This window comes from Bolinopsis microptera, chromosome 10 (genome assembly GCF_026151205.1).
Source record: "Bolinopsis microptera isolate Bmic1 chromosome 10, MBARI_Bmic_1.0, whole genome shotgun sequence".
NCBI classification, from domain to species: domain Eukaryota; kingdom Metazoa; phylum Ctenophora; class Tentaculata; order Lobata; family Bolinopsidae; genus Bolinopsis; species Bolinopsis microptera.
In genome coordinates, this window is record NC_087081.1 from 4197546 (window position 1) to 4269634 (window position 72089).

The window sequence follows — 72089 nt, forward strand, 5'->3', positions numbered from 1 at the left end:
TCCAGATTTAAAAACTCGGGGACTGTTTTTAAATTTTTTTGATTTAAAAAAGGAAAAGGGGTTTAAAAAAATTAAAATTGCTAAGGATATTTCTAATTTATTCAATTTTTTTGGGAAAGGTTTTTAAAGAAGTATTTGACCAAAACCCCTAATCATGGGGAGAGTGGACCGCTGCCAGTGTCTCTCTTTCCCCAAAAAAAAGGCAATTATATCAATTTTAATGACCGGTTTTCAAAAGCAAAATTTTTACCCAGAATGAAATCGGGTCGCTCCGGGGGTTTTTCCCACCAAATTTTTGGCTTACGAATTGTAATAATTTCGATTTTTTAAAAAATGTAATTTTATTTTTTTTGTAAAGGGAAAGGGGAAAAGGGGAAACGGGCCGATTTCATTTCGGTATCTTTTGCATTTGGGTAACGGTCCCTTCAAATTGGGTATCAAGCCTTTTTTTTGGGGGAAAAAGAGGGGAAAACGGCAGCGGGGGCCCCTTTTACCCATGATTATGGGTTTTGGTCAAAAAATCTCTTTTTTATTATAAAAATTTTAGGGTTTCTTTTACAACTGAAATGTAAACTCATAAAATTCCAAATTTAATTTAAAAAATTTTTAATTTTGGAGGTGATTTTAACGAATTTTGAAAATTTTTTTTTTTAAAAAATTTTTTCCCGTGTTTTGGGAAGCTTTTTCGGTCATTTACTGACTGAAAATCCCACTTTATACTCATTCAAGTTGGCCCCCCTTACATTCATATATAATGACATTGAACCCGCCCTGGCAAAGAGAATTTGTTCAAAAACCGAATAAGCAAAATTTGAACCTTTTGCCCCGGGGGCAAAAACCTTTAGCGGAAGGTTTCCCTGGGGCATCCAATATTAAACCCCCGTTTAAAATTTTTTTTCATGGGTTTGGGGTTTTTTAAATAGTTTTTTATAAGCATGAAAAGTTTTTAAAAATATTTCAAAAAGAACTTTAAACACAACGGCACTCCAAAGTTGGCGGAAAATTGGTTTTAAAACAGCAATTTTCAGTGAAAATTTTTTGGGAATTTTTCCCATCAATTTGGGGGTGGCCCCACGTGTTTCAACTTTTCGATTTTCAACTTTTTAAACTAGCCTTTGAAAACCCAAATTTAAAACCTTTAAAGGAAAACAAAATTGAGGCTCCACAACCCAAGGGATGGTGCAAAACCAGAGAATACTTTGAAAAGTAAAAAATTAAACGTTTTTATTAAAAAAAATTTTTTTAAAAAAAGCCCTAACTTCAATAGCGAAAAATTTTTTTGAAGGAGCAAGTAGAAAAAACCCTTTTCCCGGGAGTTTTTCCCGAAAGCTTTAAAAAATTATCTAACTTCAATATGTCCTAAATTTTTAATAAAATTACTCCTTATGGGTAAAAACGATTTAAAAAATGATTACCCTTTTTGGGAAAAAACAAGTTTTAAAAAAAGGTTAACTTTAAGACTTTATCAAATGGGGATGAGGAGGGTTAAATTTCTTTTTAAAAATAATTTTTAAAATAAAATCAAAAAATTATCTTCAAAAACCTGAGGGCCCAAATGGGCCGTTTCTTTAAAAAATTCTGAATTTTCGGACACCTAAATTTAGCCCGAAAAAATGGCCCAAAAAGTCCCATTCCCCGAATAAAAAATTTTTTATATTCTTATATATATATGTATGGGATAAAATCACGACAATTTTGTCCGTTTAAAAAAGGGGTTTTAGAAAACCCAAATTTTCCCCGGGGCCCCAGAAACTTGAAAAATTTTTTTTTTAGTCAATTTTGGTCAACGCTAGACCCCTGCAAAATTTCAGAAACTCTAAAATCAATCCCTTAACTGGGGTTTTTAAAAAGGGGCCCTGAATATGGGGATTTTGGGTTTTTTTACCGAAAATTTTGGATAACCCGTGCTTGGGGGTATTTTATGCAAATTTCTTAAAAAAACTCAACATAAAATAAATTTTTATTTTGTATCTTTTACATCAAATTTGAAATTTTGAAATAAAAAAAAAATCTGCTGAACGACTTCCCTTTAGTCTTAATGCCCGAAAAAATTTCCCGCCCGGGGGGGCGGCCTTCGGCCGCCGGGCCCCCGGCCGGGGGGTGCACGCTTCGCGTGCACGGGAAAAAGGGCTTCCGACGTTACCCCAAAAGGGGGTGTAATTAAGGTTTAAAAAGGGTTTTAATTGTAAAGGGGGGACAATAGTAAAGGGGGTACATGTATTCCCCCAATTTAAAAACACCCCTCCCTGCTTTTCCAGCACTGGTTATTTGGGTTGGGGGAATTGGGAAGGGCCTAGAAATTTGTAATAAAGAAAATAAAAGATTATCTTTTTTTCCCCCTTTTGTTTTGGGGAAAAAAAGGGGATTTTTTAAATCTTTTTTCATGGGAAAATATGAATAGGGTTTTTCCCTTTTTGGGGTTTCTTTTTTTTAAATTATTTTAAATTTTTTTTTTTAAAATTTTTTAAATTAATAATTTATTAATTTTTTGGGGGTAAGTTTTTTATAAATTTTTTCCCTTTGTATTTTTATTCTTTTTAAAACAGGGGTGATGATGTTATGTCATAATTTTTAAAAAATTTTCTTACTTTACTTTTATATGGTTCTAATTTTAAATTTTTGAAAACAAAGAAGTTTTGCCCTTTTTAAATTTAGTCGTTCAAGCTTTCCTGAGTTAAAGGGAAATTTGCCAAAGGGGCCCCCGGGTATTCTTGTCACCCTTACCCTGGGGTGAGAGAATAACTTTTTTTTTTTCTTTTATTTGAATACCAAATGAGTGGGTTGGCCCCCTTTTTTAGGGAATAATTTACTTTATAATTTTGGTAAAGAGCTAATAATCAACGAAAATGGGTTTAAATTTTATCTGGGGGAAATTTTTTCCGGTTTTTCCCGGGTGTCCCGTAGAGCAATGAAAATTTTGGTTTTTATAAAAATCAAAGCAGATCCTCTTCCTTAAAAGTGATGGTATCTGAAAATTTTATTCCGTTTTTGGAAAAATTTTTTTCGCAATTTTTTTTGTAAAGAACTTGGGGGTTTTTCCCTCCCCCCCAAAACCCCAAAATTGTAGGGTAAAACCACTGGGGCAAACTACCTCCCCTTGATCTCCCCAAAACCTTTTGGGGGTTTAAACGCAGTCTTTTTTTCGTTTTTTCATGGCTCTTGTAAAATGTTGGCTATAGGGGTTCAAAGCTTTTATTAAGGGTTTTCAAAAGGGCATGGAAGACCCTAATATCAAAAATGCTCTTTGGGGTCCCAAAAAACTTTTAGCACTAACATTAAGCGTGCTAAATTCTGCTGGTTTTTCACCTGGGGGGAAAATTGGAAATGGGAACAAACGGTGGTTTTCCAAACTTTCTTCTCTTTCATCCCCCTTCTGCATAGTTTAGCATGACATTCTGAGGGAAATTTTTTTTTCAGGTTTTTCATAACCACCCCTTTTTTGCCAAAATTGCAGATGAGATGATTTATTTGTAAAATTTTTTTCTCCACAACCCCACTTTTTTTAAGTATCCTTTATTTAAGATTATATCTTTGGGGCCCAAAACACTTTTAAAAAACCTTTTTTTTGAATGAGTTTCCAAATCTTTCAGTGGGAGTTATGTTAAACCACAAAATTGCCCCCTTTTTTTTGTTGCAAGAATTTAAGCTGAAGTTTTTTGATCTGGTTTAAACTTGGTAGAAATTTCCCCACGGTTTTTTGCTTTTAGAAAAATGCTTTTCTTTTTCTCGAAATTTCAAACTTTTCTTCAACAGCCTTCGATGATTCTCCCCTTTTTGTTCTGATAAATTATTTAAATTGCATCAGGGAAGTTCTCTGTTTGGGAATGAGGGGTATTCATATTAAGATCACTTTCTTTTCTAGATTCCGTATATATCCCGGCCCACTTTTCTGGGAGGGGTTTTTGGAAAGATCTTCTGTTTTTATATCAGGGGAACTAAAAATTTCGGTCTAATACTTGGGTGGGAAAAGGTGGGCTCCCCACTTTCCATCTGGGGCTTATGTCTGGAGTTGTTTCGACGACCCCCCCTAGTTTTCCCCCGCTTTAAAAATCCCTTTGGGTGTACCTAGCAAAAAGCAGTTGAGGCTCCCCTTTGCAAAGTTTGGGGTTTTCGTATCTTTTTATTGCTATTTCCGTTGATGACACATTTTGGACAAATTTGGAAAGAAGAGGGAGGAATACTTGGCCATTTCCCCCTATTGTCCCTGCACTATAAATTTTCCCCTTGGGGTAACACCCTCTTTTTACTTAAGATCTCCTCATCTGCCTTTTCTATTTTTCCATCTTGCAGGTTTTCGATATATGTTTATATGTTGGAGCCAGCTCAGGGCAAAAGGGGGCCCGGGAAAAATTTTTGAAGGGCAACCCCTTTAAAAAGATCATTAATTTTTGTAAAAGGGGTTTCCTTCCCCTCTTAGGTCACTTTTTAATTATGTAAATTTAAAATTTTTTTATTTATGATATAAGTTAAGGGTGTAAACCATTGAAATTGAAATTTCAAAATTTTAGATGTATCAAGTTTTGACCCATTTTTGGCAGACCAGAAAAATTTTTTTTTAATATAAATGTACAGTTTTTTTTCTTAAACTTAGAACTTCGCTTTACTACCGAGTCACGAATCTTCAAGTTGTTAAAAATGGGCTTTGTATGCTCTTTTACCACCACAACCACCCACCACCACCACAAACTGGTACAATAATGATTGATTTTGAGAAAGCGGTCATGAATGCGATTCAGAACAGTTTGCCAGGGTGGGAGATTAGCAATTGCTACTTCCATCTCTGTCAAGCTGTTCAGAGGAACATTTCGAAGAAGTTTAAAGTTTTATATTATTCTGATAAGAAGTTTGCTAGAGCCGCAAGGCTGGTTGTGTTTCTCGCCTTTGTCTCAGTTGCTGTATCTCCAGAGGTTCCTAGTTGTCGGGGATATGTCATGATTGGTTCCTAGTTGTCGGAGTTGATTGGATTTCCCAAGCTTGCATGTTTACTAACCGAGTCAAGAATCTTCAGTTGTTAAAAATGGGCTTTGTATGCTCTTTTACCACCACAACCACCACCACCACCACCAAGATTAGCCGTGAGCCCCAAACGGTAGATCGGCCTCCACGTGGCTTGGGGTGGGTGGTTTTTTAATGAATGAACTATAGGGTCCCAAAAAGAATAGACAGTCTAACCTAATCGTGATATCGTGATATGGTTTATCTAATGAACTCCTAAATTAGATCCAGTGTTAGCTGAATCTATAAATCCAGTGTTAGCTGAATCTATAAATTTTTTGGGACGCTATATTTCTATGTTTAAATACTAGCGAACGATGCCATATAATACAGTCAAACCTCAATTCACCGTGGTTTTGAGTAAATGAATAAAAGTGCCAAATTGGGGATTCTGTTAAATTGGGGCCTGGTTAATGGAGGTTTGATTGTATATTATACTATAATACCAACGTTATAGAACTGTACTGAACCGAATCGGTTTATGACCTTACTAATTATTTTATAATTTCTCAAATAGTGTAGTGTGTAGGTGTAGTGTAGTGTAGTGTAGTGTAGTGTAGTGTAGTGTAGTGTAGTGTAGTGTAGTGTAGTGTAGTGTAGTGTAGTGTAGTGTAGTGTAGTGTAGTGTAGTGTAGTGTAGTGTAGTGTAGTGTAGTGTTGTGTGATACAATGTTGGACACCAAGATAGCGTGTAATATCGAAGCTTATATATGTTCCTAGATGCCAAGCCGATATGGCCGATATAGGTACTCTTTGGGATATTCTATACATTAAATCCTTGATATACCGTGCTTGACAGGGGAAACGATAAATGTACTATTTACTTAAGTTTGCCTATGAACACGGCACACTGCACTGCATGATGAGATCATGAAAGTGGTATATCGAGGTACATATATTGTATGGCATATTCAATTGTTATATAATATATTGCTATATCCATGAATCAATTCAACCATATTGACAATTGTTAACAGTTGCAAAAGATAACCAATTACTTATAACTTAGCATGAGCGGAGAATGACTATAACCGGAAGAATACCACGTGGTGGGATGAACGACCACAACAATAACGAATAACACAGCTTATATGATCAGTCCAATATAATAACAGCAATTTGGCCGATTTTTGAGTATTTGAGCCGTAGAATATATGGCAGATTTTTGTTTATTAACATTGCATTATCTTCTTTGCCGTGTTAATAAAGGTTTGGTTATAATCTTTTAACTTCAGGTGGAAAATAAAAGTTGCATTAAATGTAAATTAGTTGTATAAAAGTATAAATTGAACAATCGCTGTTAATAAGTGGCATGGTTAGTGTTTGAGATTCAGCTTAGTTCGAGGAATGAAATTACAGTAATAGTGCACATAATATATATCATAGAGAGGACTTTAACGGTTATATTATGGCTTTAATATTATCTTTTTTTCACAGGAGTGTGGCATCCATTTAAGCCAGGAGGAAAAAGACTTGGTGACCGCACATTCGGAGCTTGAAAATACCAGCATTGGTCTTACGTTTCAATCCGAGATTGTTGAGGCATCATTGATCCAGTATTACAAAGAGGTAACCGTGCGATAACCGTGTAATCCACATTTATCGGATTTCTCTTAATTTCTTGACATATATTTTCGAGTTGTTAAATGTTGATTGTTGTATCTGTGGTCCAGGTCAATTATAAAAAATATAGTTTCAATATAATTACGTATGGTTAATGTTTTCAGGATCTTGAGATAGCAGATTTAAGACGCCATTATACCCTGGTGCGAACCGACGTCAGAAGTCGAAGACAGTAGTAGCACTTTGCAAACAGTGTTTTTTAAAAAGATTTCGAGAAACCAGTTTTGTAATAATCAGCAAGCGGCTGTGGAACTATTTGACTATTTTAAGTATTCATTTTAATTTAAGTAATTTAAATGGTACTCTACGTTCAAATCACCGATCTAAATTGTGATTTGGTTATCTTTAACCTTTGAGTGTGTTATTAAATCTACTATTAATTAATTTAAAATTGGTACTCCTAAAAAATCAATCCACTTTTAATATATAACGCAAACTAAATTCCTTTTAGCAGGGTTGGATTTTGAAATATATGTGTAATGTTCATGGAGGGCCAAGCGTGAGTTAGATACATAATTGGTACAATTATGGAGCATCGCGGCTCTAGGCAGCTCTGTTAAAACTGGATCAAAACCGACATTACGGCACGTATTGGCCTTACACAGAGGTATAATGAGACCTGAAGTGAGGTCAATACGTGCCGTAATGTCGGTTTTGAACAGAGTTGCCTAGAGCCGTGTTGCTCCCAAATCGTACCAATTATGTTATTTTTGACATATAGTCTGCAGCGCACCCAAAATGCACGGAGAAGTGTGTTTGTTTTGATATTCTGTTAAATACTATTTATGATTTATTTTGTCCTAATAATGAAGGTGTTGTTCATTCTAATCTAAGTTTAAAGGTGCTGTTATATCAAAAGTAAAATTGGTCAAATTAAATAGAATATATTTAAAAAAATATATATATATTGCGCTGATGTACCGTTTATTCGGGTAGTGAATGAACGATAACGCTCATGAAATTTATTGGGATCATAGAGTATGGCTGATGGTAACTAGTGTTATAGTTATCTCCCGATTAGCCGTGCTTGTCGGAGAAAGGGAGATGCATGCATGGTCTAATGTGAATTTCATGCGGTAAAAAACCACTGCGTATGATAAATCGGGAGGCACGGTAAATAGGTAGCAGAGATGACTCGTGACCGCAACATTAAACATATAAGGAATTTGCCATTTATAAATGTAATTTGCACTATTATAGTGCACTGCACGGGACCCCTCAGTTTCAGTTCCTTGTTTCACAGACCGTTCAGCAAGGACATTCACTGAGTTTATCGGGTTAATAAGCACTTTCCAAAATCTATAGTGCAAAATATATTTATAGCCATATTCCCACGTGTTATATGGCAATTTCTGATGCAGAATATGTAAAAGCGGTCAATATGGAACGCGCATACGTTTTAAAATCATTAACGTGGCGCAGCACGTACGTACATATAGGTGAGCCATCTCGGCCACGCGCAAAACAAAATCATTTTCATTTTCAAATTTGAAAATGGTTTTTTTTGCGCGTGGCCGAGATGGCTCACCTATATAAACGTACGTGCAAATCGTTTGCAAAATAAAAATCGTTTTCAAAATCAAAACCGTTTTCAAAATCAAAAACGTTTTCAAAATCAAAATCAATACCGTTCTCAAAATCAAAATCAATATCGTTTTCAAAATCAAAATCAATATCGTTTTTAAAATCAAAACCAATATCGTTTTTAAAATCAAAATCGATATCGTTTTTAAAGTCAAAATCGATATCGTTTTCAAAATGAAAATCAAAATTGAAATCAAAATCAAAATTTAAATCAAAATCAAAATCAAAATCGAAATCAAAACCGTTTTCAAAATGAGAATTGTTTTTAATTTCAATATGAAAATCGTTTTTTATTTAAATTTTAAAATAATTTTAGAAATCAAATTTAAAATCGTTTTTATTTTGTGATTAATTGTATAATTAATTTTTAAATTACAAATTTTCAGTGAAAATTTAGGTGAGCCATCTCGGCCGCCATAGACGTGCGCGCAAATTAAATTTGCAGAGAATGTACTCGCGCGTTCCATCTCATAACTGGTTCCTGGATCAAGGACATAAAATGATTGCCAAAAATTGATCCTTATAATATAGATTTAAAATATCAAAATCACGTAGTCCATTTAGAGAAACGTTGTTTGTCATTCTCAATCAATGAAGTCATTCCAATCTATAAACTGGTACATTATTGAGATTACCTCACTTTTGATTAACAGTTCTCGTTGAATCTCTTCACATTTCAAATGGTATACATGCTCGTTTGCTTGTAATATAAAGGGGACATCTACTTAGGGCGTCCGCCATAATTGCAGACTTTTTAGACCACCCCCTCCCCCTGTCCGGGTGTGTCCGAATTTACAAAACCACACCCAATCCCCCGGACGTCCGTATTTCCAGCTAATTTTAAAAGTACAGATAAAACCAACTCAAGTTCATTGAGTAATTAGTGTCAAATAGTGAATGGGACTTTTTCGTCAATTCTGCCAATATTTCCGGACTTACAGATTTTCAGAAACCACCCCCTCCCCCTGTCCGGATTTGCCCGAAATTCCAAAACCACCCCCCCCCCCTCCCTATTTGCCGGACGTAGATGGCCCCTAACGTGATTAACAGTTCTCGTTAATTAATGCCATAATGTCAGTAAAATGGTACGGATACATATATATCTATATACCAGATATCTATATCGTGTCGATTTATACATATATAGTAAGATATATATTAAAAATTTCAAATTTAGTTTTAACAAAAACACATTTACATTATATTTTAAACTTGACAAAATTCGCCCGGCAACGGGGAAGAAAAAACATTGAAAATCGACCAAAAACTGACCCTCTGGTAACACCAATTTCAGCTCACAAATGGAGTCAAAACCTCGCCATTTTCAGCAAGGTTTAAAAAGGGATAGGAATAGGATATAGCATTCTTAGAATTTTGATTAAAGCTTTAGATTTTCTATAATTAACGTCGGAAGTAAGGTAAAATATACGTTAGAATAATGGTGTTACTTTATCAAAGGTGTCATGCTTTATAAAACGTCATGATTAGCTCACATTTACGCTCAAGATTATTACTATTTATACCTTTGGTTGTGATTGATATCTTTTGATGCGGTAAAAAGTGTCGTTTAGGGAAACCGAATACTTACGACGTACATAACACTTCTTTCACTGGAAACGACTGACTATATTATAAATTCCTCTTGAAAACACTTCGACTGATTGATAGTTGGTTTTTTGAGGGCTAAATAAGGTTCAAGAATCAATAACTTTATAGAACATCTATATCTCGTAGATTGGTTTTTCCATGTTGTTCACCAGAGTTAGGATAGTACATCATATGATTATTCAATGCCTGAGATTTAAATTAAATTAATTGAATTAGAAAATAGAAAGTACTCTCCGAATTATCGACTAATCTAATAGCATATTAGCTGATCTTTATGTTTTTTTATATTAAATATCATCACTACACCGTATAAAATGACATTGATAACAATATAATAAAGATTGCAACTTACATATTCAAACTGGAAAGGGCGTTTTCGTGTCCTCTGTGCTGCAGTTTACCGACTACAGTCGCTGATACTATCCATAAAACTAAAACCTGTTAGTGCAATGACATTCTAGGATAAAATTAGGTTTGAATATCTTGAAAGATTGCTATGTCACATTAGATAAGCAAATATGTGCATTTTATATAATCATCTGTATTCTATTAGATACTACACATAAAATGTTATAATTTTCAGAATGTCAGAATAGCCGAAAGTTTTAAATATCAATTGACATAATATTATATTCGATTGAGGTGCCAAATTATGAATTTTGCTCAAGAAGTATCATGGCAGTAATAAATAATTATAGTAATTCCAATAAATGAGACTTCGAACATGATAAAATGATTAAAAAAGTTGTATTAATGTATGAAATTGTACAAAAGTAAAAGATTTACATACCGATAAGTTTTTAAATGATGACAGCTTCAACACTGCATTATAAGCCGCTTTTTACAATAAATGTGAATTGTGAAAATACATCAAGAGCTCACGTCTTATACATTGTAAGACCTATAAAATTGGTGCTTTAAATAGGCAGATTACCTCAATAGTCGATACATTACAATAATCAACAATAACGTATTTGCTATCATAAGCTCACTTCTAAAGCGATGCTTCTATTCGGATTAGCAGTTCTAATAGTCTGTCAATTTGCAGCTTCCAAAAATTATCAATTTATTTTATGCCGTTAATGAAAATAGCCATAGTATAAAATAAATAAACAACTCGCTTTCGTAAGCTAAACTAAAAAACAAAAATGCCTTAAAACATCAGCTTTTTAAAATTATAAACTAACAACAATAACAATTTATTATGGGCTGTTCATAAAAATTATTATAATAAACTACTCGCTTTCATGAGCTAATTTCTAAAAGAAATTTCTAAAAACAGCTAATAAAAACTATCAATTAACAGCAATTACAAGTTTATTTCTACGGTGTTTACCCCGAATAAACAAATGATCAATACACGGTGTTTCAAGACTCGTGTTCAAATTTGAAATAATAATTTTATATTTTACAAAAGAGCAAATTAAGTGAAATCGGTTTGGAAATGCTTGTTAGGTCTTACATTTAAGTTATTTCGTGTCGAAAACCATTTTTTCACAATTTTGAAATTTTGTTGTTAATAGTAAATTAGTAAATTATTAATTTCTGTGATTATTATAGACGTTACTAAAACAACCAACCTTCCCCAAACACAAATCCTTAATACACCTTTACACTTCTCACGGTACAATTTTTGAAGTTCAGAGTGGATCGCATTACTAATCATACGTCACATCACTAATTATACGTCACATCACTAATTATACATCATATGATCTGACCCCTAATAATCAGGGGTCCCCCGTTGTCGTGCAGCCCGTCGAAAGAAAAAATCAAAAACTGTGTCTGCTGAACTTAATGCTCACATGCGCATGCAATGCTTACAGATATCAAAGGAATGAATTTTCCATGCCATAACGTCATAAATTACATAAGTAATTGGGTGCAGTAACCAGAATTCAAGTTTAAGTCGACAATAAACAGTTGTTATTTCTAATATACCGTAGGTTGAGGATGTTACTTTCCAACTCTCTGCTGAACTAGATTGTCCGCTGAAAAATTGTGTTCGTGAACTATTTATAAAGGGTATTTCACATTTTCATAAGAATTACAAATTTTTAAATTTCCTTATGCATAATATGAATCCAAATATTTAAAGATATCACACCAAATATGACTCAAATAGGTTATCGATAAATTTTCTCAAGTTCGTGTAGAGACAATAAGATTTAAGATTGAAAAGATTCCGTGGATTGAGCTGATGAGATGGTTACTGCAGGCAGAGGATTGGAGATCTTTGCAGGCACCACAGAGAAGCTAGGTTCACCAAACTACATGAAACAATAAGTGTCTTGCAAATAAGTTGGCTTCAATCTAAGCAAGAACTTGTGAGACAGTAGTAATATTTTGAATGCAAATATTTTCCTTTTATCCAATGCAGATCAAAATGGTCATTATTAAGCTTCTCGCCGATACTGAAGTATAAGTCGGTACAGTAATCTACACATACCGTAATTATGCTGTTAGCGATAAACTATCAAATGCTGATATACTTCAACGTTGGAATGTTATCGAACCCAATTGTTTGTGCACCTGCGGATTGAAGATTTTGTACCTTGTTATCAAGGAACGACGATCTTATCTGAGCTCTAACAAAGTTGATGTTTTCGACATTGGTCATTTTTGATGTAATTAAACACCAGGCATTGAACAGGGCATGCACACCACAGTTTACAATGTCTTTCTGCTGTTCTGTTGTCACAATCCTTAGAGTCCTAGCCATTGGTTTCAACTGTTTGGCAGCTGATACAAGGGACTGATCGTATGCACCGATTTCGGCAAAATCTGTTGAATCGGCCTTTCCACGACCGTAAAAAGAGTCGTAGGCAAGCACACAATCAGGGTCTTTTTGATGCATGTTTGTAAACAGCACCCAATGATTGCCGTTCATGTTGACGATCTGGAAGAAAGTCCCCTCTAGAGGTGGCATACACCACTTTTCCTTAATCATGGTGTCTTGATTACTAATTGGAAGTTTCCGCCTAGATCTGTAGAGGTTTGCCAACATAAAGGAAAAACTGTTGATTATCGTACCATTCAGCTCAGATTTTGGGTTCTGTATTATCCGAGATTCTGACTGGTACATTTCTAACCTTCCAGAGCTTGAATCAGCTGTTAGCCACACACGAGATCCACCCCGTACCTCAGGCAACTTATCCAGGTCAATAAGAGGAGCGGTTGTGGCAGGTGCTGGATGCTTTCTTTTCCTCCTTTTCGGTTTCTTAACAGTATCCTTATACACAAGTTTATAGAGGATAAGTTGACTAGTCTTCTGTACATTCCGCATAAACACGTTCCTGGACACTGGTTTCCTCGTTCCGCCATCGAACATGATGTACTTGCCACTGTCAAATGTGAATGTCACATAGTGACCCAGAGCAACATGACCACAATAAGAAATACAGCTGATGATTCTGTATTGACTTTCTGTAAATTCGATATCAGAGGAAGCTAATCGCGAGGTGATTGATATCACCTCTTTTATACCACTGAAGGGAGCGTCATCCATACCACTGCTCTTTACAGTTCTTATCGGAGAGACGAACACAAAGTCTTTCATGCTTACGCTCTCACATAAGAAAGTCAGTTTGTTAAAGAGACTTTTCTCGTCCTCTGCTTGATAAATTTCGATTGACCGGTCAAATTTTACACAAACTTGATCTAGCAATGGGAAAATTAAGTCACCCATAACCTCCAGGACATCTTGCGGTTTGCCTGGAACATATTCCCGCTTTTCGTGTTTCAGCTTTCTTTCCCTCAGTCTTTCAAGACATGCCTGAGCAAATAAGAATTGTAGACGTTTATCATACTTTTGGGAACACATCATTCGGAAGAATGATTTTGCTTGTCCTAAAAAGTGATCTGGATATTGCTGACAGACCAAATTTTCAGCAATCACGAGATGTAATCCTACAGAGGATAGCATGTAAGCTATGGAATTAAGCCAACAGAAATTGCTGGATGCTGGATTCTGTAGCCTTACAACTTTCATCCACTCGTCATCCTTATCCCTGGCCTTGGTATTACGATGTTCCTCCCGCTCCCGCTTCTCTTTACCACATTCCTTCCAGCCCTCCTCATCATCATCTTCGTCACATTGCTTCCGCTTCTTCTCATCATCATGCTCTTCTTGCTCCTGCTTCCTCTCACCACGTTCCTTCTGCTCCTCATCATCACCACCATGCTCTTCTTGCTCCTGCTTCCTCTCACCACGTTCCTTCTGCTCCTCATCATCACCACCATGCTCTTCTTGCTCCTGCTTCCTCTCACCACGTTCCTTCTGCTCCTCCCCATCATCACCATGCTCTTCTTGCTCCTGCTTCCTCTCACCACGTTCCTTCTGCTCCTCCCCATCATCACCATGCTCTTCTTGCTCCTGCTTCCTCTCAACACGTTCCTTCTGCTCCTCCTCATCATAACCATGCTCATCCCGCTTCCGTTTCCTCTCGCCACGTCCCTTCTGCTCCTCCCCATCATCACCATACTCATCCCGCTTCCGTTTCCTCTCACCACGTCCCTTCTGCTCCTCCCCATCATCACCATACTCATCCCGCGTCCGTTTCCTCTCACCACGTTCCTTCTGCTCCTCCCCATCACCACCATGCTCTTCTTGCTCCTGCTTCCTCTCACCACGTTCCTTCTGCTCCTCATCATCACCACCATGCTCTTCTTGCTCCTGCTGCCTCTCACCACGTTCCTTCTGCTCCTCCCCATCATCACCATGCTCTTCTTGCTCCTGCTTCCTCTCACCACGTTCCTTCTGCTCCTCCCCATCATCACCATGCCCTTCTTGCTCCTGCTTCCTCTCACCACGTTCCTTCTGCTCCTCCCCATCATCACCATGCCCTTCTTGCTCCTGCTTCCACTCACCACGTTCTTTCCGCTCCTCATCATCACCACCCTGCTCTTCTTGCTCCTGCTTCCTCTCACCACGTTCCTTCTGCTCCTCCCCATCATCACCATGCTCTTCTTGCTCCTGCTTCCTCTCACCACGTTCCTTCTGCTCCTCCCCATCATCACCATGCTCTTCTTGCTCCTGCTTCCTCTCACCACGTTCCTTCTGCTCCTCCCCATCATCACCATGCTCTTCTTGCTCCTGCTTCCTCTCACCACGTTCCTTCTGCTCCTCCCCATCATCACCATGCTCTTCTTGCTCCTGCTTCCTCTCACCACGTTCCTTCTGCTCCTCCCCATCATCACCATGCTCTTCTTGCTCCTGCTTCCTCTCACCACGTTCCTTCTGCTCCTCCTCATCATAACCATGCTCATCCCGCTTCCGTTTCCTCTCACCACGTTCCTTTTCAGCTTTCTTCGTGGCGGATAGGCACGTACTTCTAAGGCTTTCCTCATCGACAAATTTTTGTGTGTCTAAACATATTTTAAGATTAGTTCTTAAAGCTTTTTGCATACTCCTTCTATTCTTTTCATTTATGTCCATATTCTCTATAGAGGTAAAGTACATTAGATACTTTACAAATCTGTCTTTTGACATCGAATTGAGAAAGTGGGCAAATTTCTTCGTCAAGGAATTCCGCTGTTCCTGAATTTCCAGGTTCTGTTTCAAGGCTTTCAGCTCCTGGACTGCATATGGGTCATGCAGAACAGCGTCAGCACCCCTGTGATTCGGTCTATGAAATGGGTCGATTAGGATATATTTATCATCCATTTCTTCCTCCAATAAACCGGGGATACTTATTATTTCACCGTTGAGAACCTTCTCAACGTTGGATTCTGTCTGAGGCAGGATTTTTCCTCCGTACGGGGTTAAAAAGCCCGGTTCAACGATATTGATGCAGATGTGTCTAGCCACCTGCGGTCCAAAGTCGATAATGATGACATTGGGAGCATTCTCAAATGACGTGAGCATTTGGCAGTAGTCAGATGCTCCCTCTGGACCGACTAGAATCTTCATGACATACACTACCCCATGCGTACAGAAGCCACGTGCAACACCACCTGATTTACCACCTAATTTGAAATACTTGGTGGCAAATTCGTCGTAGGGAACATTGGCTTCCACGATAGCCTCGATAAGCTCACTTCTGTTGTTAGGAAGTGGCTTAACACCACGTTCTTTGCACAGTTTCCTCAAGGTGACTTTGCTGTTCCCTCCGGTCTTCATGTCTTCCAGCACGTCATGATTGATGCTAAATGGCGTTTTAGCAACACCATAAGACGGCTTCCTCCGAGTGCTTTGGGGCTGGTTACCTGACACTACCGTTCTTTCGCCAAGAAGAGGCAGCCAGTCTCCACTCGCTTGCAGTGACATTTCCTCCTGGAGTCCTGAGTTCTTTGTAAGAGTACTAACAACATCGCCTTTGCGGACTTGGTGATAAAACTCCTTGCAATTCTTGAAAGTAGGGTCTGCTGAACTACGGGGTCGGTATTCTGTCTGAATTTTGAAGTTCACTTTACGTGTTGCATCAAAACACAGCAGTTTGGGCGTTATACCACAAATACCACATATCATGTGGAATGGGATTTTTTTGAGTGATAAATAAAAACCCATCAAATCGTACATAACATCATGGTTATATACCACATTAAAATCTCTCACCAATGCGCTAAGAACATCCATGAGTGAGGTGTGAGACAACTGTCGACTGAGGATTGCCTCCAACAGCCTTACACTGCAGACATGGCAGTTGTCTCGGTTGATCCATCCTGTTTTGTAATCCAAATGTTGGAAGGTGAGACTAGACACATTTTACACTCCTTTGTGTATATTGGCCTTGTCAATGAGCAGGAAGTGGTGCTGATTATCTTACACTCCCTGTTCAGCTTCCTAACTGTAAGACTACCACAGCATGAGGGACAGTCCACCTCACCTGGCATAAACTCCTCAGGCAAGGTCTCTTTGAGAGCAATGTCTTTGTGTTCTATCTTAACAGGCACTGATTTTTCCTTCAAAATGTACTCCACCAGAAACGTAACCCTGTTTCTTTCTTCAAGCTCCTCCGGCCTGTTATCCTCTGGACATGGAGCAAGGTCTTCTGACAACACTAAGAGGTCTGCATCAATCTGTTTCAGATACATTTTACTTATCATAATGTGGTCACAAGACCCACGACCAGGGCAAAGACAGGTAAACGACTTGTGCCCGACATTAAATGTTATGACAACCCGTTTAAAAACGGAATAACTGGAGTGGTCACTTGGCTCATAAACAGAAAAATACAGATAATTAGGTGGTTTATTTAATGTTTTGTCCTCAAATAGAACAACTAGGGGTGCTTGATTATCGTTTGCAGCCTTGCTCCATCTTTCAGATATTCTCTCTTTGAGTGCCTTACTGTAATTCATACCATCCAACAAATTTACGTCAAATGGTTCTTTGGACGGAAGTGCAGCTCCTTCAGTGGAGCGGAGGTGCTCACACATGTGAGATACTCGTGCGTTGTTATGGGCCACATTTCGAGCATCACGGCAGGAACGTTCATGACAGACAGCCTTGTAATCTCCTGACAGAGTGCTGTGCATAACATGCAGTGGAACACCAGAACCACTCTGCCCTTTTCGCACCATGAACACTTTGTTCCTAGCATCGACAAGCATACTCGCCCTTACATGAAGTGCATGCACGGTCGCAATGTGACGTGAAATGTAACCTGACTTAAACTTTTTCAGACAAATTGAACATTCAGTAGTTTGTGAAACCTCAACTAGATTATTTTTCGTTACTCCAGGTGTGATATTATTTGCATCAGTGAGGGGACCAGTTACATTGGATCCATCAACATCAGTGGGGACATCTTCGTCAGGATGAACGTTAGTAAAAGCAGATCCATCTGCATCAGTGGAAGGACCGGCTGAAGTTGATCCACCTACATCAATGGGGACATCTTGATCTTTCTGATGAACATTAGTTGAAGCAGAATTGGAACGTTGACACCGTCCGATATGGCTCTCCAACCGATTAAATGTTTTGTTAGAATAGAAACAAAACGGACAATGGTAATGATAGCTGTTAGGTCGAGTATTGTCAATGCAACATTTTTGGGTGCCTAGTCTACAAGCATTAAGGACTATTCCATTTACACTTCTTCGTTTTTTAATGTGATTTTTAACGTGAATGTTCAATGACTCACTCACGATTTCAATCCTGCAAAGAGAGCATGTTCCCTTTGCTATCAGGTCTCCTTCGCTGAGATTGTTGCAGGAAAGTAAAGACTTTACCAAATCGTCCATGGTAATCAACCTGAAAAATGATCATCAGGTTAAATAAGTCTTCCGACAGTTACATTTATTTGCTTCAGTTACTATATGAACCCGGCCTTCACAGCTGCCCCAGTTAAAAAGGGTATGAGTATTTACCCGCTGAGTTGAAACCCGCATTAGGTGAGCAATTCTATTCGGAGTGCCCTCACGTATCCAATAGTATAGATAACATAATCGCAAAATCAGTTCTTTCTCGTGGATAATTAAGTCATTATTAGGCACCACATTCCATGATCATAAGGTCCGTATACCCTGTACTCCTGTACCACGACTATTACACCTCATCAGTCATCAACCCCGTCTTGAACCGCTTTTCATTTTTATTTAAATCGTTTTAATTACGATTCATGTACCAACGCTACATATTACATAATATGCAGTAATAAGAGAGAGCGTGGAGTGAGAAAAAGAGAGCCATTTTATGTCACATTTGTGGTACAAAACTATCAATTAAACCACTTACCACCGACCAATTTGAAAAACCTCATTCATTTGGGTTCGTCAGAGTTTTGTCGAAACTATACCAAAAAAACTAGTCCGTATCTCTGACCGTTTTCTTGATTAAGCCGTTTGGAAATTACATGCGCACAGACAGACAGACATATACACAGACAGACACACACTTTCACACTTTGAGATTATTGTTTAAGATTGGACACGTTCATTTGAGTTTAGACCTTATTTTTGTGCCCGATATAATTATACTAAGCTGATGATATGTAGCTTGATTCGCATTTATTTCATAGTTAAGATAGTCGGATCGAGCCAAATTTTATTTGACTTCCCAATTATGACACCGTAATTGGGATCTCTGCACAATTTCCGTAATACGGATATAGCCTCAACCCAATCACCTGATCACACGTAATAAACAAACTCGTTATGCTTCATATCTCGGTCATCTGAGAAGCTACAACTCTAATTTCTTCAATACAAACGTAATAAAAATAGCCAAATACCATTCAATGAAATTTGGCTCGATCCGACGATCCAAAATATCAAATAAATGCGAAAATGAACATTCATTTGAAAAAATGAACAATTTGACAAATTCCTCGAACCAGTGGTGGTTATTTTAATCGGGCACTCAGTGACTGAGCTATTAAGGCCAACGTATGGGTACTGACTTCCCCCCCCCTGTATAATTAAAGCCAGGTTTGCACTTTTTAATATATTGTGTACCGAATATAAACCTGCCCTGTTTTGACACCGCCAGTAAAATAATGTTTTTGCGAATTTTACGTTCTACTCTCACGTTTCTCCGTTTCAAACTCTCCTGGTAACTTAAGTCGTAGATGCTTACAGTTGACAAACTCACACTCATGCGGCAAGTGAATATATATTTTGATCGTTTACATTAAAATATGTACATGAAACAATGAGCTCAAACATTGTTTGATAGCGGCCGGTTTTTTGTGGGTTACTCTATTATATTTATGTTATATAGTCAGTAATTTTGCCCTGTTCTGCATCTTAAACCAAAAGCAACATGATTGTCTCGTAAATTTTCTTAAATCCTCGAGGGACATTATATAATATATCGCACGTGCGATATAAAGTTCCACACACGAGGCTGCATTGATAATATTATATATATTTACTACCTTTGTGGAAGCCTTGTGATTTAGAATCCTGATCTGGTTACGTGTTATATGCTTATATGCTATCGGCGTTGCGATATTATTTTTGCAAGTTACTCTTAGGTATCACCACTCCCTCTTCTTCACTATCTTCACCATTTAAAGGTAGAACGCTATCAGCTGGGGACTGACTCCTAAGTTTCCAGACACATTTGGTTTGATAAGTGAAGTGCTTTCCCAAAATTCACAATTTAACTTAGTTATGACCCTTTTATTTCAACTTAGTTATGATACCTGTATCTATATAATATACAATTAATGATAATTAATTATATCTATATAAATCTATTTAAATAAAAATATATGTCCTAAAAATATTATAACTTAGTTATTTTGACTTAGTTTATTTGACTTAGATATAATGATCCTTTATTTTAAGATCTTGCAGATACGTAATCCAGCAATTAATAAGTGACATTTTCACTCAATCAATAGCCTGAATGGTTAGAGACTGCTTATAGGCTGCAATCAAAACTCTATAACGCGAATTTCTTCGGTTAAAAAAAAGTTACTACGTATCATCAGTATTCAGTGTTCACTCAAATTGATCAGATAGTCATTTGCCAACATGCTAAGTACCGCCTAATAAGGCCCATTATTGTATGCTAGCGAATAGCCTCCGATGAGATTACTGATTGGCTGATTATTTTATCGGGTGACGATCTGATTTTTGGGTCAGGGTTCGAATAACTGATAGAAATGGTGGACCTTATCAATTCTGATCCAGAATCGCCTTACAAAGGACCATGTGTTTAGAAAAGTTGTAGGCATCGAACTGCATATAATATATTATTTATTCGATTTATCTTAGCTTCTAGTGTAGAGTAGATTGTTACTCGAGCCTCAGTGAAAATCGTTTTATCTGGATTTTTCCCAAAAATTAACATTTTGGGTCTCTATGACCATCATGATAGTAATAAACAAGGGCATTGCGGTCATTTTAAGCCCAACAGTAAACTCGAACTCTAAGCACTTCAGGAGCTTAGAGAGAAATTTCTCATATACAGCATACGCATCTAATAAAAATGTGAAATATGGGTGTGGTCACACAGGGTCGGGTTGAAATTAGCCAAGCAGTTTATTAGATAAAATTTGGACGAAACTTGGCAATATTATATAGCAATAAACTTTGGCTGCTTACCTGATAGTAGCAGCAATGTCTTCAAAGAAACGTGTTAACTTCTGTTGTGTACATTACATGAATCTGCGAAATAAAGGTTATAATTTTATTTTTATTTTTTATCGTGAACTAAATACTGTGTTTCCCTGAAGGAGTCTAAATCAATTAAGAACTATCAAGGGGAATTAAATTAAATTATTGGAAACCAGGAACTAGAATTAAATATACTGAAATTAATTAAATTATTTGACATCAAGAAAGTTAAATAATGTGTTTCCCTGAAGAGGTCTTAATCAAATTAGAACCATCTTGGGGAATTAAATTAAATTATTGGAAACCAGGATCTAGAATTATTGGAAACCAGGAACTAGAATTAAATATACTGAAAGTAATCAAATTATTTAACATCAAGAACTAAATAATGTGTTTCCCTGAAGAGGTCTTATTCTTATCAGAACCATCTAGGGGAATTAAATTAGATTAAATTAAATTATTGGAAACCAGGAACTAGAATTAAATAGACTGAAAGTAATTAAATTATTTAACATCAAGAACTAAATAATGTGTTTCCCTGAAGAGGTCTTAATCAAATTAGAACCATCTTGGGGAATTAAATTAGATTAAATTAAATTATTGGAAACCAGGAACTAGAATTATTGGAAACCAGGAACTAGAATTAAATATACTGAAAGTAATTAAATTATTTAACATCAAGAACTAAATAATGTGTTTCCCTGAAGAGGTCTTATTCTAATCAGAACCATCTAGGGGAATTAAATGAGATTAAATTAAATTATTGGAAACCAGAAACTAAAACTAAATATACCAGTGAAATTAATTAAATTATTTGACATCAAGAACTAAATAATGTGTTTCCCTGAAGAGGTCTTAATCAAATTAGAACCATCTTGGGGAATTAAATCATTGGAAACCAGGAACTAGAATTAAATATACTGAAAGTAATTAAATTATTTAACATCAAGAACTAAATAATATGTTTCCCTGAAGAGGTCTTAATCAAATTAGAACCATTTGCATTAAGGGGAATTAAATTACATTATTGGAAACCAGGAACTAGAATTAAATATACTGAAAGTAATTAAATTATTTAACATCAAGAACTAAATAATGTGTTTCCCTGAAGAGGTCTTATTCTTATCAGAACCATCTAGGGGAATTAAATAAGATTAAATTAAATTATTTGAAACCAGGAACTATAATTAAATATACTGAAAGTAATTAAATTATTTAACATCAAGAACTAAATAATGTGTTTCCCTGAAGAGGTCTTAATCAAATTAGAACCATCTTGGGGAATTAAATTAAATTATTGGAAACCAGGATCTAGAATTATTGGAAACCAGGAACTAGAATTAAATATACTGAAAGTAATCAAATTATTTAACATCAAGAACTAAATAATGTGTTTCCCTGAAGAGGTCTTAATCAAATTAGAACCACCTTGGGGAATTAAATTAGATTAAATAAATTATTGGAAACTAGGAACTAGAATTAAATATACTGAAAGTAATTAAATTATTTAACATCAAGAACTAAATAATATGTTTCCCTGAAGAGGTCTTAATCAAATTAGAACCATTTGCACTAAGGGGAATTAAATTACATTATTGGAAACCAGGAACTAGAATTAAATATGCTGAAAGTAATTAAATTATTTAACATCAAGAACTAAATAATGTGTTTCCCTGAAGAGGTCTTATTCTAATCAGAACCATCTAGGGGAATTAAATTAGATTAAATTAAATTATTGGAAACCAGGAACTAAAACTAAATATACTGAAATTAATTAAATTATTTGACATCAAGAACTAAATAATGTGTTTCCCTGAAGAGGTCTTAATCAAATTAGAACCATCTTGGGGAATTAAATCATTGGAAACCAGGAACTAGAATTAAATATACTGAAAGTAATTAAATTATTTAACATCAAGAACTAAATAATATGTTTCCCTGAAGAGGTCTTAATCAAATTAGAACCATTTGCATTAAGGGGAATAAAATTACATTATTAGAAACCAGGAACTAGAATTAAATATACTGAAAGTAATTAAATTATTTAACATCAAGAACTAAATAATGTGTTTCCCTGAAGAGGTCTTATTCTTATCAGAACCATCTAGGGGAATTAAATTAGATTAAATTAAATTATTGGAAACCAGGAACTAGAATTAAATATACTGAAAGTAATTAAATTATTTAACATCAAGAACTAAATAATGTGTTTCCCTGAAGAGGTCTTAATCAAATTAGAACCATTTGCATTAAGGGGAATTAAATTACATTATTGGAAACCAGGAACTAGAATTAAATATACTGAAAGTAATTAAATTATTTAACATCAAGAACTAAATAATGTGTTTCCCTGAAGAGGTCTTAATCAAATTAGAACCATTTGCATTAAGGGGAATTAAATTACATTATTGGAAACCAGGAACTAGAATTAAATATGCTGAAAGTAATTAAATTATTTAACATCAAGAACTAAATAATGTGTTTCCCTGAAGAGGTCTTATTCTAATCAGAACCATCTAGGGGAATTAAATTAGATTAAATTAAATTATTGGAAACCAGGAACTAAAACTAAATATACTGAAATTAATTAAATTATTTGACATCAAGAACTAAATAATGTGTTTCCCTGAAGAGGTCTTAATCAAATTAGAACCATCTTGGGGAATTAAATCATTGGAAACCAGGAACTAGAATTAAATATACTGAAAGTAATTAAATTATTTAACATCAAGAACTAAATAATATGTTTCCCTGAAGAGGTCTTAATCAAATTAGAACCATTTGCATTAAGGGGAATAAAATTACATTATTAGAAACCAGGAACTAGAATTAAATATACTGAAAGTAATTAAATTATTTAACATCAAGAACTAAATAATGTGTTTCCCTGAAGAGGTCTTATTCTTATCAGAACCATCTAGGGGAATTAAATTAGATTAAATTAAATTATTGGAAACCAGGAACTAGAATTAAATATACTGAAAGTAATTAAATTATTTAACATCAAGAACTAAATAATATGTTTCCCTGAAGAGGTCTTAATCAAATTAGAACCATCTTGGGGAATTAAATTAGATTAAATTAAATTATTGGAAACCAGGAACTAGAATTATTGGAAACCAGGAGGCAGGAACTAGAACTAAATATACTGAAAGTTATAAAATTATTTAACATCAAGAACTAAATAATGTGTTTCCCTGAAGAGGTCTTAATCAAATTAGAACCATTTGCATTAAGGGGAATTAAATTACATTATTGGAAACCAGGAACTAGAATTAAATATACTGAAAGTAATTAAATTATTTAACATCAAGAACTAAATAATGTGTTTCCCTGAAGAGGTCTTAATCAAATTAGAACCATTTGCATTAAGGGGAATTAAATTACATTATTGGAAACCAGGAACTGGAATTAAATATACTGAAAGTAAATTAATTATTTAACATCAAGAACTAAATAATGTGTTTCCCTGAAGAGGTCTTATTCTTATCAGAACCATCTAGGGGAATTAAATTAGATTAAATTAAATTATTGGAAACCAGGAAGTAGAATTAAATATACTGAAAGTAATTAAATTATTTAACATCAAGAACTAAATAATGTGTTTCCCTGAAGAGGTCTTAATCAAATTAGAACCATCTTGGGGAATTAAATTAGATTAAATTAAATTATTGGAAACCAGGAACTAAAACTAAATATACTGAAATTAATTAAATTATTTGACATCAAGAACTAAATAATGTGTTTCCCTGAAGAGGTCTTAATCAAATTAGAACCATCTTGGGGAATTAAATCATTGGAAACCAGGAACTAGAATTAAATATACTGAAAGTAATTAAATTATTTAACATCAAGAACTAAATAATATGTTTCCCTGAAGAGGTCTTAATCAAATTAGAACCATTTGCATTAAGGGGAATAAAATTACATTATTAGAAACCAGGAACTAGAATTAAATATACTGAAAGTAATTAAATTATTTAACATCAAGAACTAAATAATGTGTTTCCCTGAAGAGGTCTTATTCTTATCAGAACCATCTAGGGGAATTAAATTAGATTAAATTAAATTATTGGAAACCAGGAACTAGAATTAAATATACTGAAAGTAATTAAATTATTTAACATCAAGAACTAAATAATGTGTTTCCCTGAAGAGGTCTTAATCAAATTAGAACCATCTTGGGGAATTAAATTAGATTAAATTAAATTATTGGAAACCAGGAACTAGAATTATTGGAAACCAGGAGGCAGGAACTAGAACTAAATATACTGAAAGTTATAAAATTATTTAACATCAAGAACTAAATAATGTGTTTCCCTGAAGAGGTCTTAATCAAATTAGAACCATTTGCATTAAGGGGAATTAAATTACATTATTGGAAACCAGGAACTAGAATTAAATATACTGAATTTGAAAGTAATTAAATTATTTAACATCAAGAACTAAATAAAATAATGTGTTTCCCTGAAGAGGTCTTAATCAAATTAGAACCATTTGCATTAAGGGGAATTAAATTACATTATTGGAAACCAGGAACTGGAATTAAATATACTGAAAGTAAATTAATTATTTAACATCAAGAACTAAATAATGTGTTTCCCTGAAGAGGTCTTATTCTAATCAGAACCATTTTGGGGAATTAAATTAGATTAAATTAAATTATTGGAAACCAGGAACTAAAATTAAATATACTGAAATTAATTAAATTATTTGGCATCAAGAACTCAGTAATATATAATATAATGTGTTCCCCTAAAAAGGTATAAATCAAATTAGAACCATTTAGGGGAATTAAATTAAATTATTGGAAATTAGGAACTAGAATTAAATATAATGAAAGTAATTAAATTATTTGACATCAAGAACTAAATAATGTGTTTCCCTGAAGATGTCTCAATCAAATTAAACATTTGCATTAAGGGGAATTAAATTACATTATTGGAAACCAGGAACTGGAATTAAATATACTGAAAGTAATTAAATTATTTAGGGACGCGGGCGCGCGCTTCTGCAAGCACAAGGACTTTGTTGATACATGTTTCGTATCCAAATATCAGCGGCGGCGCGCGCTTCGCGCGCGAAAAGTGGCATGCAACGTATGTCAAGGACTTTGGATAAAGTTGCTTTAACCAGAGCCCTTTCGCTTGCAGTAGCGCGCGACCGCGACTGTGAAACAAGTGCGTCACGCAGTACGCGTTTACATATGGCCATGTGAATGGATAACGAGCAACTACAATCCTAACGCGCGGAGCTAATCTTTTCGAGCCTATCATATTTTATTATTTATTATTATAGCAATAAACTAGCGCAGCAAGCTGGGCCAGGAAATTTATTTCATGGACCAAAATTGAGAATTGATGTGCGAGTACAGTACGTATATGAATAAATTTTGGTTAAATCTTGCTGGTTGGATTTTGTTTTATTGGTTAAATCTTGCTGTATGCGCTTTCGCTTTGATTGTACTGCGCGCGCGTAAGTTACACGTACATACTGCTTACATTCATTGTTGACACACGTTGTATATTGTAAGTTTATAACTTACTAGGACGCCTGCCGAGTTGGACTCTTCGACGGTCCTGGAATATTTGGAACAAATATTTCACGAGTATCACCTGTTAAGTAATACACAGTATACGTGACATTTGCAGTTTCATGTTTTTGAAAAATAAAAATTATGAAACGTTTATAAACATTTAAAATTAACATGGCAGGTAACATTTGTTAAAAATTGTTTTAGACATTGGACGAGTCTAACTTGCGGCGCGCGTTTTGGTTAATTATTAAAAAAAAATCTTGCTCTATCCAAAGCCCATTCAGAAAACCTTACCGCCTGCCGGCCTTGGCTAGAGGTGATTGATTTTCAACAGTGCGTTTGTCGTCGCACGGCACATCAAGTTTGCCTTTCGCACGTTGCATGATTTAGCTTTGTACTTGTAGTCATGACAACCACATCGCTTTGCACATTGCAAAGTTTGAAGTTATAAAGCTGCGATCTTTTATTGAACCCAAAAAAGTAAAGAAGTTTGCCAACACGAAAGGCCGGAAGTCCTGCCAATTAAGTCTAATTATAAATATGGTAAATCACATTAATATGCTTTTTAAAACAATGCTTTGGGTGCATTACTTGTAGCTATTAATCTCTTGAAAGCAAATATAAAGTTTTATCAAGATTGGATAAAAATTGGCTGAGTTATGAGCAAAAACCTATAAGACCATATTTGGGCATGTGCACCAATTTTGATAGTAGAGCGTGCTCAATAACTTTTATTTATACTCCTACCTCAAATTTTTCTTTAAGTTGAAACTAACCTCAATCGTTATATTTTGAACGCTGATTTCGGAGCACCCCGCAATACCAAATACATATAAATATAACGTAAAAGTGCTACCCTGGCGATGATGAGCATTGACCATATAAGTAATTATATGGTATAATTTCTCGTTAGGGTTAGCGAATGTTTCAGTTAGGAATTGGGTTCCGGTTAGGCCTAGGGTTACATTTGGAGTCAGATTAGAGGGATAAACTGATAATCTTTTGAATTTAATAGTCACTCAGAAACACCTAAAGAGCGTGTTATAGTAAGTCACGTGATTGTCAAGCGAAGAGCTAAAATATTTTGATGACTGTTGGTGACAAAGTGAGAGTCTCCAATTAGTGAAACACTTAGTGAAACACTGAGTGGAAACTTTCATTTCGTCACAAACTATCATCAAAATATATATATATGATCGACCCACTCATAATAGCGAATAAAGAGTACCAATATGAAGTTATATTGTATAAACCAACGTCCCATTTGAGTAATAATAAATAATGTTTAGAAATGAGCATCCAAATTCCAAATATAAATAAGAAAAATGTTTTACATTTTGAACCGTTGAACATTATCGGCACAATAATTTGGACGAGTAATGATTAATGATTAGTTTAGTTAGTCAGTTAGTGCCGATATCAATCCATTAATCATCATATTATGTTTCTAACCCTGTACGATGTATTAAGTGTTGAAAATTGGTGCCTCAAGTGCCTCAGGGCCTCAAAGTGGTGCCTCAAGTGCCTCAGGGTGTCAAAGTGCTGCCTCAAGTGCCTCAAAGTGCTGCCTCAAGTGCCTCAAAGTACTGCCTCAAGTGCCTCAAAGTACTGCCTCAAGTGCCTCAGTGCCTCAATGCGTCACAAGGTTATCTGAATTTTTATGACTTATTTTTATAAAATGGGCGTGGTCATCAAAGGGCGTGGTTCTCATCATCACCAGAACTTAAAACCCACATTAAACGAAATGCCTTTATGACATTTATATTTGAATAACGAATCTTAAACAGCCAACATTACTCCTTCATACTAAAAAAGACGATTTTAGATATTTTACCTGTATAAGAAACCAATAAAATATGGGCGTGGCCGGAGCGGGACTAAGATGGAAGAGTTGGAACTTGAAATTTTTTTTGGTGGTATTTGAACCTAGGGATCAACAGATAAGAACATACTCATAATTATTCAAGAACATTTTTGTTTTATGAACCGGTCTAGTGTAAATTGCTCTAAAGCGTGATTGAAATTGTAATGATGCTATCAATTGTAATACAGTTTTTACATTAAGCTGAACTTCAAACTGCAGTATAAAGAGTACGCACTTCGCACAAATGACAAGAAGGTAATCTAGTAATACGATTTTTGGTATTAATATCTTTAATATTAATAACACGGCTTGTTCGACTCAAGCCCGTTCAATGTGGTCAATACCTGATGTGCGGATCACAGGCTTCGTTATTTACAATAGCTGAGATTGGGCAGATATAGCGGTTCCAGTCGTTACCTGGGGACCCCAGGCTGTAATATCCAGATAAATTGAAGCTGCGGCGGAATGACAATCTGGGATGAGTGCGGCCCAGGAATGCCAGCCGTTACGCCGCTCAGCTTAATGTAAAAACTGTATTACAATTGATAGCATCATTACAATTTCAATCACGTTTTAGAGCAATTTACACGAGAGTAGGACAATTATAACCTGTTTAATCTTGTTCGGCGTCATCGAAAACATAGGGTTACAAGGTTTCCGCTTCGATTTCCATCAATAAAAAATCCTTCTAATTTCGATTCTCTGGGCCAGCTGTCTGCTGGGTTTCAGAAGGTGGTACCAGATGCTGCTATAATTGAGCGCTCAGCTGCTCTAATTGGGTCCAATTACACCCGATACACGATATTATTCCATATAAGGCCTGATAAAGTAGCTTCAGCTCTGGTGACGTCACAAAATCTCCTAGTCGGCATACGACACGTTACGAATGTGATCACGTGCCCAAGGCTTTACGAATCAAGGTCACGTGATAGGATTAGCGGTCACGTGATAGGACTGAATGTCACGTGACCTCAGTTATCCCTTATATGGCACAACTAGCTGCAATTGATCAGCTCTTAATTAGGCTGAAATCCTTGACAGGCCTATAATTACCCAATTTTAAATGAACGATATCTCATCCTACAGAATGATGAGAGCGTAAACAAAATGCTTCCCGGAATCAGCACAATGCAGGGAACAAGATGCTGTTGGAATATCAATTATTCATCTTCCACCCGTAGTCCCTACCCATCTGTAAAATATGATGGGCACCCAAACACGGTAAACACATAGTGAACTATGTCCGCAGTAACTTGGACCCATTACATCGAATTAATCTAAATCCAAAAATTTATGAAAAACTATTTAATAACAAACAAATCCATTTAATAACAAACAAATCCATGGTGAATAACTGTGGATATAGAGTCAAAATTTGTATTTCAATACGTCAAATTCCAGATACATTAGATACAGGTCTGAAATGGTCATTAATGTGTGAAAAGGTGTGCGGGTGAAGTGTGATATGATGTTGAAAGTATAGGAAGGTAGATACAAAAATTAATAAAACAAAAATAATAATAATATGGGGAGCAAAGAGACTAGGCTAGACTGTTGTTTCACTATCCAATAAACATTTCCATAGATGCTTAGTGACCTCAGCTTTGAAAAGACTAGTAGACACAATCTGTCTTACCTGTAAAGGGAGTCCATTCCACAGTATATGGGTTCTGTAGAAAAATGATTTTGCCAGTTGGCTATTTGAGGTACCTACATGTGGTGTGTGAATTCTGACTTAACTTAGGTAAAATTGATGACACAATAGACAGACTGTCGAGGTGGCAACGTCTTAGTCGAGAAGTGCCCTGATATAAAGAGAGATAGTGAGGCAGCGATACAGGAATTAAATTGTTAAGAACTTTGTGGAAAAAAATAAAATCATTCAAGTCAAACTTTTGAGCCAAAGGGAGAATGTCGACAAGCTTGCACTTTTTGACATATTGCTCAGGTGGATAACTGCGGCCCTCTTCAGACAGAATCCATTTAATAGCTCTCTTTTGGAGACTTTCTAATTTATCACTAAGTGATTTATTACAAGGGCGCCAGATTATGGAACAATTTTCGAATTGGCTACGAACCAGGGAGAGATAAAGCGCCCGGCGACGTTTCTGATCAATGACAATATGGCCATCTCTTCTGACCATACCAAGTTGTTGGCAGGCCTTAGTATATTTATATACTGTCTTAAAAATTGGAAAAGAGAAACCGAAACTGACAGGGAAAGTGGGCACTGATACGCAGTACTTCGTAAATTCAAAGATTGAATCAAAGAGTAAACACAAATTTCAATTTAAATTTGAAAAATTCAAATTCACTTTTGAGTTTTCGCGTCGTTGTCATACGTTGTATGACCCGCCGCGCACGAAGTGCGCGGCTCCCCCTGTAGCGTCGAAGACGCTACAGTGAAGCGACCGTGGCTTACAGTGAAGCGACCGTCGCCACTATAGTGAAGCGACCGTGGGGGTCACCACGTGATACAAAGTTTTCGGGTGCGGGTGCGGGTACGCACGTACCGCTATTGGGGCCAGAACTTGGTACGCGCGTACCCGTACCGCCGTACCGGGTGCAAATACGTATTGACCAACTAAGTCGAACACCAGCGGTGGAGGATGTTTGGACACATTCTCAGGAGTATGGAGAAAACCCCAGCTGCAGGCCCAAACGGCTCTCTCTTTTGCTATTCAATGAAACGAAAAGTTTTCAATGAAACGAAAAGTTTTATTTTACATTCCTTTAATCATAAATAAAATAAGAGCTTAAACCTCGAATTACTTAGCTAGAAGTAAACTTGAGGAAATGTTCTTTAGTGATTGTATATAATTATTTAAAAAACTTTATTTGGTTGTTAGTATTTTTGTTATGGTAAGTGGTTGAATTTAGGGGAATTTAGTGAGACATAGTTTCTCTATTGTCTTTAGCAATGTCTACTTTACAGTAGGCAATGCTGAGTGGCAGGAATGAGAGACCAAAACGCTTGGGGCTAACAATTATGGCCCATCTACAAACCACTTCAGACATGTCGATGATGTCATTTATGCTTAATTCGTCTGAAACTGACCCTACTGCACTTCTAACATTCTATAAAAATCTCTTCTAAAATAGGTATGAAGATGCATAACACAAAACACACAAACAAAATGTTTATAATCCATATATAAATTTCTATAGAACTTTCAAATTTCTATAAAACCTATATAAACCTATATATATATATATATATATATATATATATATATATATTCATTTTGCACCCAGAGAAAGATGTGATCACAGAGGTAGTATCGATATTATGGTCATGACAAGGTATGGGGCTCAGATAAATTATTTATTGGAAGATTGGGGAGACCTAGAATAAACTCGTTATCTGTTTTAATAAATGATTTAAGTAGTAGAAATTTGCACATAGTATAATGGCGCAGGAGGGTCAACCTGAAAAGAACATTGCTTGACCCTCCTGCCCCACCACATGGATCAGGAGGTTCATTTCAGAAACAGTGCTTGACCCTCCTGCCCCACCACATGGATCAGGAGGTTCATTTCAGAAAAAACAGTGCTTGACCCTCCTGCCCCACCACATGGATCAGGGGGTTCATTTCAGAAAAAACAGTGCTTGACCCTCCTGCCCCACGACATGGATTACGGGGGTCATTTGAACCCACAAGACCATGTGCACTTATTTCTACATCGCGCGCGATACGTGTGTGCGTGATTACATGAAATCTTACCGCGCCCTACGCCAAGTAGACGAAAAGCGTGGTCGAAGAGTGAGAGTCGGTACAATAAATAAAACGAGAGTTGGTACATTTAACTGGCATTTTTTTTAACCGTGGTACAATCAGAATTGCATACAGCCGACACAGGATGAGGGGGGGGGGGGGCAATGACTACTGATGGAGACTTTTGAGCACCAATGGGGACGAAAATCATAGGGACTGAAGGTCAAATCGCTGGTGAAATTTTCCATTTGTCCCCGTAAGTACCCAAAGTTTTGGCGAGTTTTATGTAGTTTTGATATTATCTTTTATTAAATGACTTCTAAAGGAGACTTTTGGGTACCAATGGGGGCTAAAAATCTTGGAGACTTGAGGTTAAATTGCTGGCGAAATTCTGCACTTGTCCCCAAAGTACCCAAAGTCATTGGCTCCCCCCCCCCTCCCCCGGGTGAAGTGACGGAGAAAAATAAACTGAGCTCAAGGCTACATTTCCAGATATCCCGCCAGGGCACCGTCGCTCATGCTGCAAAGTGTGTTGAGAGATGCCCACGTCATCACACGTAAACTGTGTCACGAATACCTGAAATGCAGACGTGCAGAACAAACATAACTCTGATCTATATTTTTCATAAAACTTTCAGGATTTGCCAATGAGGGAAAAGACAGCACTGTCCGAGAAGCTAGAAATGCATGAATCATAGGTGACATGGATAGGGGTAAGAAGTTTTTAAAAAACATGAAAATTGTGAAAGGAAAAGAAGTAGAAATGAGAAAGGGTAGATTTAAAATGTTTGAGAATCGATTTTGTGCTGAAGAACTCCGTCCGCAGGACGGGCTTCCGGCTACTTATGATAATTCGAATAAATTTGAGATTCAAACAAGCTACGAATACGAATGCTTATAGCAGTGGCAAGCTCGTGGCAAGCTCTTGTTTGCTGCGCATTGGCTGCAATGTATAACCGCAGTATGAAGTATGAACTGTCAAAATATTTGAATTTGCTTACCTAGTGGCTTTGTTTGATTAAGCATACATACTTTATATACCGATAAATCAATAACTCCTTTTGATTCTTCGGTTTGAGAATTGTGCGGTCACACATCTCTGCAATGTCTGAAAAGGTGGCAGGGAAGTATTGAAACTTACTTAACACTATATTTACAGTTAAACCTTGAACTACTATAACTAGGGCAGTAGGAAACGCCAAAAAGTAGATCATCTGACTAAAACAACTTAACTTCATCCAAGAGTCTAGTTAGCAGCATTGTAGCGATAAGATACCACCATAGTTTGAGCTGTCGACACTGAAATAAAACAAACAATTTACTTTTCACTACTGCAGGGGAATGCATGTAACATATAAAGAATAAAGATATAATATATTGTATGTTTTTCATCGTGGCCTCAGGGGAGAAGGGCAGCTCGAAAAACCGAAAAAAGTCTAAAAACCGTGTTGGAGCTGGTGAGTTAAAGCTACCGATCTCGATCGTGAGAGTCAGATGATCAGATCGCATGTAACGTGAGTTTCGCCCGCCTGAATAAGGCAACATGAAATCATATTGCTGGTGACAGGTCTCGACCAAGATGTAAAATAAAGATACCCCAAATTTGTTATTTTTAAGCCGATTCACATCGACCCAAGTCTCTGCTTTGACCCTAAATGCTCAAACTTCGTTAATAGATTGGAAAATCGTGTTATGCTTGTTACTAATAACTGTTGTTTGTGAGAGGACATCTCGATTTCCCGGATCAGAGGATCACACCAATGAGGGGTTGATTGTGCATGTGTGAACTTGACTAAATTTTCAAATTGCCCGACTTTTTTTCAGTAGGTCACATTACTCGTGACGTGCAAATGTATCTTTTGTCTTTTAATAGGTCAAGCTCAGAGCTTTAAAGCTTTAAAGACTTCTCCGTGACAAAGACGGCCGACATATATCTTTACTCCAGGAAAAGTCAGAACTCTTTCCACACCACATTCTTAAATGTACACGACAGCAGAACGACGATGTAGCCCCACGCCGCAGTAAACTTTAAATTTCTGACCCGGACGAGCCCAGCAACTGTAGACAGCTGCGTGAGCTATGTACGGTTAGCAGATTTAAGAGCTTATGCAATAAGCAGTCACCGTTCACTCTCATTTTTGACTCTTCTTCTTTTGAACAACAAATGTCCATTGAATGATGCCAAGCTAAGCGATTATGATTAGAAAAGTACCGTGATTTACACTGATGGCTCATACAAGGACTTGTTGGACTTCGTGAATTTGGAGGACCTGCAGCTGTAATCAGTACTTCACTACCAGATGTGCGAGGCCGAGGTTCCCGTTTGACAACATTACAAGTGGACCACCCAGGCCGGGATGATCACGCGCTAGTTGACATGAGATCTGATTCTCCCGGGAAAATTGGGCGAGATGACCGGTGTCCTGTCAGAGGTCACGGATACAAGGATACAAAATATAAATATTTTATTGTACAATTACAATAGTCGTATAAACTTGACAAATTCGCCTACCATCACGTGACCCTCGTCAACGAGCAAGTGAAAAATGTGTTCACAGCATTTATATTATACGGTAACTACACCATAGATTGACAAGCTAAGCGTACAGAAAAACGTCCAACTCCGGACTATAATAAAACTCCGGTATAATAGCGTTTTTGACGGAGCAATTTAATGGCCTGGAGTAGGAAACTTTGTTGACCGGAATAAATTGATCCGAAAGGCGAAAGATACATATGAGAGGCCATCATAAGATGGTACCAAAATATCTCTGTGAAAAGTCCTTTTTACTTTTTTTAAGCGTCAAAAGTCGGTGCACTTACTTTATCCATCGAAAAAAGGCATCCCCTGGTGGCTCGTAAAGTATCGATTTTAGCTGTCTAGTAGCCATCTTCTGTGCTCTCTGGCAGTCTAAGAAGAAACATTATATACGACTCTATACAAATAATCTTATTATAAAACAGGATCATACATAGTTAATAGAACTCCATTAAGAAAACATCTTAACTACGTAATCTGTGCCTAGTACAACAGTTTCCAACACTTCCTACAGCTAGCAATATCCCTTATTTCATTTAAATCACTCAAATTTCTAAGTTCTAAGTTTCTATATTTAAGGTCATCAACAAGCATATTTGATATAAGTTTGTATTAGGTCTACCAACACGCCCTTTAAATTTACCACTACTATTTAACACAAATTTCTCTTTGTGATGAAAAAGTTTAAAGAAGCTTTACAACTTAACTCAAACTAATGCTTCTGTCTGTCTGCTGCATTTGAGTTTATTTCTAAATGATTCGCAGCTTTCGGTAGCTCCATGTTCAGCCCACCATGCCTGAAAAAATTTGGTTGAACACAATAACTTTGGGTCCCATAAATATTATGGTTACCATAATATAAGTCACAAATTTTGTTAATTTCAAGTCAACAACAATATTAGTCGTATTTTTAAGACCATTTTTCCATATCATTTAATTTTTTTAAATTTATTCAGCTAGCTTTTTTGACTAAAATATTTTCGATCTGGGAAATTATTTAAAGACGAGTCAACATTACATACATCAATTACAAGTCCTCCCATGAAATTTAGTTTACAACAATTTTAGGCAATTGTTTGACTTAATTTATGGTATAATAGATTTTTCGTTCCTGAGGAAAGGGAATTTCGGCGGATATAGTAACACCAGAAAATATTGGTTTATGTAAATTGAGTTTACGTTGTTTATCAATGATTCGAGGGCACTGCAACGAGAATTAGAACAATTAATCAAAAATTACTGCCTAAACATTTAATGAGCAAAACCTAACGAGCTTAACCTCTGTCACTCTTTTTCGGAGATTCAATATCATTTGACACAACTCTATGGATTAACTATATGATTTTTTAAAATAGGAAAACTAATCTGGTTGTATCCTAGCAGAACTGATTATTATATACGTTAAGAACAGTGTCAGCTGGAATATTCAAGTAAGGTCATTTGTGTGCTTTCTTTTACAACAGAAACAAGGAATTGAAATATCATTGTAAACTAAAACTGACAAGGGTAATCATAACATAACATTGTGCTCACAGTGTCACTCCATTCCTGAAAAAAGCCCATTTTCTTCCAATAAGACAACAAATAGAGTATAAGATTGCTCTAACCGTGTTCAAATGTGTCAACAACGTAGCTCCAAATTATATCACCAAATGCATCAACATTAAGAGTCAACCTGTACGTGTACTACGGACTGAACAAGACTATTTCCTCCTAAATGTTCCTACTGTTTCAAATTATAGTAAAACTGAGAGAAGCTTTAGTTACTGTGGACCCTTTGTTTGGAATCAGCTTCCTTAGCAATTGAGAACATTAACCGATATCGTCTTGTTTAAAAAGAGAATAAATACGCATCTCTTTGAAAAAGCATTCATATAAGTAGCATATAATAACTTTCTCATAAAACCCAAACTTCATAAAAATAAGTTCTAATGTACATATTCATGAGTCGCTTTAGATGGCTTGAACTGAATCTTTACTTAGCTGTCATTAGTTTAGTGCTCAGTGTCAACAAGAATTGTCATTATATTTTCCCTGTGATAATATTCAATTTCAAGTCAATATATCATAGTTATTGAATGCCTATAATATCCTGAAGTTAGGACTATGATTTGACCTGCCCATCCCCTAATTTTGGAAGTTTATATGCTCCTATCGTGAAAATGAGGTTAATTGAATGAAGGCTTTTCATGTTATTCTGTATTATCACGTCATCTTACATCACAATATCAGGTCCAGTATATCCATAATTAAGACACCAATTGAATAATGAATGTGAATTTGTTTAGAGAATAAAATTTAGGTCGAAAATTTTGATCCTTCCCCCCCCCCCCCCCCCCCCCCGCCCCCCTCTGGCCTTATTTCATTAAATCCATAACACCTGATCTTGAAGTTACTCACAAGGCGAGGAACATCCTAGCCTGTCCAGCATCTGGGAGGTCTACACAGGAAACAGTAGCTCATTTAGCTCTAGGTCACCACTCACCAGGCTGTGACAGTAGTCTTGATGTCCATTGTCCAACCAGTTCTGCGATTTACAGGTAACATCTAGGTAAATGAAATGAAATAATGAAATGAAATAAGAATAAGATTAAGTTGAATGTGCTTATGATGGGACCCCCGGAGGGCAAGATCAGGTTATAATACTTGAATGACAACCCAAAAAAAGGAAGAGATCAAGAGGCAGGTCTATAGGAAGAGCTTAAATGTAGTAGAAATGTTACCTACCCTCCAAAGATGTATAAGTAAAGTAATAAAACAGCTCGCGCAGACTAATCTTTTTGGATGGAGATCTCGCTAGAGTAACATGTTACTTGGTTCAATCCAATAACATATAAAATTAAAGAGTTTAAGAGTCCAAAATAGGAATTTAACACAAATATATATTAAATTCATTCACTGCAACAATCACTCCATAAAATCATGTAGGAGTATTGATAAGATTGAGTTCCAGATCACCTATATTGCTGTGGATGCTAAAATCCTGACACCTCTATAACCCCTAAAAGAAACTATACATGTCATGGGTAATGGATATCATTAGTAGGTAGTTATTGCAAACAGAGTGCTACCAAGTGCCAAGTCTTATGATTTTCTAGAAATCAGAAACAAAAAGTAAAACTCTAATCAAAATGCTGAGCAGGATGAAGCAAAGACTTGAAGAAAAACTAAGAGACAACCAGGACCTGGTTGCTCTACAACTTCGCACATTCTTGTTCTGTGAAGAATTATATAGGGTCTAAAGAGTGTGAAGGCCACTATGATGTTTATAGATTTTAATAAAGCCTTTGACAGTGTACATAAAGGTTTGCTTATTAAGATACTTAAAGCAAATGTATACCAGAATACATAGTGCGATTGATCTACACAAACACAGTGGCTTAAGTAATCACAACTGCAGATGGTATTACAGGGGTCTTCGAAGTCCTGGTAGGATCAGGATTCGGGAGTACTGCAAAGAGACACCTCATACTTGTTCATCATCGTGATTGACTATATCATGACAGTGGCTATAGATGATGACTCAGACTCTGGGTTCACTCTTAAGCCTGCACAGGGTGTAGATGGATTTGTGCTGAAAATATCGCATATGTCAAATTCTCAGATGATGGTGCCCTTATCACTGATATAATTGAATGGGGCAAAACTACTCCTGGACAGGCTATAGGAAGCAGCAAAAAGTGTGGGGTTAGTCTTGAACAACTCTAAAACAAATCTCATGACTCTAAACACTACAGAGGAAAGTAGACTTTAAAGCTGTTCTGGAAACCAGCTGGAAAACGTACCTTGGGGCATAGATATCAACAACTGAGAGAGACTTTAGAGAGACTTTTCAAGAGCAACTATGAAGATCCAAGAGCGTAGGATGCAACTAGCTTTGCCATATACACTGGCACCTTGAACTAGTTGCTAAGTGTGGGGTACTTAATGAACCTAACCATGGTGTGCTGAGCAGGGGAAGAACAGTCATAACTTATGTTGATAGCCTAAGGGCTGATACGGGTTTGAGTAACACTGGAGAAATCACGGGACTTATGGAGGATAGAAATCTATCGAGACAGTGCATCAATACTCGGACGCTGAAGCCTAAATTAAGAGAAGTTTAAAAGTTCACAATCATAATTATTATTTAAAATTGCCTCTAATAGCTACTGATAATCAGCTTGATAGTCGTCTTCCAGCCAGTTTATCAGAAATAAATAAAATGCAGAACCTAACAAAAGGACTAAAATAACTCCAAGATATATTTCATGAAAATTACTAAATTTGCATTTGCGCTCCATTCCAAAGAATTTTTGTTAATGATGCGTTGACAAAATGCGCGGCGCGCAAAAATTTTCATTTGAAATTGTTTGTTGTTCAAACATATTTCATAAAATAATCTGTAATATATAGTTCTAATAGTGTATAAAAAAGAATAATCTAAAAATATAACACTAAACAGAGCAAAAACGAGGATCGCGCAAAAATCATATATATTTTGACAATTTCCAGGATTTTGAACAGGAACCATGTTTATACATATAATATAATTAACAAAATACGCAAACCGTTAATTTATTGATCCATAAATTTTTAAATTCTTTATATTTTCGTATTTAAAATTATTTTTGCAAACTATTGACCGGGGACTCTACGATTAAAAATTTATGGATCAAGATTTTAATGGTTTGCGTATTTTGTTCACATATATTTAAATGGTTCCTATTTGAAATCGCGGAAATTGTCAAAATAGATATAATTTTTGCGCGACCCTCGTTTTTGCTCTGTTTAGTGTTATATTTTTAGATTATTCTTTTTTATACACTATTAGAACTATATATTACAGATTATTTTATGAAATATGTTTGAACAACAAACAATTTCAAATGAAAATTTTTGCGCGCCGCGCATTTTGTCAACGCATCATTAACAAAAATTCTTTGGAATGGAGCGCAAATGCAAATTTAGTAATTTTCATGAAATATATCTTGGAGTTATTTTAGTCCTTTTGTTAGGTTCTGCATTTTATTTATTTCTGATAAACTGGCTGGAAGACGACTATCAAGCTGATTATCAGTAGCTATTAGAGGCAATTTTAAATAATAATTATGATTGTGAACTTTTAAACTTCTCTTAATTTAGGCTTCAGCGTCCGAGTATTGATGCACTGTCTCGATAGATTTCTATCCTCCATAAGTCCCGTGATTTCTCCAGTGTTACTCAAACCCGTATCAGCCCTTAGGCTATCAACATAAGTTATGACTGTTCTTCCCCTGCTCAGCACACCATGGTTAGGTTCATTAAGTACCCCACACTTAGCAACTAGTTCAAGGTGCCAGTGTATATGGCAAAGCTAGTTGCATCCTACGCTCTTGGATCTTCATAGTTGCTCTTGAAAAGTCTCTCTAAAGTCTCTCTCAGTTGTTGATATCTATGCCCCAAGGTACGTTTTCCAGCTGGTTTCCAGAACAGCTTTAAAGTCTACTTTCCTCTTCAAGGGTCACGCAAAATTCAAACTCAAGCAATGCTGGTTTGCCTGGCACAGGATCACCCAAAACTCCACCCGCCACAGAGGTCTGAATACAAGCTCACTCAGAATGCTCTTCAGAACAGTGGTACTCACAAAACTTCTATATGCTGCTCCTATATGGCTAAAAGATAACCTCGACACTTTCAAAGACTTTTATGCCAGGGTCCTCTTGAAGATAAGCGGGGCCACTCACCATCCTCCCAAAGATTTGACCTCTGTTGCGCTTGGGATTCCACCCCTTGAGATATCCTACAAGATGGTCACTATAAAATTTATAATAAAAGCACTTACAAGTGACCCATTTATGCAAGGGCTCATCTTGCAGCTAGAGGAGGCAAAGGCCCACCGATACCAGCACCATATTGACGAGATACGTAAGTTTCTAACGTGGAAAACTGGGTCTAAAGAACTAAACAGAAGCAAAATAGACCTTCTGACTAGTGTCCAGAACGATGTTGTCAGCTACTCAAAAGAAGAAATAATCCGCTTCATGGAGTTTACTTGGAATAAACATCTCCTGCTGAACCCAAGAATAAATCAGAGTGAGGGTCAGATACTGGATAACATTGATGAAAGGAGCAAACGATTATTTCCTCGCTACTCAAGCAGAAACACGGATACTAAGGTTATGTCTCTCCTACATGGCCATGACATCACCTTTGCAGCCTTCCAGGCAAGGGTAGCCAACAACTGCGACCCTCAGTGTCCAAATTGTAAGGTATTGGACACCAATTATCACAGACTCTTCTACTGTCCACTGTGCAGCTGCTCTTACAGGGAAACCCTGCAGGACCATTCCTTTAATGACCAACCATCATGGTCTATCTTAAGAGATGATAGTGATAACAGCATCACTGCCTTCCGCTCTCTAGCACAAATTGCCATTGGTGAACTATCATAAAGATGATTATTATAGTGCTCATCTCTTGTGACATTTATTCTTCTTCAGTCTCTACTACTCACTCTACTGCCTCATCTTCTGAACATCATTATCTTTAGTATAGTTGAGGATTCTCAACACCCACTTTCAAGTTGAGTACTCTCGACCCACTTAGTCCACATGCCTTGCAAACTTACAGCACGGTATTTGTAATGGTCTAAGTTCCTAATACTCGCCAAAGATGGTTCCTCTAGTCAACCGTAGGAGAAGAGAAAGCTCAACAACAAATTAGATGGCTGCATTTTGTTTTCATTTTATTAGGTCCTAGTATTTATTCCTATTGTCTTAAAGTTTTAAGAGAACTCACCTTAAATTATTTTAATGCAGTCACTCAGATAAGTTTATATCAGGACAATTCAATAAAGACACATACTCTGCCCACAATAAGGGGCCATAATTGTTTCAATTATGTAACTGTATAGAATTATTATTATTATTATTATCCTCTGTAGTGTTTAGAGTCATGAGATTTGTTTTAGAGTTGTTCAAGACTAACCCCACACTTTTTGCTGCTTCCTATAGCCTGTCCAGGAGTAGTTTTGCCCCATTCAATTATATCAGTGATAAGGGCACCATCATCTGAGAATTTGACATATGCGATATTTTCAGCACAAATCCATCTACACCCTGTGCAGGCTTAAGAGTGAACCCAGAGTCTGAGTCATCATCTATAGCCACTGTCATGATATAGTCAATCACGATGATGAACAAGTATGAGGTGTCTCTTTGCAGTACTCCCGAATCCCGATCCTACCAGGACTTCGAAGACCCCTGTAATACCATCTATTCTGGTATACCATTTGCTTTAAGTATCTTAATAACTCTGACTTACTTGACTTAAGGCGGCTTCAGCGTCCGAGTATTGATGCGCTGTCTCCATAAAACTCTATCCGCCATAAGTCCGCCCATTTCTCCAGTGTCGTTGAGACCCGTGTCAGCTCGTAGGCTATCAACATAAGTCATGGCTGGTCTTAATAAGCAAACCTTTATGTACACTGTCAAAGGCTTTATTAAAATCTATAAACACCATAGTGGCCTTCACACTCATGGCCTTTAGACCCTATATAATTCTTCACAGAACAAGAATGTGCGAAGTTGTAGAGCAACCAGGTCTGAAGCCATTCTGGTTGTCTCTTAGTTCTTCTTCAAGTCTTTGCTTCATCCTGCTCAGCATTTTGATTAGAGTTTTACTTTTTGTTTCTGATTTCTAGAAAATCATAAGACGTGGCACTTGGTAGCACTCTGTTTGCAATAACTACCTACTAATGATATCCATTACCCATGACATGTATAGTTTCTTTTAGGGGTTATAGAGGTGTCAGGATTTTAGTATCCACAGCAATATATAGGTGATCTGGAACTCAATCTTATCAATACTCCTACATGATTTTATGGAGTGATTGTTGCAGTGAATGAATTTAATATATATTTGTGTTAAATTCCTATTTTGGACTCTTAAACTCTTTAATTTTATATGTTATTGGATTGAACCAAGTAACATGTTACTCTAGCGAGATCTCCATCCAAAAAGATTAGTCTGCGCGAGCTGTTTTATTACTTTACTTATACATCTTCGGAGGGTAGGTAACATTTCTACTACATTTAAGCTCTTCCTATAGACCTGCCTCTTGATCTCTTCCTATTTTTGGGTTGTCATTCAAGTAGACAGTTGGGTAACCGATCTTCAGGCATTCTACTGACAAGTCCAAAGCAATGCAGCTATTTTGTTGTAAGTATGTCAGTAAGGGAAGTTATTAATGCCCTTCTTAAAACATCCCTTGGACCAAGAGGAAGATTAAGTGAGTGTGTAATGTCACCAGACAGTAACCACCAACTCTATTCAAAGATTCAAGATCCACTTGTCACAGAAAAATATTCGAAGAGATTCTTTCAGATATTATAGTATATAGTACATTAAAAATTCAAGGTGTTATATTATTATAACCTGATCTTGCCCTCCGGGGTCCCATCATAAGCACATTCAACTTAATCTTATTCTTTACCTAGATGTTACCTGTAAATCGCAGAACTGGTTGGACAATGGACATCAAGACTACTGTCACAGCCTGGTGACCTAGAGCTAAATGAGCTACTGTTTCCTGTGTAGACCTCCCAGATGCTGGACAGGCTAGGATGTTCCTCGCCTTGTGAGTAACTTCAAGATCAGGTGTTATGGATTTAATGAAATAAGGCCAGAGGGGGGCGGGGGGGGGGGGGGGGAAGGATCAAAATTTTCGACCTAAATTTTATTCTCTAAACAAATTCACATTCATTATTCAATTGGTGTCTTAATTATGGATATACTGGACCTGATAATGTGATGTAAGATGACGTGATAATACAGAATAACATGAAAGCCTTCATTCAATTAACCTCATTTTCACGATAGGAGCATATAAACTTCCAAAATTAGGGGATGGGCAGGTCAAATCATAGTCCTAACTTCAGGATATATATAGGCATTCAATAACTATGATATATTGACTTGAAATTGAATATTATCACAGGGAAAATATAATGACAATTCTTGTTGACACTGAGCACTAAACTAATGACAGCTAAGTAAAGATTCAGTTCAAGCCATCTAAAGCGACTCATGAATATGTACATTAGAACTTATTTTTATGAAGTTTGGGTTTTATGAGAAAGTTATTATATGCTACTTATATGAATGCTTTTTCAAAGAGATGCGTATTTATTCTCTTTTTAAACAAGACGATATCGGTTAATGTTCTCAATTGCTAAGGAAGCTGATTCCAAACAAAGGGTCCACAGTAACTAAAGCTTCTCTCAGTTTTACTATAATTTGAAACAGTAGGAACATTTAGGAGGAAATAGTCTTGTTCAGTCCGTAGTACACGTACAGGTTGACTCTTAATGTTGATGCATTTGGTGATATAATTTGGAGCTACGTTGTTGACACATTTGAACACGGTTAGAGCAATCTTATACTCTATTTGTTGTCTTATTGGAAGAAAATGGGCTTTTTTCAGGAATGGAGTGACACTGTGAGCACAATGTTATGTTATGATTACCCTTGTCAGTTTTAGTTTACAATGATATTTCAATTCCTTGTTTCTGTTGTAAAAGAAAGCACACAAATGACCTTACTTGAATATTCCAGCTGACACTGTTCTTAACGTATATAATAATCAGTTCTGCTAGGATACAACCAGATTAGTTTTCCTATTTTAAAAAATCATATAGTTAATCCATAGAGTTGTGTCAAATGATATTGAATCTCCGAAAAAGAGTGACAGAGGTTAAGCTCGTTAGGTTTTGCTCATTAAATGTTTAGGCAGTAATTTTTGATTAATTGTTCTAATTCTCGTTGCAGTGCCCTCGAATCATTGATAAACAACGTAAACTCAATTTACATAAACCAATATTTTCTGGTGTTACTATATCCGCCGAAATTCCCTTTCCTCAGGAACGAAAAATCTATTATACCATAAATTAAGTCAAACAATTGCCTAAAATTGTTGTAAACTAAATTTCATGGGAGGACTTATTTTAAAGGAGACTAAAATTTCAGCAGAGCATATACATGATATATGATTTAACGAATTTAAGTATCGTTAAATTTATACAAGTCGCTACTGCGTGTTATAGGTAAATGTATGTGATGCTATGTAATTGATGTATGTAATGTTGACTCGTCTTTAAATAATTTCCCAGATCGAAAATATTTTAGTCAAAAAAGCTAGCTGAATAAATTTAAAAAAATTAAATGATATGGAAAAATGGTCTTAAAAATACGACTAATATTGTTGTTGACTTGAAATTAACAAAATTTGTGACTTATATTATGGTAACCATAATATTTATGGGAACCAAAGTTATTGTGTAACCAAATTTTTTCAGGCATGGTGGGCTGAACATGGAGCTACCGAAAGCTGCGAATCATTTAGAAATAAACTCAAATGCAGCAGACAGACAGAAGCATTAGTTTGAGTTAAGTTGTAAAGCTTCTTTAAACTTTTTCATCACAAAGAGAAATTTGTGTTAAATAGTAGTGGTAAATTTAAAGGGCGTGTTGGTAGACCTAATACAAACTTATATCAAATATGCTTGTTGATGACCTTAAATATAGAAACTTAGAACTTAGAAATTTGAGTGATTTAAATGAAATAAGGGATATTGCTAGCTGTAGGAAGTGTTGGAAACTGTTGTACTAGGCACAGATTACGTAGTTAAGATGTTTTCTTAATGGAGTTCTATTAACTATGTATGATCCTGTTTTATAATAAGATTATTTGTATAGAGTCGTATATAATGTTTCTTCTTAGACTGCCAGAGAGCACAGAAGATGGCTACTAGACAGCTAAAATCGATACTTTACGAGCCACCAGGGGATGCCTTTTTTCGATGGATAAAGTAAGTGCACCGACTTTTGACGCTTAAAAAAGTAAAAAGGACTTTTCACAGAGATATTTTGGTACCATCTTATGATGGCCTCTCATATGTATCTTTCGCCTTTCGGATCAATTTATTCCGGTCAACAAAGTTTCCTACTCCAGGCCATTAAATTGCTCCGTCAAAAACGCTATTATACCGGAGTTTTATTATAGTCCGGAGTTGGACGTTTTTCTGTACGCTTAGCTTGTCAATCTATGGTGTAGTTACCGTATAATATAAATGCTGTGAACACATTTTTCACTTGCTCGTTGACGAGGGTCACGTGATGGTAGGCGAATTTGTCAAGTTTATACGACTATTGTAATTGTACAATAAAATATTTATATTTTTGTATCCTTGTATCCGTGACCTCTGACAGGACACCGGTCATCTCGCCCAATTTTCCCGGGAGAATCAGATCTCATGTCAACTAGCGCGTGATCATCCCGGCCTGGGTGGTCCACTTGTAATGTTGTCAAACGGGAACCTCGGCCTCGCACATCTGGTAGTGAAGTACTGATTACAGCTGCAGGTCCTCCAAATTCACGAAGTCCAACAAGTCCTTGTATGAGCCATCAGTGTAAATCACGGTACTTTTCTAATCATAATCGCTTAGCTTGGCATCATTCAATGGACATTTGTTGTTCAAAAGAAGAAGAGTCAAAAATGAGAGTGAACGGTGACTGCTTATTGCATAAGCTCTTAAATCTGCTAACCGTACATAGCTCACGCAGCTGTCTACAGTTGCTGGGCTCGTCCGGGTCAGAAATTTAAAGTTTACTGCGGCGTGGGGCTACATCGTCGTTCTGCTGTCGTGTACATTTAAGAATGTGGTGTGGAAAGAGTTCTGACTTTTCCTGGAGTAAAGATATATGTCGGCCGTCTTTGTCACGGAGAAGTCTTTAAAGCTTTAAAGCTCTGAGCTTGACCTATTAAAAGACAAAAGATACATTTGCACGTCACGAGTAATGTGACCTACTGAAAAAAAAGTCGGGCAATTTGAAAATTTAGTCAAGTTCACACATGCACAATCAACCCCTCATTGGTGTGATCCTCTGATCCGGGAAATCGAGATGTCCTCTCACAAACAACAGTTATTAGTAACAAGCATAACACGATTTTCCAATCTATTAACGAAGTTTGAGCATTTAGGGTCAAAGCAGAGACTTGGGTCGATGTGAATCGGCTTAAAAATAACAAATTTGGGGTATCTTTATTTTACATCTTGGTCGAGACCTGTCACCAGCAATATGATTTCATGTTGCCTTATTCAGGCGGGCGAAACTCACGTTACATGCGATCTGATCATCTGACTCTCACGATCGAGATCGGTAGCTTTAACTCACCAGCTCCAACACGGTTTTTTAGACTTTTTTCGGTTTTTCGAGCTGCCCTTCTCCCCTGAGGCCACGATGAAAAACATACAATATATTATATCTTTATTCTTTATATGTTACATGCATTCCCCTGCAGTAGTGAAAAGTAAATTGTTTGTTTTATTTCAGTGTCGACAGCTCAAACTATGGTGGTATCTTATCGCTACAATGCTGCTAACTAGACTCTTGGATGAAGTTAAGTTGTTTTAGTCAGATGATCTACTTTTTGGCGTTTCCTACTGCCCTAGTTATAGTAGTTCAAGGTTTAACTGTAAATATAGTGTTAAGTAAGTTTCAATACTTCCCTGCCACCTTTTCAGACATTGCAGAGATGTGTGACCGCACAATTCTCAAACCGAAGAATCAAAAGGAGTTATTGATTTATCGGTATATAAAGTATGTATGCTTTATCAAACAAAGCCACTAGGTAAGCAAATTCAAATATTTTGACAGTTCATACTTCATACTGCGGTTATACATTGCAGCCAATGCGCAGCAAACAAGAGCTTGCCACGAGCTTGCCACTGCTATAAGCATTCGTATTCGTAGCTTGTTTGAATCTCAAATTTATTCGAATTATCATAAGTAGCCGGAAGCCCGTCCTGCGGACGGAGTTCTTCAGCACAAAATCGATTCTCAAACATTTTAAATCTACCCTTTCTCATTTCTACTTCTTTTCCTTTCACAATTTTCATGTTTTTTAAAAACTTCTTACCCCTATCCATGTCACCTATGATTCATGCATTTCTAGCTTCTCGGACAGTGCTGTCTTTTCCCTCATTGGCAAATCCTGAAAGTTTTATGAAAAATATAGATCAGAGTTATGTTTGTTCTGCACGTCTGCATTTCAGGTATTCGTGACACAGTTTACGTGTGATGACGTGGGCATCTCTCAACACACTTTGCAGCATGAGCGACGGTGCCCTGGCGGGATATCTGGAAATGTAGCCTTGAGCTCAGTTTATTTTTCTCCGTCACCTCACCCGGGGGAGGGGGGGGGGGAGCCAATGACTTTGGGTACTTTGGGGACAAGTGCAGAATTTCGCCAGCAATTTAACCTCAAGTCTCCAAGATTTTTAGCCCCCATTGGTACCCAAAAGTCTCCTTTAGAAGTCATTTAATAAAAGATAATATCAAAACTACATAAAACTCGCCAAAACTTTGGGTACTTATGGGGACAAATGGAAAATTTCACCAGCGATTTGACCTTCAGTCCCTATGATTTTCGTCCCCATTGGTGCTCAAAAGTCTCCATCAGTAGTCATTGCCCCCCCCCCCCCCCTCATCCTGTGTCGGCTGTATGCAATTCTGATTGTACCACGGTTAAAAAAATGCCAGTTAAATGTACCAACTCTCGTTTTATTTATTGTACCGACTCTCGCTCTTCGACCACGCTTTTCGTCTACTTGGCGTAGGGCGCGGTAAGATTTCATGTAATCACGCACACACGTATCGCGCGCGATGTAGAAATAAGTGCACATGGTCTTGTGGGTTCAAATGACCCCCGTAATCCATGTGGTGGGGCAGGAGGGTCAAGCACTGTTTTTTCTGAAATGAACCTCCTGATCCATGTGGTGGGGCAGGAGGGTCAAGCACTGTTTTTTCTGAAATGAACCTCCTGATCCATGTGGTGGGGCAGGAGGGTCAAGCACTGTTTCTGAAATGAACCTCCTGATCCATGTGGTGGGGCAGGAGGGTCAAGCAATGTTCTTTTCAGGTTGACCCTCCTGCGCCATTATACATAGATAACTTGCATGAGTTAAACGAGATCAAAGATATAGATGCATGCAACAGATGTTGGGAAAATCAGTTTCAAGGGTACAGTTTACCGCATTAAGGCAATTTTATGAATAATTTCTGTCGGTAAGATCCTGTTCTATAATAATAATAATAATTGGGCCCCCGCTCAGAACACCAGAGGCCCCCGCTCAGAACACCAGAGCTAGTGAGTAGTGGGTCCGAGGCTGATACTCGTGGTCAGCACCCTCGGGGTCGGTAACGGCAGCAGTCCATTGGATGGCTGCCGGCTAGAGCTACTCACTCCCTGGCATTGCCAGATTCCTGAGGTTCAGTTATAGAACAAAGTTTAAACTATTAACAGTCTCCAAGGAATGCTTAAAGAAGCTGGGCCCTGTTGCTGACCGGCTAAATCTCTCCAACTCTCAGATGACAGGTATGTTTGCAGCAATTTCTAATCACGGGGGTGGGGACATTAACAAAATATCTCTCAGTAAATCTACAGCAAGACGACATCGTGCTACTGCGAGGAAGGAGGTTGCTGCTACGATCAAGGAGAATTATACCTGTGACGTCGGTCAGATAAACTTCAACGGGAAGCTCCTACCAAACTTGTACGGTTTTGGGAAGGTGAACTGGTCCAAGCGGTGGAGTCACACAGGAAGAGATTTGGACTGGAGACCAAGGACGATCTTAGGAAGCTTTATTAGATTTTATGTGTAAATGTTGTTTAATATTGATTTTATTTTATTCTTAAACATAAACTGTCGTATTTAATCTATTAGCAAACCAAATATATACTTTGTCTTGACGTATCCTCGTTAGCCTCGAAGAAATCATCAGTGATCAGACCTTATCACTTATTAAAAGTTATCGGTTACCCTGTCAGTGACGAGCTATGAAGGAATTATTGGACCTCATCGATGCTGATCCTATCAGTGACGAGTTATGAAGAAATAAGAACCTCATTTAAATCCTAGTTTGACGAAAATATTCCTCTGGCAACGAAGATTAGACAGCTTGCTTGTGAACTGTGAAGGCATGGCGATCCGAAAGCCAGGGTACCTAGATTTTAACCTGCTGACTTCTTTAAATGATTTTAAAGGATCAGTTCCACTTTTACAGGCAAAATCCATATGATTGTTGTTTTAAGGATGAAGGAATGTGTTTTTAGCTCTGAAACTGTGATACCCAAATAGTAATGGTAGAAAAAGGTTAACTTTAGTGGAAGTCTCATGTCTCTACGACCTTTAGTTTTGGCGCAACAAATCTCCCGGCGGAGGCTCGAGACGCGAGATCCGGTGCGCCTAAACTAGGGGGTGCACCATAAAAATAAACTTGCTCGGATTTTAAAAATTTTTGTACCATTGTTTTCTAGAGACTGTGAGAAATTTCACAATACCAAATTTGTCATACCTTTTTGGAAAGATCAGTGAGTTTTGCCTAGGTGCCATATTTGATGGTGCGCGGCTTTTGGAGCAAAATTAGCTGTAAAAGTCGCGTAATTTGACCAAATTTGACCAAATTCGTTGATTTTTGTCGTATTATTTGGATATATCTTCAGTTCCTTGCATGAGATCCTTCTGAAAATTGGCGACGACCTTCTAATAGGGCTTTCACAACTGTCCGAAAAATTTGGTGGATATCGGAGTTGATATAGTGATTAAAATGGGGCAAAATACGCTGCTTTTAGCTGTAACATAATGTCTGATGGTTGGATATGCTTTAAACTTTTCGGACACTTTCCTTGTAAGTCTATGAGTAACCTTATCAATTTTTGTTGCAATCGGAGGTCGGGAAGAATACTTAATATCTATTTGTTTGAAGAAAATTGTGCTGGCCGAAATTAGCGCTAAAAAACCATCCTACAGTCGGCACGCGCGGCTCACTGTCGATGGCGCACTACCTACCTAAACCAAGCGCCGTGAAGACTTGAGACTTTGACTAAAGTTAACCTTTTTCTACCATTACTGTTAGACCCCAAACTTTTGGAGCACTAAAAACACTCCTTCATGCCTAAATTGATGATATGAAGATTTTTACCTGTTAAAAATTGATGAAAAAAATGGGCGTGGCATGGGGGAAGGGTTCCGGTTGGAGTTGAAGCTTCAAAATTTTTTTGGTAGTTATTTGGCCTACGGAACAACAGATAAGCCTATTACCGCAATTATTGGATAATATTTTTGTTTTATGAACCGGGCTAATTAACACTGTTAGTTCCCCCGTTACTAGTCCAAGTAACGGGCTAGAACTTGACCAAACAGCTGGTGAAACCTCTGTAGACCACCAGAACCTCAGGCTCTTATGTCCCTTCTCAACATCACTTAATGCTATCATGATTTAGGAGGGAAAAAAGAAAAGAAAATTACAAAAAAAGTTAAAAAGAAAAAAAGAAAAAAAACACAAAATGGAAAAACCAAAAAAAATATCTGTAACTGAGACAGCAGTATTTTAAAATAATATATCTCCTGATTTTTATTCGATATCATAGCGGCACAGACTGCCGGTACTGAAAGAAAATCATTCCTTTGGAAATACTACTATCTATAATGTTACCATACCCAGCACACTCGAATAATTATAACATTGTAATCATATTATATTTCATTGTTTTGTTTGTTACTTGTCCCCCGGTTAATTCCCTTTCTTGCCTCTCGTTGGTGAAAATCTTGTATCCTTCTGTTCTAGCTCTTGGTTTCTTGACTAGGTGCAATTGACACCTAGTGGTTTTCTTTCCGGGCATGGACTGACCTGCAGATGACCCTCCAATCTTAAGTTGTGGACTCGTGACAAAAGGATGTGTGGCCATGGGTTAAATGGTTACTAACGGGTCTACTACCCAGGAGGTAGCTACCTGGGGAGCTGGGCGACGCGGGGCAACGCTCAGTGCTCTGTTTTCCCTGCAAGTACCCCAGGGGGGTATATCAAGTACCCCAGTTATGATATGAATTCTCTCTCAAATGTTTCAAACTCTCCTACTCTCCCTTTTTTTTTTTTTTTTTTTTTTTTTTTTTTTTTTTTTTGACTCACATGCAGCACTCACACGCGACCGCATCTCGAAGCATGTGGATCAGGTTCTGGACAGATCAGACGGCAGAGGCACGCACCTAACCCTAGCAGCCAAGAGGATGATTTCTAGCCAACTCGTGCTCGCCATAGAACTGCTAGATGGCCGCCAAACTGGCAAGTGCAGGGGATACGGCCTTAGGAACTGGACCTGGCCACTGCGTCAGTGGTTGCGATCGGTCAACTCTTGCGACTGAGACAGTTTTTGTTATCGGGAAATGAAATGTTATGATCTGTAGATCAAGTGTTATGCTAGTCATATTTTGGCTGAGGATAGATCACACGCTGGAGAATTTTTAGTTTAGTTTTGGTAGGAGATTCTGTTGGTGATATATGTACGAGTCAACTCCTGGCCACGATACGGCACATGTAATCACGTGCTGTTTTAACTTAATTCAATTTAATTGTGTCACAAATAAGCTCTCACGACTAAACAATCAGAAACAATCAGATGCATAAATGGGCCCACTTCTCATCTGCCACCCCTAAAATAGCAATACTACAGATAAGATTTTCATTTTACCACTATCTCCATTATTCAGCTACGAAATTTTAATCAAAGACAATTTTAGTACTTAGCAGTCATACACATATATCGTCCAACTCTCATATTCATCACAAATCTTTGACATAATATTTTGATTACACATCAACACACCTAATGAAAGTTTTTTTGTTTTGTTTTTTGTTTGTTAACGGACGGGTAATGCGGAGTGCAATTGTAGGCGAGGTCTTACAAGTTCCAAACTAAGCAAGTTTTCGTAGAGTTGAGGTTAAGCTACAATCAAGTTAAAGTTACACGTTTTAGTACAGTACAGTCAAAGTTAAGCTGCTCTACTAGCACACTCGCTAGATAGTTAGTTTTAGATAGTTAAGATTATTAATCAGTTAGTGTAAATTAGTATCAGTCAGGATCTGTTAGCTCACAAAACTGTTAGTTTTCGCGAAGCAGGTCTGACTTTCATATATATTCTTATATACCTTATCATAAACATTTATTTTGATTAATCAATTCACAACGAAATTTAAAAACATCATGAACACAAACGGTGAAGTTAGCAATAGTCAAAAAATTAAAATTAAATGCACGGCCTGTCCGGGCTGGTGTTACTCTAAGTCTAACTTGCGTACTTGTGCATGGTGCGAGGGCCATGTGCATAGGAAATGTTTCCAGGAAACGTTAGGTTGCATCAGATGTTGCGAATCAATGATTCCAGGTTACAATGTAGAGACATTCGATCTCTATGATAAGTTCGACCACCTTCACGCATCACGTCTTAGTTTCAATCCATATGATCGCTCGCACGTAATAAATTCCATCGGCAATAGTTTAGATCAGAATAGTGACATGAACAACGAATACTGGAATGAAATAAGCGAAATCTTAACCAAGTGCAAATATCAAGAACCTAAAAACGTCACAAACTCCGCCAAAGACGAGTTGAAAGTTTTTTCATTAAATATACGATCACTAGCAAAAAACATAACATATCTTAGAGAAGAAATCCACACCTTCTCAAAAGGTGATGTGTTATGCTTTAATGAAACTAACTGTAACATTGATAAGCTGCCTAATGGTATTGATGATAACACAATCGAGGGTTTTCACGAACCTGTTATACAAGCACCTTGAGTGTGTGGTGTGACCGGGTCATGTCCAACGTCTATCTACCTCGAACCTACTGGGCCCACCGAGATTCATAGAATTATTATTGGCCTAAAAAATAAGGCAACTCTCGATTCAAAGATTGAGCCCTTGAAAATAGCCAGCACATGCCAAAATTTTTTATGCGCCTTAGCAAAAGTAGTTAACACATCTTTTGTAGAGGGAGCTTTCCCTAAAGTAGGAGGTGCACGATAAAAATAAACTTGCTCGGATTTTAAAAATTTTTGTACCAGTGTTTTCTAGAGACTGTGAGAATTTTCACAATACCAAATTTGTCATACCTTCTTGGAAAGATCAGTGAATTTCGTGCCATATTTGATGGTGCGCGGCTTTTGGAGCCAAATTAGCTGTAAAAGTTGCGTAATTTGACCTAATTTGACCAAATTCGTTGATTTTTGTCGTATTATTTGGATATATCTTCAGTTCCTTGAATGATATCATTCTGAAAATTGGCGACGAACTTTCAATAGGGCTTTTACAACTGTCCGAAAAATTTGGTGGATATCGGAGTTGATATAGTAATAAAAATGGAGCAAAATACGCTGCTTTTAGCTGTAACATAATGTCTGATGGTTGGATATGCTTTAAACTTTTCGGACACTTTCCTTGTAAGTCTATGAGTAAGCTTACCAATTTTTGTTGCAATTGGAGGTCGGGAAGGATACTCAATATTTATTTGTTTGAAGAAAATTGTGCTGGCCGAAATTAGCGCTAAAAAACCATCCTACAGTCGGCACGCGCGGCTCACTGTCGATGGCGCACTACCTACCTAAAGCTTTGAAAACGGCAAAAGTTACACCTATACACAAAGGAGGTTGTAAACTCGACGTAGCGAATTATAGACCTATTTCGCTTCTGGGCTCGTTCTCAAAAATTTATGAAAAACTAATGCACAGACGCGTTTTATAATTTCTCGCCAAGAATAACTCTCTATTCGAGAATCAGTACGGATTCCGACCAGGAAGATCATGTGAGCACGCACTTCTCAATGCTCAGAGCTCTATTCTGCATTCTCTAAATAAGAACCAAATAGCACTTTTATTACTTTTAGACTATAGCAAGGCATTTGACGTCCTATAGATCACGCGACATTACTCAGGAAACTTGAGCATTACGGTATTCGTGGCATTGCGTTGAAATGGTTCGAGTCATACCTCAGTGGTCGCAGTCAATTTGTTTCCCTAAACGGCTCCAATTCATCATTAGAATCTATGATATACGGTGTTCCACAAGGGAGCATATTAGGCCCCCTGCTCTTTGTCATATATATCAATGACTTACCAGGAATCAGTAACCTAGCTAAATTTATATTATACGCAGACGACGCAAACATTATTATCACCGGATCAAATGTACAAGACATTATATCCAAAGTAAACCACCTCACTGACGTGTTGATAAAATTAGGGGGTGCACCATAAAAATAAACTTGCTCGGATTTTAAAAATTTTTGTACCATTGTTTTCTAGAGACTGTGAGAATTTTCACAATACCAAATTTGTTATACCTTTTTGGAACGATCAGTGAGTTTCGCTTAGGTGCCATATTTGATGGTGCGCGGCTTTTGGAGCCAAATTAGCTGTAAAAGTCGCGTAATTTGACCTAATTTGACCAAATTCGTTGATTTTTGTCGTATTATTTGGATATATCTTCAGTTCCTTGAATGATATCATTCTGAAAATTGGCGACGAACTTTCAATAGGGCTTTTACAACTGTCCGAAAAATTTGGTGGATATCGGAGTTGATATAGTAATAAAAATGGAGCAAAATACGCTGCTTTTAGCTGTAACATAATGTCTGATGGTTGGATATGCTTTAAACTTTTCGGACACCTTCCTTGTAAGTCTATGAGTAAGCTTACCAATTTTTATTGCAATCGGAGGTCGGGAAGGATACTTAATATTTATTTGTTTGAAGAAAATTGTGCTGGCCGAAATTAGCGCTAAAAAACCATCCTACAGTCGGCACGACTGTAGTTTCAAAACCCGAGTGAATCGCCCAAAGCCCTCTGTTCAAGAATATTTTCGTGCTATCAAGGAGCAACAGGTTGTTACAGATTACCATCTGGATCGGCTTGCTGTTGGAAAGACTCCTTCCAAAAAGAAGAGGATTTCCAGCAGTATTCTGTACGACCTTTGTTCCTTCTACACGACATACCCAACAGAGATTGAGTACTTGTTCGCTGTTGCGAAATACTTTGGTAATAATATTGAGTAATTTGTTGTATTCTGAAGTATTATATTATTAATCGATTTAACATTTTATAACCAGCCAATACATTGTCTCAATTTAAAACATGTTCACTTTTTAATTTGTAGCTTCTATGTGCAGAGTTGTCATATGAACTCTACCCCAGATCTAGCCCATTTCTAGGTCAATTATATTCAATCCATGGATCACATCACTAATTATACGCCACAAGCTTCAAGCTTGCATGTTAATAACTTGATGACGTTTATGGTGGATCATATCACTCCGGCCCCAAAGTCTGGCAGCCGGAATACGAGCAGTTATGCCGGGCTACGTGAATTACTATTACAAGGACGGTAAGCTTCCGGATCATACTAAAACTACGTTTAAAGAGTACGAAATATTATCTGTACACGGGGTCATCATAAAAAATGCTCTGACTCTGATGCACAAGATAACTTACATGCCTGGCCTTCTGCCGTCGTCGATAAAAGACTTATTTCCTCCCGATATACCAAAGTATGGCACGTCTTATGACGACAATATCGACTGGCTAACAACGTACTCTCAACCAGATCTACGCGCTAGTGTTCTGTATAAAGGTCCTATATTAGCTATTACCGAGCACAACATTAGTCGCATAACTTGCCCATCTAGCATTTTCTCAATAAGCATATATAAGAAATCAGCGAAGCGTGTAATGATAGAACTACAAAGCTCAGGAAACGATGAAGAATGGCCACCTTTTCTATTACATAATTTACCCGGGCTACGTAAATCGACAAGATCAGGCACACAACAAATCAACTACCGAGAATAAACTAAGGAATAAATAAAACCAGACGGTTAGCACACTAGTCACTATCAACCATATGCCACATTTTTCACTGCCCATTCACTGTCATATTAATAGCATCATATAGATAGCGCTAGCAGGTGCTGATAAGACATGGGCTCAGTTATTCTTTTTTGTTTTATAGTACAGACAGATCCGTCTGAAAAAATCGATCTGCTGACACTCAAAGCTTTCAGAGGATTTTTGACGTTTTTGAGTCCCATTAGGTGCCCTTCATAGCTGACCAACTTTTCCAAACTTTTCCACTTGTCTTAAGGCCACTTTTTGCCACTTTACCACTTTTTACCACCTTTCTTGTTTGTTGAATATCTTTAGTTGTGAACATCGTAAAAGGTTGCGGATCAATCGAGTGTGTTTATATTACCATGAAGAAAAACTTTTATTCTAACAATTTTTACGTCAGATAATCAGTTAATTGGATAATTATCAATTAGCTAATTAGCAAAATTCTAAAAAAATTTTATTGGCTCAAAATGATCGGAATAGTCTAAAACACGGAGAAAAGTAGTTTTTAGAAAAACTTTGAAAATTTTTCACTCACATTTTTTTTCGAGACTTAGAAAAATTTCGAAAATTCAAAATATTTTTTTCCGCCAAAAGTGATCAAATTGCATGAAACGCGGAGAAAAATGCTTTTCAAAAAAACTTAGTGAATTTTTCGTTTCAAGAAAACTTAAATCACCAATATTTGTAGTTGGAGTTCAGTAAATCGCGGCAGATTTTAGTAATCAGGAATTACTAAGTGGAAAGGTCTGAAACTGAAAAACGTTAACCATACGGGATAAGAGTTTCATAACTAATTACAATACAGCCTTGGCACAGTCAAGATCGAAAGACGAAACGATAGCCTGCTGTACTATCATTTTATTGATTTCAATGATGAATCAGTGGGGTTAAGATAATCACATTTGTAATAAATAAAACCTCTCTGTACCGTCAATTGTGCTAATCTAAACCGGCCTACCTGGATTACCAGACCTCTTCTTTTCCACAACAATCAAACCAAGTAGTTCATATCGCATTTGGTGGGCGATGTAAGTACATATCGAGCTGTATTCAATCACAATTATACGACACAATGCAATACGTGTATATTATATTATGGCACTTAATGAGGTATATGAAACGTTCTATACCGTACACTTCTCGTTTCTCCTGTGAGAGGCCCGGTATGGAGAGGTTTTACAGTTTATCACGAAAAAGTCTACTTGGCCTCATGACTCTTTGACAGCTCAAAGAAGGCAAAAAAATACCAGAAAGCTTAAAATGTCAGCTCGCTCTTTTCAATGCTCTTCGATCTGTCCCACATTAATCCCGAGCTGATCATAATGGGCCCCGAATATCCTGCGGGAAGAACCTGTATTTTTACTTCACAACGTCCGGATTTCAAATCAACATCCTCAATAAAATACACATAACCCCGGCATGCGCAGGGATTATATTTCAATTTTTCCCGCGACGCGCGGGAAAAATTTATAATAATTTCGAGTGCGAAGCACGAGGGATTATTATGAAAATAACCCCGACGTGCTTTAGCACGAGGGGTTATTTTAATATAACTTAAGCGTGCCGGTGTTATGTGTTATAAACCCCTCCGGGTTAGTGCTAGGACCAACAAATTTGACATTTTACTCTTAATTCTAGCTATATGAGATCATCTTAAATTTGATCCTTCGAACAGCTGTTGAGTTGACCATTGTTAATGGTCTGGCCCGGCGCGCGCTACTTCGTAGCACTTGCCATCGGGCCAACATTTCGAGAAGAAAGCGGCGCGCGCTACTTCGAAGAAATTTAGACGAGTAACATCCGTCAACTGTTGAGCAATGAAACGCAAACATAATCTTAGCAAAATGAATATATTTCTTTTAGCTTCAGCATTTAATCAGTCGCATAATCTGAGAATATCAATGGATAGTATGAAAATGTCAAAAATTCTCATCAAAAATTGTAGTAAAGTCTCAAAAAATAAATTAATATTAGATCATTATGAAAATATGAAATGGAATTGTGGACTACCAAATAAATACAACTAAGGTACTTATGACATTTGAAATTGGCGTTATATCTAACATTATTCTTTCCTCATTCAGACGTTAATGAATAGATATCGATAAGGGGGAGTCCGAGTTAAGCCTGGCAAGCGTTAAAAGCTAATAATATATCCGGTCATGAAGTTCACAAAGTAGACGACAAATAATACATGGCTTATATCAAACACGACAAAATTAACCGAACCCCGGACAAAATCACATGTTATTACCGTCGAGACAATTTTGGAAACTGGTCACAATTAATGTAAGAGTTTAAGTAATGTAAGCAGTGTGGCTGGAGTTTTTGCCAAGCGCCTGCAATTAGAACCGTACGTAGATCGAGTTATTTATAGTTCTTACGTTAAGCCATAATGATAACGGTGACATTTTTGACCAATGCGCGTCGTAGTAGTTAGTCACGTGATACACGTCATCAAACACGTGACAGTACGCTGTTTGAAATTCTCATGGAATGTCAAAACAAAACATATCTTGTTGAGCCAAATTAGCGGGGCGGATTCTAAAACTGTGCCGGGTTAATTTATGCAGCGGGAAAAAACTAACAGCGGAGCCGGGATTAATCAAAATCATTTAGCGGTAGCCGGGATTATCGAATCTTATTCTATCCCGGAGGGGTTTTATATTAACAATCCCTTCCTGATCAGGATCTGTCTGCTATTAGCAATTCCCAAAAATTACCTGACTCCTCGAGAACATTTCACTGTATGAATTATTACCGTTCTTTACCAGTACCACCCCTTGCCCCGACGCTCGTATCTACATCTTTATCCTTGCCCATAATTTGATCCATGTTGAATTACTTTTAGCCAACCTGACATATGGTGGGTGATTTTATCCCGCATAGCAAATGAAGCGACCGCGGGATGCAGTACAATACAAAACAAGTCACAGTAGATGGTTGAAGGTGTATTTACACTTGCTTTCTGACGCTGGCTGTTCCTTATTTCCTGTCTGTTCTGCTTCTTCGAACTGTAATGACATGAGGCCAAGTATACGTTTTTCGTGATAAACTGTAAAACGTCTCTATACCGGGTTTCTCACGGTATTAAGCGTTTCATAAACCTCATTAAAGCCATATAATATACACGTATTTGTGTTTGTGTCGTATTGTGATTTAATACAGCTCGATATGTACTTACATCGCCCACCAAAATGCGATATGAACTACTGGTTTGATTGGTTGAAGGAAAGCAGAGGTCCGGTAATCTAGGGTAGGCACGGTTAGATAGCACAATTGACGGTACAGAAGGTTATAATTCAGATCACTAAAATCTGCCGCGATTTTACCTGATCTCCAACAACAAATATGTGATTAATTTCTTGAAACGAAAAATTCACTAAGTTTTTTTGAAAAGCATTTTTCCCGCGTGTTCAATGCAATTTGATCAAGTTTTTGGCGGAAAAAATATTTTGAATTTTTCGAAATTTTTTTTCTAAGTCTCGAAAAAAAATGTAAGTGAAAAATTTTCAAAGTTTTTCTAAAAACTACTTTTCTTCTCCGTGTTTAGGCTATTCCGCTCATTTTGAGCCAATACAATTTTTTAGAATTTTGCTAAGTAGTAATTGATAATTATCCAATTAACTGATTATCTGTCGTAAAAAAAATTGTTAGAATAAAAGTTTTTTTTCATGTGAATAAAACCCCCCCACTCGATTGATCCGCAACCTTTTACGATGTTCACAACTAATAGGATCGACAAACTAGAAAGGTGGTAAAAAGTGGTAAGTGGCTAAAAAGTGGCCTTAAAGACAAGTGAAAAGTTTGGAAAAGTGTCAGCTAAGAAAGGCACCTAATGGGACTCAAAAACGTCAAAAATCCTCTAAAGCTTTGGAGTGTCAGCAATCGATTTTTCAGGACGTCTGTCTGTACTATTAACCTCAAGTAACTTATAGAAACAGTGCGTAGTGATCATCTTTCGTATCAAATCAAATTATTTGTCACTATATGTTAACAAATCATGATATAGTAGTAGTAAGTAGTATAAAGCTTTTTCAAAGTAAAGAAATATCTCTTTAAAAGAGCAATCCGAGGCACCTTATAGATTTAAAACGCATAAAAGGACACAAAAAACATCAACCATCTTCTAACCGTTCTTCCACTCCTCCCTATCTAAAGCTAAAAATCTAAGGGGTCTTCGAAATCAATCAAATCTTAAGACTAATATCAAGATTCTACTAGTCAAGTCTTTTCTAAAAACATCTAATAAGTTTAAACATGGTCTACCCTCTCCCTTCCATAAAAATATCAAATTTTATAGCAAATAACATAGAGGTGTATGCTGGTGAGTCTTCTGTCCGTCTTAAAGATATGTCTAACATTCTCCATCGAAACTTAGAGACTCTCACAGACAAGGGAGTGACATATCAAACGAGCATAGAGTGCCTCATTTAGAAATATACCCCAGTATGCCTCTTAAGTTGGGATTCTTCTGAGTGTTTGCGATGAGCAATATCAAGTTCACATTCAACAAGCTAGTGGGTGCAGCGCCCAGGAGTTGCAGTTGTAGGTAGAATAGAGACTAACTGTGGCCCTCGAGATTGTTGATCTTCTTCCTTTGGACTGAAATCTGCTCTCATCCAAACCTTTCTGAAATTTACTAAAGGCAACATTAACAAGTATTATCGATTCTTGATAACCTTAACAGTGCACATCAACGATCCTAAAGTTTTGTAACGCCACTCTTCTCACCTCTATAACACTTTTCCAACAATCACCTTGCGTTTACCATGGTTTAGGATCTGCTAAATATAAATGGACAAAGTCAGTCTTGGAAGAATTGATATGAAGGTCCACTGCTGGAAATAACTTTAGCGATAGGATGCATTTCTTTGAGTGGACAAGTTCAGTGTTATTAAAGGCAATATCATCAAATAACCTGTTTCGAGTGCATGAATTCTTTTGAGATAGGAGATAGGGATTGGATATTCACTGGTAAAGGTGTTATGATACTGGAGATACAGATCAGAGGTGAATCAAGTGCAGCGCTTCAACAACAGTAAATAGATTACCTGATAGTGAAATCCCTTGAAATTGGCTCCAGTTGTGCTTTGAACATCAATTGAATACAGTATTAATTGACTTTTACTTCAACACTGTGTTTTGATAGTAGGAGCCGTACCACCTAATTTCATCACAGTACAGCCCACATCTTCAGAACATTGAGTACTGTATCTCTGCTGATGGTGTCAAAGGCACTTTACCATGTCTATATTCTTTCTGTGGTAGCTTCCAAGGCTTTTCTAAGTACCACTGAGGTTAGCATACGTTGAGACCAAATGATATCGCCACAACTTCTACCTCGTCTGTAACACTTTGTGTAGGACCGTTACTGATCTAGCTTGCCTTGGATACGTTTTAGGGAATCATTGACAGTAATTTTCTGGAGCTGTTTGAGAAGGGTGAGAGGTCTGATCATGATATACAAGTTTTAATTTTTATAGTTTCTGTTTTTGTGTTTTTAATGAATAACGTAATCAACATTTTCAATTTTCATTATTCTCGCATATTAAATAAAATTATATGTTATGTATTAATATTATTTTGTAAACATTGGCCGGTACCAAAAACCATCCCCAAACCCTACTAAAGGGACAGAGCTAGGATCAACACCCTAACATCGTCCCTCCACAAGATCCACAAACCAACACCCTCCACACACCACCATCCACCCAGCTCGACGTGAAGAAGCTCGCACAGAACTTCCACTCGGCACAATGGAGCAAGGAGGACAACATACAGCTTCATGAACGCTGTATGGCCAGAGCCAACATCCGCTCTGTTTACAGAAGGAGCACTCCCGTCACTGTGAGGATGATGCCGGACTCTTCACTTGTACAGATTGCAAGACCATCAGGTCAATCAGAAATAATAATCTCCTCTCAGACTAGAACTACTTGAGATTCGAGGTACTCTTCCACAAGCGTAGTGAAGAGGCTCCAACAGCGCAACCCAAGCTTTACCCACATCTCCCAAGCAATCAGGACGTTGAGGGATGCAACTATCCCAACGCGCCCGCCGAAGAACTCACCCCCACCGCAACGGTACCTGATTATGACAAGGAAGGCAATTCATTGAGCGGCTAAAATCCCTTTAGAAGACCCGTGCAGTGATAGAAACCAAGCCCCCACTAGACATGTGAACAGAAAAGAAGCTTGTTGAGGAAAAACATCTCTCATCGACTCATGTATACTGATAGGCAGAGATTCCTACTCTTCAATCACGGAAACCAAACACTCATTGCTGTGCAGGAGCAAAGAAGAATGCAGAGAAGCGAAAACTCCGCTATGGAAAAGAAGAATCGAAGATAAAAGATTACCCTGGTGAGGAAAGACCATCTCTTATCTGGAGGAGAAGAAGAAAGGTACTACCCTTAAACAAAAAAAAACCTAGAAGGGCTCAACAGACGTCACCCCCTGTTGAAGAAAAAAGGGTATATCTGCATCATTGAGGACTCAAGCAACGTCTTCGTGCAAAAGCAGCTTAGATAAAGAGATTTAATAAAAGATGCGAACGATACCACCAGAACAAGTTGTTTGAAACAACCAGAAGGCATTCACAGAAACCTTCAAACAAACCCTGAAAAAACAGGATATCTCCCACCCTGAGGCTGACAAGGATTCTTGTTGAAGTTCTGGAAGAACATATGGAGCAGCCGTTGGAACATAACAGTGATGCTGAATGGTACCGATGTCAGAACAGCACTAGCCTCAGCAGATGAACACGACAGTTCGTTAAACGAACACCCTGTTGCAGAATAGAGTGAAAAGATGACGGACCTCTCCTGTACAGACGGCTGCATGCTTATTGGATAAAGCACTTTAATAGAAACTCGTCCACAATAAGGATTGCAGATCAAACTTATGATTGTGCCAACCAACACTGATACCCAGACTGATGACATTGACGCACGTAACCTGCTCATAAAGGACTACTCCAAAGGACCCATTCCAGGGCAATTCAGACCTATTACCATGCTTATCAGCTATGTTGAAACGTGTTCACAATGGTCTAATCTCAGATTTCCATATACAACACATTTAGAACCAGCAAAAACTCCTCCCCCCTGACAAAAGGGTGCAAGAAGAAAGCAAGGAAGTAACAACAGTTAATGATAGACAACTCATTCTTAAGACTGTAAAACGAAGGAAGCGGAACCTGAACATGACGTTTATAGATACAAGAAGGCGTATTGATAGCGTCCCACACTCCTGGATTCGTCATTGTTTGCCATGTGTAGGTATCTCTTCTTCCACATAGACCTGTTGAAGCCTCCCTTCAAACAATCGTAAATGTTCACCCTGATGCTTGGTAAAGTTATTCTTTGGGAGAATATAAATTAATAGAGGTCTATTCCAAAGGAGACTCATGTATCAGCTATTCACTTTATCATTAGTCTTATACCCCTGTCCATTCTTTGATAAGCATGACATAGGATACTCTCTGGAGAGGGGAGGTCGACGATGCTATCCCGAAAGTGTCCACATAGGCTATACATGGACGACCTCAAGTTGTATGCCGAGAGTGAAGACGAAATGCAAACACTGGTTAATACACAGCAGAGTTTCAGCAGTGACATAAAAAATGGAATTTCGGGCTAGAGAAATGTGCCGTGGTGAAGCGAAGAAAGGACAAGAGCCGTATTCGAAGGCATCTCCCTACCAAGGTGAACAGATCCTTGAGTTGAAGGACGAGTATAAGTATCTGGGAATATACAAGAAGCCAATGATATACACACAAAGAGATGATAGCACTGGTTTCAAAAGAGTATATCAGAAAAGAGTTAAAAAAGGTTTTCGAATCCCCAGCTTCATGGCAGGAAAAGTATACAAGTCCTTTAACACTGGCTGTACCTGTGGATAAGATTATGGAGCTGAATTCTGTCAGAATACTGGAGAGACCAAAGCCTTAGATGTCAGACCCGGAACGGGGGTGATGAGGAATAATGGAGCTCACCACCCCCAAGGAGATGTTGAACGTTATACGTCAGCCGTCAACTGGGTGGCGTGGGCTTACATAGTATAGAAGGAAGTCATAAAGAGAGAGGAGAATGCACTCACCACCTTATGATGTGAGAAGTAGAGACCCAGAACTGATTGCTCTGAGGACTACTTTGTCAAAGACAAGATCCTCTTGGGTGAAGAGATTAAGAAAGATATCGACCGTACACAACGCGACGGAATCCGCAAGGAGAAGTGGACTGCTAAAGTGATGCACGGACAATTCCCAAGGCAGATGATGGGTATAGCGGACCCCTTTAACCCTCTTGGAACTGGCATCACGCAACAAGACTTGAAGAAGGAGACACAAGGATTTGTTGATAGCACCCAAGACCCAAGCACGTAGGACTAAATATGTTGTAGCACAGGATTGACAAAACACCTGGCTCTTCTTCCCCTCGGCAGAACACCGCAGAAATCATTACGAGAACAAAAGACCACATACTGAATGGCGGGTGACCCAAAACTTTTGAAAATACAACAGAATATAATTGTCGCCAGACAAAGTAGCTTGCCGCATTGCACGGAGTCCTGTGCAAGGATACTGCTTCCCACGCAGTAAAAAGGTGGTACGAACACCGGCAGAGAAGTGCTGGAGAACGAAAAAGTCAAGATATTGTGGGACTTCCATGTCCAGTCAGACCACGTTTATCGAACACTGCAGGACCCTGATCTCCCTCCTGGTAGACAAGGAAACCAACGCCAGCAACCATCATTGACTTGCAAGTCCCCCAGTAGATACATCGGATCCTGATAGAGATCAAGAAAAGATATTGAAATATCAAGACCTAAAAAAGAAATTAAGAGAACTGGAATTGACCGAAAGGTCACAATCTCCCTGTGGTGATAGGCCGCATTAAAACAGGAACTATCCACCATTAACATTCGTAAACACCTCGACGCAGTCCACTGCAATCTGAGCATCTCTAATCTCCGAAGTAAATACAGCTTTGCTTGGATTTTTCCAATAAAAGCCCAAGAAATTCCAGGATGGGTCTAGAACATATAATATAAAAAGAGATATAATACACTGTAGTACTCTATATTTTAGTGTATTCTTCACTGGATACTGTAAATAAACACCTTTTACCTGGTCCTCTATATCTCTTTCCCCATGCTATCAAGCCCTGTCTCTGTTTATTTACAAGTTTTAACTCGTTTATATTTGGGTAGACTGGGTGTATTTGATTATGTATTTTATATATACAGTTTTGTTACAAGTTATTATTGTTATTTGCTGGACTAAGGGTATAAAATATAGTATATACATGTTTGGATTTTTCTCTTATTTTTTATCCTTTTCTCTTGCTCTGCATGCCCTGATCTTGTATAAACATGAAGTTTGTTTTATATTGTAGATTCTTGTATTGATTGTGGTATTTTGTGGGTCCCCCAGATTGCAGCATACCCAATGGGTACTTGCTGTAAATTCTGAATCTTTTTTTTTATACACTCTGTAGCCCAGTTCCTGTGTTTCCCGACCCTTGCCCTGGCAAGCCCTGTTTCTTGATTATACAGCATTTATTTATCGTGGTATTACATTGTAGTTATGACAAATAAAACATATGGAGTAGTGATAGGATTGTTTGAAATTTCTTTTGCTAGGTTTTATAATATTTCATTTGTATAATTTGTGATTGTTTCTCACGTTTTCTTCCCTTGGCGTAGGAAGCCCTGTCTCTTGTTAAAAACAACCTCGAAAGAAGTTTGTAGATACACATAGTCTCTACACCTTTACCCTCTGGGGTTCCTAAGGGTCAGCTGATCCCGGGCCAGAGGATGAGAGGAAACTACCACTGCCAAGGTTTAACGCTAACCGTCGAGACCTACTTATTGGAAGACCCTTTATAAAAATGGTATGGTTTGACGACTAGTCTCCATCAATTAATCGCTCACTTAGCAGTTCCCACTTTTAGAAGACAAATTGAAATAAATTATTCAATATTAAACTCATATAACGTCTTACAATATAAGATACAATAACACATTGTGCGTATAACTATATATAATATAAAGCTACTATACTACTAGTAATTTGTCTCATCAACCCCAGCTAACCTATTTAAAAAAATTAAAAAACACCAGCTTGAACTAGCCCCGCCTGATTCAGGATACTGATCAGCCTTGAGACGTTAAGAGACTTGTAATTTTGTAAGTTAGTGTCGTGGTTAACAAGAACGATCGTGTAAGGCAACGTAATAAACTACGCGTTGAATCAGTCCAATCTGAGCCCTAGTCAACTTAATAGGCTGCAAATTTGGCGAAAGTTAATTGCAGTGCTTTTTGCCTCAACAATTTCCAAACATAAAATATTTTGGGTAGGTACGGAATCAGGCCAAAAGTCCCTGTACGGAATCGCAATATTTACAAAATATAACCGCACATAGCTCATGTGCAGTTACTCAGTTAGTAACCATGGTTAACCAGCTCATGTAAACATTGCGTATAAACCCGCCTTGCGTGTGTAAACCATATACATTACTATAGCTGTATAATAATGTATACGGCGTACACACGCAAAGATAATCCGTATACAAGTACACTAATGGCGATGAACTGATTTTGAAAACGACACCGATCCACTGGGATCCGATTTTTTTAATTAAATATCTTTTAATATAAAAAAATAATACTAAAAAATAAAGTTACGCTAAAGTTATCATTAATGTAGAGTGTCTCCAAGACAAAATGCCCGAACCTTCGAGAACAATTAATTGGACAGTCACAAACTTGTTAACACTAGCCCAATCAGACAATTGGTATCTTCTAAACATTAAGGTCTGCGGTTTCTAATCTGCCCTTTCCCTTGTATACCTTCTATTGTTGCCATGAGATCACTTAGTAACAGAGTGGCTTTCATTGATATAAGACATCACAGAACCCCACGGATCATCATACGTATATCAGATTGTTAACGTGTACGGACCAACAAAGAAGAATGTTCGATATTGACATCAGTAAGGTCACAGGTAAACGTCCCCATTGGTACAATCATATTTCAATGATCTGAAACTGCTATCATATCCCAGCTCATCCATCTTTTGTTGCTGAGATTTAAAGCCCGCTTGGGAGATGCATTAGGAAAGAGTATGAATGCGGCCTTAATAATCTATTGTAGTTCGGTAATGGATCCTGAGAAACAGGAACGGTGATTTCTACTGGACTTTATTGTTGATAATGGCATGTTTGCGTGCAATACTGCGTCCAACACAGAGCAATAGTATATTACCACCTTTAAGGCTAATGTGTTCCCAAGGGCAGACCTAAGGGTTCAAAAGACACTGTGAACTGTATTGAAAACAAATTGATTATATTTTAGGTCGTACAAACTTAAAAAGTCTGTTTTACAGACTCCCGCTCTTTTTGCGGTGATTTTGTGAAATCTGACCATAAACCTGTGGTCGCACGTTTTAAACTTGGTTGTGAATACAATTTACATAAGCTGGCCCAGGTCTGACAAAATAAGGTTGATGTCAACCGCCTTAATGAATTCCTGATATTAAGTCTAAATTTTTGATTCTTATTAAAAGTACTATTGAATTGTCGATTTTAACTAATAATGCATTGTCTGAAATTCTGATATTTTTGGTATATGAGGTAAATGTGCCGTCCAGGTGGTTGGTAAAGTGCCCCCGGGGAAGCCTCCATCAGTACAGCGACGATCCAACTGTCGTTTAACTTCAGCAGAGAGAAAGTCCCTTCAGCAAGAATGTAGCCGTTATCAGGAATAAGTGACAGGAGTGACCTCATAAAAAGAAACAACCATCTCAAACGTACCATCAAAAAAGAGTTGAAATCAATCCATCGAGGCCACAGCTAACGCCCTAGTAGATGTCACAACAACACCGACAGCTGCAGAAGCATGTTTGAAGCGAAAGAACTTGGCCCAGTGTAGATGAAGAAAGATTGAGTGACTGTCACGATGCAGACGGCAACACCTTAGGTTTTCTGACTCATTAAAAGCAGAAGCAATAAAGAATACTTTAATAATGAGTTCAATGACAAAGATGAAACCCCACCTCCCAGCATTCATAGGACCCCTCCTCCTGGAAGCCTCCTCTGTCCCATAACCCCTGAAGAAGTTGGCCGTGCTGTTATGAAGCTGAAAATCCGTAGAGCGTCGGCCCTGACGGTATACCTAATGACCTTATGAAGCTGATTTGATATCCCCTCCCCTGTGAGTTGGCTAGGATCTACAATCTTCTCCTTTGAGACCCAACACAACATCCCCGCTATTGGAGAAAGGTTTACTGACACCCCTTCAGAAGCCAGGAACACCCAGAGGTCCGGTAAAGTTCTATCCTGCCCCCTCACATTGCTAAATGAACTAGAAAAGTCCTATCCCTCGTAGCCATGAACAGAATCAATACCACGTTGATATGTACACATGACCTGGCAGGCGGCATACAAGCAGGGTCCGCAGTTGTGCTGACCTGGTTTGGTCTCAGAGAATGTGACATCATTGGTTACCAGGCGCGAGTTTGAGAGTATAGTAAAATAAAACATTGACATACCCTGCGTTTAATACCATCCGGCAGACAGACCATCACTCAATCTCCTCTTTGATGCAGATGCTCTAGAGACGACATTCGCCTGGTTCATACCTCCTCTTCAAATACAAAGCTCAAGGTGACGGTCAACAGAGCTGAGTCTGGTGAATTCGTGATTAATATTGGAGCTTAACCAGTGAGACAGTCTGGCGGTAAAGTGTTTACATTAACCCTCGCCGTGCCCTGGAATCATATCAGAGTCCGTTGATTAGTGTTACAATTCCCTAGACCGAACCCCCCAGTCTCTGAAGAGGCCTCCCGTTAGAGTCCGCCTATGCTGACGATGCCCTGAGCTTCTGAGTGAAGATGGTCAGAGCCTAGTGAAGATACTAGAGATTGCCCATGACATAACTAACGGACTGAGTCTCTTTGTTAACGAATCAAAGACGGTGTTACAAAGAGTGTAATTGGCAGAGACAGATGCTCTAGATGCACATGGCAATAAAATCAGAGGAAATGAAGAGTGGCGAGAGTCAGTGCTATTAGGATCAAAGCTCTGTTCATAAAGAGATATGTCAACAGACGCAACAAAGCCAATGTTGCCTTCTACACCTACAAGAAAGTCTGGTTGAATAGTCTGTTCAGATCAGTGAGAGTAGAAAGCTGAGGGGGGAGTTGTACGAGGCCTCTTTTGTCACTTCAGTGTTTGTTGTATAACCTAGCAGCTGGCTGCTCCTGAAACCGTAATGGCCATCTGACGACGTTCTTCAAAGGAGAGCATCTGAAGAAGACAGATAAGCAACACCTATTGCCTACGGGTTATCAGTAAACGAGAACTTATATAAGAGATGTAATGTCAGTCCCCCTTCCTGAAAGGGTTCAAGAAAGCACGATGGAAGATGCTTGGGCACGTTCTCAGAAGCGGTGCTGACACTCCCCGCTTTCTTATCTATTTAGATTATGCATGTTTTAGAATGTTTTTGACTACAAAGGAAGGAGGGCAGACTCGTTGCAAATTTATTTGATTATTATTAAAAGACATTATGACAAAGAATATTATTGGATAGTCTATAAAAGATTTAGTTTAAGAGTAAATTTTAACGACTTAGTGTACAAAGCTCATGATAGACGCTTATGGAAGAAGCTATAGGTGAGTCGAGACTACTCGCCACCGATTTATGATTTAATTTCCTATAATCCTTGTTGTTTGCTGTATATAGTTGATTAATAAATACTTTTAAAATTTTACAGAGTACAGCAAAAATGAAATGAAATGAAATGAAATGAGGTATTTATATCCCGGCTTCATAAGATTTACCAAAAATCACAAGGAAGGTGGTTAACAATGTCAAAGCGGCTGACTGTGAGTGATGTGAGTGATGTAAAAAATGTATTAAATAGAATAAAATTATCTTAAAAAAGGGAGGTATGTTAGGTAATAGGATTGCATAATTATGATTAAGATGATATAGGAACAGGACACAGTGTCCGTTGACGGACCTTTCATGACCATTATGGTCAGTTCATTCGTTGTTCACTATCAACCTAACCTGTTTATTCCTAAAAGGCGATGTTGTTTTAATACCTAACTCAGCAAAGTCAGCTACAATATCAGCTACAACATCAGTACAGGATCTGGTCTCCGTAGGGTGTTATACAAGAACTAATTGTTTAATTTCTTAATTGTTTATATTATATTTTCATTTGAATTAAACTGTATTTCGATAAAGTGTTTCACGGTCAATCCAATAGGAACAATTTAAACACATTCAACCATGCATTTAAGTGAACGCTCTGACTAAGAGATGCTGTGCAAAATATATTGGAATTTTACCATTGGTTGACAACTAGGCAGGTAGCCGTCCATTGGTTTAAGTCATTGACCTAAGTCACAGACCATGAGCAGGTGGACTAAGCCTCATTTAAACCTCGTCCAGCTCGAGCAACTAAACATGAGTGTGACGTCAGAATAGTTATTAAGATCGTCAGGCAGGTAATAATAATACAAATGTTTCGTGTCCGTAAAAAGTTCGTTTATTTTAAACCACTTCTCCTAAACTGTTGTTTCCGTTGTTTCCCAGAAACTACAAAGAAGAGCCGGCAACACAAATGAGAATAAATAACTAAAGTATACTCATCATCAGACAAAGACAAAAATTAAAACATCTTGTTATTGTAAATCACACATAAATAAAAGATTAAATAGAACAGAAAACCATACAATACATTAGGTAAAGAATTAAAAAAAAAAGGGAAAGTACTAGTGACATCAACCATCAAGAAAGAAACAGATCCTAAAAAGTTACAACGGGTGTGCAACTATATTATAATAAGATAATACTTCTTAGGGATTTGAAAGATATTGTCCAGCTTGGTTTATATACAGTATCTAAGTTAAAAATTAGAAATTTGCGCGGCAACCTGGTAAAAGTTTTGTATCGACACCGGTCTCCAATCACGATACAAAATTAGGAAATTTATTGTATAGAATTTATTGTATTATAATCTAGAAGGAGTGGAGGGAGCGGTGTGGTGCATTAATAGTAAATAGAGTGACAGCCTACTGATTAAAAGTTGTTTTTAAGTGGCATTATGGGTATCTTTTTGGATCTAAAAGGCTAATACCATATGCAAATTTTAAATTGGTTCTTTTAATCATTTATTTATTAAATATCATTTAAAAATGATATAAATCATGCTACTCCAAGTCCCCAACGACATCTTATCTAAGTTTCGTGCTAGTATATATATAATATGAAATAATATTTTGTCTGCTTTAAATTGATACTAAATAAACTTGTTTTTTTTTCTTGAAATTGTTGTTTTCTTGAGGAACTGTGCGAGGGAGTTTTTTGTGGAGCGCTGAGGGAGTGTTTGTCAAAACTAAAAACTAACTACGGGACAGATGGGTGCGCCAGGTATACTATACCCTATTTCTATACCGTCAGCTTGCTATACCTTCTTGCTATCACTGTCAGTTTGCTATACCTTTTTGCTATCCCTGTCAGCTTGCTATACCTTATTTCTATAATACCTGTCCACTTGCTATACCGGACATTGCGTGAACAGACATGATTGTGAACGGACATTAAAATAAACGCTAGGGCTTCCAGCGTCCAGTTAAACTTAAAGTCCGTTCAAATAAAGTCTATTCCTCTTTTTGCAAGATCATTGGGTACTCCATGACACGAAGGGCTTTGTCAATTTCATTACGCACTGCACCTACACCACATTTGCTAAAAGTCTTTGTACTTTACAGTTTACTATGACACTAAAGATATATACAACTGGCAGGTTCAGGATTTGTATGCTGAATTTATAGAGGAATGTGGAT

The 72089-nt window shown here is 37.4% G+C and overlaps 3 long non-coding RNA genes across 3 annotated transcripts; 1 reads left to right on the forward strand and 2 right to left on the reverse strand.

Moving 5' to 3' along the window:
• Window positions 1–9356: 9356 nt before the first annotated feature.
• LOC134822122 (uncharacterized) lies at window positions 9357–10263 on the reverse strand. The gene is made up of 2 exons (XR_010161131.1): window positions 10163–10263; window positions 9357–9996 (listed from the first exon to the last, which is right to left on the reverse strand). It is a non-coding gene; the product is annotated as an uncharacterized LOC134822122 (long non-coding RNA).
• Window positions 10264–10535: 272 nt separating this feature from the next.
• On the reverse strand, window positions 10536–20895 carry LOC134821907 (uncharacterized). The gene is made up of 3 exons (XR_010161080.1): window positions 20809–20895; window positions 17902–18007; window positions 10536–11801 (listed from the first exon to the last, which is right to left on the reverse strand). It is a non-coding gene; the product is annotated as an uncharacterized LOC134821907 (long non-coding RNA).
• A 20678-nt stretch (window positions 20896–41573) lies between these two features.
• On the forward strand, window positions 41574–47827 carry LOC134822055 (uncharacterized). Its single transcript, XR_010161112.1, has 2 exons — window positions 41574–43074; window positions 44792–47827. It is a non-coding gene; the product is annotated as an uncharacterized LOC134822055 (long non-coding RNA).
• The last annotated feature ends 24262 nt before the right edge of the window (window positions 47828–72089 follow it).